We start from the raw sequence: 72089 nt of genomic DNA, 5'->3' as shown, positions 1-72089 counted from the left end.
TGCCAAATACATTATTAGGTATATCGGTTTATTTGGTAAAAAAATTTCACTAAATATTTACAATGTGTCAACATACTTTTCAAAAGCAGAAGATAAAACGAACAAATAAAGGCAAAGGCTCTGTTCTCATGAAGATAATCTAGCAGAAGTCAGCCATTGAGTACATAATCACGGAAATAATTATACACACGAGACTGGAAAATGCTACAAATGACTGGTACATAAGATGTCATAACAGATAAATTTGGCCTAATTATAAGTGAATAATTTGAATTCTCCTTTTACCTGTCACAGAATGAAAAAACAGCAGTCTGCGTACATGCTCTGTGGCAAGAAGGATCATGGCTAAAGTTACAATTTACACAAGTTTTCCCAGAGAAATCCTGATTTATGCCTGTTGTCCCAGAGTAACTGTTAATACGATCTGCTGTCATTCTTAAGGTTATCCTTGTTTGCACAATAGTTACGCAGTCACACTACCGATGTTACATTCCATGAACTAAAAGACAACAACTGTGGCTGGAGGCTGGTTCGGGAGAAAGGGTGTTCTTCTAGCTGGGGAAGGGAGCTGTGGACCAAGTATGGAAGGGTGGAAGGGCCTTGTAAACCATGTTCAGGCTTTGAAAATTTACACTGAATCCACAGTGTTAAGAAACTAATCATTAAATGTAAGTGAGTTTATAAAATTTGCATTTTGAAGAGACAATTCTGGAAATCGATTAGAAAAAATCAAGGGTAGGTATAGTAATATCACTTGGGGATTTAGGGAGTAGACAGAGCGGGAGGTTATTGCCTCAGTTAGATGGGTAGGAGTGCAGATGTGGAGAATTACACTGGCTCAGTGAGCCAAGATATTCAGTGGCTGTGAGATAACACAGATGGCCCCCAGCATCACCTCACTAGACATTCGGTCAACAGATGCAGAGAAAGTTAATAGTATTAAAGTATCTGATTTTTTTCTTGATCCTAGTAAGGACCAGGGCTGAGAATATAAAATGTTTGCTTGAAAGTAATATGCCAAGCATTTTAAAAGTTATCTAAGAAGAAATGTCAAATAAGAGGCTTGAAAAGTGGACCTGGAAATTGAATATTATATCTTGCTGGTATATAAGAAAGCTATTTAAATTTTGGATTGAGTTTACTTATTGAACTGTTCTTTTTATTTTGATTATTTCTTTCTTTCCAGTAGTTTCTTTTTAAAGCATCTGGATAAGAAAGCGCATTATCTGCATATAACTGCAGTCGTTAATTTCAATTCCGGTTTATATTATGTCTAACTAGGTTTTCTTACATTGTGACTTTTCCTTGCCGAAGACATGCAAAAAAAGTTGAATCCTTATAGTTATAGCAGTCATCCTTGTCTTCCTGATTTTAGACAATGATGATAATGTTTCACTATGAAAGATAATATTTGCTGAAGGCTCTTATAAATACTCTTAATCAAGTTTAATATGTTTGTATTTATTTCATTTTCTCCTATTGAAACACCTCTTGATAAATGAACAAATTTTTATCCCCAACTTAAACCAGAATTTTATCATTATAACAGTGATGTATTATGTTGGCTCTTTTATGTAGAATTTTTGTTTTTTCTGTTTGTAAGGAATATTGTCCTAAAATATTTTCCTGTATATAGAAATAATCCTAAAGTAATTTTACTGATTTTAGGTGGGGTGGCGTGAGACTCTTCCATCCTTTGGTAGGTACTGAACAGTTTATCTAGTAGTCATTTGCTGTTACTAAGATATATGCGAGTTCGTTCTTTCTGTGTGTGTGTGAGATGGAGTCTCACTCTGTCACCGTGGCTGGAGTGCAGTGGTGTGATTTCGGCTCACCGCAACCTCCACCTCCCAGGTTCAAGCAATTCTCCTGCCTCAGCCTCCCGAGTAGCTGGGATTACAAGCGGCTGCCACCATACCCAGCTAATTTTTCTATTTTTAGTAGAGACGGGGTTTCACCATGTTGGCCAGGCTGGTCTCCAACTCCTGACCTCAGGTGATCTTCCTGCCTCGGCCTCTCAAAGTCTTGGGATTACAGGCGTGAGCCACCACGCTCAACCTGAAATTCATTCTTTAAAAATTATCAGCCAGGTATCTATTTGGAGGCACATCTTTGATTAATTTACTTATTTTTTCTGCAGTATATAGTAATATTTATTCAAATTGTCTCTTTTTTCCTGAGTCATTTTATCATAGTATGTATCTTCACAGGAAATCATACATTTAAAAAAAGTTTATGTTTATTACTAAAAGTTACATATTTTTTTCCATACTAGTATAGTTCACTTTGACATTAGAATTGCTTTATATCTATTTATAACTTCATATGTTTTGGGTTTTCTTTTTTTAATGAATCAAATTCATCTTAACTTTCTATATTAAAAGAACTTCATGTTTCTAGTTTTCTTATAGTACGGATTATTTTATAAATTTATTATTTTAAAAGACTATATATTTTATAATATTAAGACAAATTTAGTGCAAACAATATGCAGACTCAGTTTGATGTCTTGATCCTTTTCTTTCCTTTTTTGATGATTCTCTACCCACCATCTTCTATTGCCTCTATTAAATTGCTCTTTCAAACGATCTGAACTTGATATCATAATAAGTTAACTTTTAACTGCCAAACCAATAATATCTATAAACATTTTCACATTTTATTACATCTCACAGCTTATGAATCAAATGTCAATAACAATGTAATAAAATATAGAATACTGGTACTATTTTCCATTTCTGTCAAAATACTCAGCTATCCACTAACATCTTTTGATGAGGACACCTGGGCCTATGTCATTGCTGATAACTCAAAACACTGAATTGATGAAATTACTCTTAAATAACTAAAATAACAAATGAGAAAAATATATTCATGAAAACCTTAGAACCAAATTTAAAGGCTATTTAAAATTATATTTTAGTAATTAAAAAATTAATGAAATTGCTATAAAAAATACTTACTCTTAGCTACCATAGCTGCAACTATTACCAGAGTGATTATATAAAGGAAGGCAAATATCACAGCAGCAATGCACCACGGAGACACTGTTCAAAAAGAGAGAAGTTGGCTAATGTAATCAAAGGAAACCAGATTCAGGAGTTGATACTAAAAATAACTTTTGCCAAGAATATTTAACCCACTTGAATTGGTCTGAAATCTAAGCTCATGGGAGCACCGTGCTGTGGGAAAATACCTCAGCCTGTGGGGGAGTAATTCTAAAAATTATTTTGCAGATTTAGGTGCATCCTGGGAAGATATTAACATTTTGATGTAGATATGAGCTGTTTATGAACTAACAACTTGCCCTAGTAAAGAACTCTTCCAAAGGCTACAAAAGAGCACTTCAGAAATCCTACTCTGGATTTAGTTCATTTCCCTCCCATAAGTTTTGTTTTTTGTTTTTTGTTTTTTGTTTTTGTTTTTGTTTTTGTTTTTTTGTTTTGTTTTTTTTGAGACGGAGTCTGGCTCTGTTGCCCAGGCTGGAGTGCAGTGGCCAGATCTCAGCTCACTGCAAGCTCCGCTTCCTGGGTTCACGCCATTCTCCTGCCTCAGCCTCCCGAGTAGCTGGGACTACAGGCGCATACCACCATGCCCGGCTAATTTTTGTATTTTTAGTAGAGACGAGGTTTCACCATGTTGGCCAGGCTGGTCTTGAACTCTTGACCTCAGGTGATCCGCCTGCCTCGGTTTCCCAAAGTGCTGGAATTACAGGCGTGAGCCACCACGGCCGGCCCCCCTCCCTAATTTTTTTTTTTTTTAAACTATATCTTTCATCTTTGTAATAGAACTAGGTTAAGAAAAAACCTCCAACTTTTGCTGTTGGCCAGACAGGTATTCTGTGACGGTTTTAATAAAAATTCATTCATTATGTTCATCATGAGGTATCTCACATCTTCCATTTGTAGGAATACTGAAGCACTAAAAAGACACTTAACTTTTTCAAAATTAAAATATCAAACCAGGAAATTGTGTATGAAACATTCTTTGTTTGTTTTGTTTTTTTTGAGACGGAGTCTTGCTCTGTCCCCCAGGCTGGAGTGCAGTGGCCTGATCTTAGCTCACTGCAAGCTCCGCCTCCCGGGTTCAAGCGATTCTCCTGCCTCAGCCTCCCGAGTAGCTGGGACTACAGGCGCCCGCCACCACGCCCGGCTAATTTTTTGTATTTTTAGTAGAGACGGGGTTTCACCGTGTTAGCCAGGATGGTCTCGAGCTCCTGACCTCGTGATCCACCCGCCTCGGCCTCCCAAAGCGCTGGGATTACAGGCGTGAGCCACCGCGCCAGGCCTGAAACATTCTTTTTCCATGACCTTGGCACACTGCTCTAAGTCACTGTGTCTATCGCTGCCTCGTTGACCATTCTCATTTGCTCTTAACAGAGCACTGTAGGTTCCTATGACCCGTTAAAAAGTGTAGGGACAAGAAAAAAATCCTGATTCAAACATTAGCCCGAGAATATCTGTTTTCATGATTAGTTCATTAAAATATTTAAGCCAAAAAGTGAATCTAGAGTTTTAAATGTTTTTTACCTTTTGTTTTCGAAGTTTTAGTTATTTTTCCGTTCTGGATATTTGAAGAACAATGAACTTTGAGGTCTGAGTATATTGTACTTTCCTCAGAAAACTCTAAAAAATATAAAAAAAAAAAATGCATCCAACAACTATAATCCAGATATATGTATATACACATACTTATATGATACCTGAACATATAATTACATGGCATATTATACATGATACAAATTGTCAAATTTTTTTTTTTTTTTTTTTGCTTTGTGAAATGTAAATTCTTACTCTTTTAAAAAATTCTTAGTTCCTTGATATATAATATACAGGTAACAATACAATAATCGTTTATAGATATATTGTAGAGATTAAGTTAATGTATACAAAGTCGATAGCATATGCTTGAAACACATTAACCACTCAATATGTGTTTTTCTTTAGTAGTGGTAACAATACCAGTGGTGTAGAATAGTAATTGTAAGAATATAATGGGCATTGGCATCTGCAATAAAATTGGAAATAGAAGCAAGAGTAGAAATATTCAAATTAATTTAAATGCCTATTTCTGCTACTTCTTAAAGTTGAATTTAATCTTAATGAAAGGAGCATGAAAAGCCTTTATCTAATTCTCACTAAATAAATTCTCTCCACAGCATATTGCGTGTATTTCTTCAGTACAAGTGAAGCAGAACTCATAGACACCAAAAGTCAACGACATTCACCAAAAGTCAGTAACATTCCCCTAAATATATTAAACCTAGTGCAATTGTAAATATTTACTTACCAAACTGTAATTTTCTGAGATTTAAATCCCCTTCAATTAGAAAATCTTAAACTCATTTATAAAGACAAAAGATTTTGAAATCCTCCTCTAAAAGCACTTGGTTATGAACTCATTATTTTTAATATTATTTTCTCATCAAAAGAAGAGATTATTTAGCAATAACAGCAGAATCTGGTTTTACCTGTATTTATTTCATGAATTGCCGCTGGCGAAGGATGAAGATCATCAGAGAGCCTGGACAGTGCTGATGTCTCTGGTTCCATTGTTCAGATTAAATTGTAAGGGCCAATGAGCCCAGGGTCAGAATGAGATGGGACCAAGGCAACAGAAGTCTTAACATTGCGACGTCAGAGAGGATGTTTACACTGATGCTAATATGTAAAATGTTTTTGACTTAAGAAAATTAAAGATAATGTACTCTTACAGATTAAATTTGTTTTTTCTTTTATGTATGATGAACTACTTTTTTGTTTCTAAAGATAAAATTTTAAATATTAACCATAAAGATTCCCTCCTTGCCTTAATTGCTATTTTTTTAAAAAATGAGAAAACAGTAGACTAAATAATGCAATATAAATAAATGACATTGCATTTGAATGATTGTAACAGATACTGATTTTCAGAAATACCTTTTTTGTGATTATAAATGTTTATGTTCATTGTAAATGATTCAGTGAACACAACATGTAACCCTAGTCCCTCAATATGATCTCTAACATAATTATTCATAGCTTTATCTAATTTTTCAAATGACCAATGGATGTTTTACTTTAAAAAGTAAAATAACTGTCAAATTAAATAATGAAAACAATTATTACTCATTTCTATGTAACAAAATTATTATATAATATAACTTTACATTTTGGTAGAAAGAATTCTATAATTATATGTGTGTTTGTAATAGAATAACGTTATGTGTCTGACCTGATAAGATTGTAATGTAATAATATTTTGGTCATTAACTTGTTAAATTTGTATTTTTCATATGTGGTTTTCTATTTTTGTGTTACTGTTTCTGATGAGCATAATTTATTTTTATCATTGAAAGGATTAAAGTGTGCATATGTGAAATTCTTTTATAGTCTAATGGGTGCTCTGAGACATACATACCACAGTAACCACAGGTCAACTACCCTCACCTTTGATGGATAGAAATAAACTTCATAACAAAAGCATATAATTTGACTGGCAGGCTATGGAGCATTGTTGGGTCTTAAGTTGTTTTGGAAGAGTGCAAAGATGATGATCAACTTCAGATATTAATAATTCACATATACATGGATTAAATTCTAGAGTGAGTAATAAAATGATGAAAAGAAAGTACAATTTCAAAAATTATAGAAGAAAAAATAGATTGAGAAAAATAAGTACCTCCAAAAGAAGTTATAAAGGTGGGTGGAAAGGCCGGGCGCGGTGGCTCAAACCTGTAATCCCAGCACTTTGGGAGGCCGAGACGGGCAGATCACGAGGTCAGGAGATCGAGACCATCCTGGCTAACACAGTGAAACCCCGTCTCTACTAAAAAATACAAAAAACTAGCCGGGCGAGGTGGTGGGCGCCTGTAGTCCCAGCTACTCGGGAGGCTGAGGCAGGAGAATGGCGTAAACCCGGGAGGCGGAGCTTGCAGTGAGCTGAGACCCGGCCACTGCACTCCAGCCTGGGCTACAGAGCGAGACTCCGTCTCAAAAAAAAAAAAAAAGGTGGGTGGAGTGGAGGATGTAAGATCAGGCAGGACAAGTAGAAAGCATAAATTTATGTAAATTATAGTAAATCAGACATATCAACAGTAAAGGTAAACTCTGTAAATGTTCCAGGAAAAACATTTAAAAATTATCACAATGAGTTCTTAAAAATCTTTAAATGTTGGCCGGGCGCAGTGGCTCACACTTGTAATCCCAGCATTTTGGGAGGCCAAGGTGAGTGAATCATTTGAGGTCAGGAGTTTGAGACCATTCTTACCAGCATGGTGAAACCCCATCTCTACTAAAAACACAAAATTAGCTGGGTGTGATGGTGCATGTCTTTAATTCCAGCTACTTGGGAGGTTGAGGCAGGAGAATCGCTTGAACCTGGGAGGCGAAGGTTGTAGTGAGCTGAGATTGCACCTTTGCACTCCAGTCTGGATGACAGACTGATACTACATTTCAAAAAAGAATTTTTTTTTTTTAAATGCTACAGGTTATTTACAAAAACTACATCTAGTAGATAAGGATGTGAAATGGTTGAAAATAGAAGATCAACATTTATATAATGCAAACATTAATCAAACTAAAGTGTCATAGCTCCTGATATCTGACAAAACACACTTTAAGGAAAAATGTAGTAAAAAGATGGGTCTTTTAATAATAATAAAAGTTTCAATTCAACAGTAGTATTCACAATTTTAATATAACCCTTTAACACAATTAGATTTAAATTGTGCTACCTGGAGGCATTTGTCTAAACTGCCGTATGTTTGATTTCTTTTTCATGCTGTCTTTTTGTCTCTACGGGCTGTATTTTGAAAAATGACTTCAGAAATGTTATTCAATTCATTAATTCTCTCTTCATCCATATCTAAGTAGACATTAAATATATCCAATATATTATTTTGTCTTTCAAAAAATTGTTTAGTTCTTTTACAAATACATACATTTATGTATTTTAAAGAGTTTTTTGTTTTCTAAACACATTTCCAAATTTGTCTTATGTTCCCTTAACCATGGTAAATACAATTAATTTATACCATGTGTCTGATTATTGATGTAATCGTTGTTTTGTATCTTTTTCTTTTTTTTTATTTGGAGATGGAGTCTTGCTCTCTCCCCCAGGCTGGAGTGCAATGGTGTGATCTCGGCTCACTGCAAACTCCACCTCCCGGGTTCAAGCGATTCTCCTGCTCAGCCTCCTGAGTAGCTGGTATTACAGATGCCTGCCACCACACCTAGCTAATTTTTGTATTTTTAGTAGAGTGGGGTTTCACCATGTTGATCAGGCTGGTCTCCAACTCCTGACCTCAGGTGATCTGCCTGCCTCAGCCTCCCAAAATGCTGAGATTATGGGCATGAGCCACCAAGCCTAGCCGTTATTTTGTATCTTCTGTCTTTTTTTGTTCCTACTGGTTCTTTTTAAGGTACTTTGTTTGCTTGTGTGCTCAGTTTTTTATTTGTTTCTAGCTCTGAGTGTCTCATCTTTCTTACTAATTTATTCATGGTAAATCATTAAGCTTGGGATGAAATGGGTTGTTCTAGAGAACACTACAAATTAAGTTTGTATTTTTTTCTGCTAGGTGACAAGAAATATTACTAATTTAGACGATTTTAAAATGAAATCTTGACTTGCTGATCTTTTTAACCAGTGGTGGTGTTAATGCAGCCTGCAAATCCACATGATGTCTGGCTCTGGAGATACTATTTCAGGAAGAAAATATTCCTTTCAACCATCAGGGGAAAGCTGATTTAATTTAAGTTTACCTTATCCGAAGCATGTAGTTAGGATTAGGTGTTGTGGGAATTGTTGAGTTACATGAGAAACCAGGTATTCGAAGTTCATAGTTACAATGGAATGTTATATTAGTCATACCTCTAATATCAAGTGAGATAATATGCAAAACTGCATTTGTGTATCCTCCATTCTTTTTAAGATAAACTTTTATGATCATAAAAATTACCAATTAGATAAATAAATCAATTAATATTTTTCCCTCTGAAATATGACAAACATTTTCTGAAAGGACAGAAAACATATGTAGAGATTAATGAATAATAATAAAAGTTAGGTCTAAATAGATATTACCACACTTCGAGTGTTTCCTGAATTGATCCTCCTCATTACAATGCTTCCTCCTAGAATTAACCATTCTTCCGATTTTCTTGCTTCTTATGCACATATTCTTAGACGGTAGCTTTTTGGCTTATTTTAATTTTATTTATGTGAATAGAATGAAACTGTACATTTTTTGCATTGTTTTATTCTGTATTTATTAGAGTTATCTGTGTTGCTGTGGACAGCCGTGGTTTACTTTTGTATGTGGTTTCTTTGTATGATATACTCTCAATCAGTTTACTTACTCTGCCTTTGATGGACATTTAATTGCTTTCTTTTTAGGACTATTATAAATAATGTTGCCTTGGATGTTGTCTGTATTTTGTAAATAATCATTTCACAACACTTGTAATCTATATTTAAAATTGTAATATGTTTTCTGTTCTTGTGCTTTGTTTGGATATTTAGTGACTAGGTGGATATATGGGTATAAATGGTTATAAATTTCTCTAGGGTAGCCTTTGACATTTTCTGTTTATCACAGCCTTTTAGTCTCTTTATCCTTTTGGCCTTTGCTCACTTCCTGTAAGAGAGATGGTTTCAGGGCAGTGGTCAAAATTTGAAAATAACAACAAAACATTTTGGTATTGAAAGTAAGAAATTTTTCTTTTTCTTTCTTTTTTTTTTTTCTTTTGAGATGGAGTTTCACTCTTGTTGCCCAGGCTGGAGTGCAGTGGTGTGATCTCGGCTCACTGCAACCTCCCCCTCCTAGGTTCAAGGAACTCTCCTGCCTCAGCCTCCCAAGTTGCTGGGATTACAGGTGAGCACCACCATAAAATTGGACCCAAAAAAATAAGTAAAATAATGGTCAATTTCCAGTGATAATCAAGGTGAAATCTAAGAGCCTGATATGAATTAGCACCAGGCAGCTTGACCTCTATCATCAGAGTATGCAATCTGGATACAGAAAAAGAGAAGATGAAGTTTTGTTTTAAAAATTTTAATAATTTTTTTCTGCACACTTAGTGACAAGAGAAGATGAAATTTAATTTAGCTGCATGCCACAGTTAATTAGGCATATGTAATAGAAAATAAGAAATCAGCGGCAATAAAATCATTCAGGTGACTCATCATTAAGTCTAGTTTTGTGTGGTTAGGGCATGGCAGTAGCAACAAATGAGAAATTTTAAGTCAAGCCTGAAGAAGAAATTAAGCAGAATGAATGAAACAAATACAAAGGCAAATGTTGGCCTCACAGGGTTGTTGTTGTTGTTGTTGTTTTAAATATCTTCATTAAAGATATTTGATGTTCCAAAGGTAGAGATGCTTCTGATCTGTCTCAGACATGCCCTGTACATGGAACTGTAGACTCACTGAGACTCACCCATTTAACTGTATCCCCACTACTGGTTCTAATTCTTGCATGAAATATTTAGACCTTTAATACATTCACTGAGATAAGAAAGGCAAGGAGGAAGTGGGAAAGGGAAAAATAGAAAAAAATGTTATTAACTCCATAATTAAGTCATTTTAATTTTTATTATAGGGGATGACTTAGTCCCTCAATAAATCAATTGCCATTTTGGTTTTGGATAGACGTTCTTGTTGTCGTATGTTTGTTTGTTTGTTTGTTTTTCTGAGACAGAGTCTTGCTCTGTCTCCCAGGCTGGAGTGCAGTGGCGTGATCTCGGCTCACTGCAACCTCTGCCGCCCAGGTTTGAGCAATTCTCCTGTCTCAGCCTCCCGAGTAGCTAGGACTACAGGTGCACCACCACACCCAGCTAATTTTTGTATTTTTAGTAGAGATGGGGTTTCACCATATTGGTCAGGCTGGTCTCGAACTCCTGACCTCAGGTGATCCACCCACCTCAGCCTCCCAAAATGCTGGGATTACAGGCACGAGCCACTGCACCTGACAGGTGTTGTTGTTTTTTACTGAGTTTATTATTATTTCCCCACTTCCTGGTGGAAAAGAATGAAGGAGAGCAGGCCGGGCATAGTGGCTCACACCTGTAATCCCAGCACTTTGGGAGGCCAAGGCAGGTGGATCACCTGAGGTCAGGAGTTCGAGACCAACCTGGCCAACATGGTGAAACCCCATCTCTACTAAACATACAAGAATTAGCCAGGCGTGGTGGCGGGTGCCTGTAATCCCAGCCAGTCTACTCAGGAGCCGGAGGGAGGAGAATTGCTGGAACCCGGGAGGCAGAGGCTGCAGTGAGCCGAGATCGCGCCACTGCACTCTAGCCTGGGCAAGAGAGCAAGACTCCATCTTAAAAAAAAAAAAAAAAAGAAAGAAAGAAAGAATGAAGGAGAGTAGAATTTGGAAGCTGAATTTGTGAATTTGGGACTCAGTTCTGCCATTAATTGATTATGTTATGATATAAACAGCCTATGGAAAAAATGATTATTTTTTTACTTCACTTATTTTCTAAAATTGTGTAAAAATATTTCACAGGTGAATGTGAGAATCATGATTACAATGTATTTGAATACAATCTTAACTGTAATATACTGTTTTGAAATTATGTTTTTGTTTATTTTATGATTTTGCTTCAATTAGTCCCTGTGCTTTGTAAACGTGTTAATAGACTTTGGGTTTTAGAAAAGTTTTAGATTTCAGAAAATATTGATCATACAGTGTACACTCAATCAACAGCTTGATTCCAACTGGTCTTATTAGAGAATGCGGACATCTACCTTTTATGTATACATCTGTGATTCATTTCAGATTCAATTTTGTGGAAGGTTTAAAGTCTGCACACTATCTGATCTCTACCACTGCTGCCTGGATCTATTGTTATGCTGGACATGACAACACAGCAACCATCATAGATTGGCACAGAGTGACGGGCTGTTTCTGATGCAGACGCTTCTGCTGCATGCCAGACTTGTGGTTCCTGCCTAAGATGATCCTATTGTTTTCTGGAGGAGGAGACCCCATTGCACAGGGCATTGCCCCTACCACTTTTGGCAGATTGACTACAATGGATGTTTGACCCTCTCTTGTAGCTATCAGTTGAACCTCACTCTGTGAGCACTTTCCTGGGTGACAGTATTCCTATTCCAATCTTATCAGCCAACTCAAGCCATTCCATTTGACCTATGAAAATAATCCGTGTCAGGTTTTCAGGTTTCCAAGCCATTCACAGTCTGAAAATGGCACCCATCTTATCAAAAAAGCCACATATGAGGCTAAAATTTAAAGTATTTAATGGACTTCCATGCTCGCTACAATCTATAGGCATCTGGTATTGTTAAGCTTTGGTATGGCCTCCTCAAAATTACACAAAAGCAATTTCTGACTCTACCTTCCTCATCTCTTCTTGGTCCACATATTATGAATTCAAGAACAGTCCCTGAACTAGTGCTGTCTTGATTCCTATTTATTTTCTGACACTATTGCTTATCTTGTGTATGCTATATAAGCTGTGTTTAATGGTAACCACTGATTTTAAAAGCACCACTATGTGCAAAATAAGTCCTTAGTTTTAAATTATATTCTTCCAAAAACTGCCGCTTCAGTAGAGTTTTTTGCTCCTGATTGCTAAGAATAAGTTGCTTCTTCTAACATGTTATGCAAATCATGGCTTTTTTTTTTTTTTTTTTTTGAGGCGAAGTCTGGCTCTCTTGCCCAGGCTGGAGTGCAGTGGCCGGATCTCAGCTCACTGCAAGCTCCGCCTCCTGGGTTCACGCCATTCTCCTGCCTCAGCCTCCCAAGTAGCTGGGACTACAGGCGCCCGCCACCTCGCCCGGCTAGTTTTTTGTATTTTTTAGTAGAGACGGGGTTTCACTGTGTTAGCCAGGATGGTCTCGATCTCCTGACCTCGTGATCCGCCTGTCTCGGCCTCCCAAAGTGCTGGGATTACAGGCTTGAGCCACCGCGCCCGGCTGCATACTCATTCTTAAAGGGAATGTTTAATATGTTAAATGGCTTCTCAGATACATATGCTATTTTCATTGTGTTTTACAATCCATTTTTTTTTTTTGTAAAATATGTTAGCATTAGTTTTAATTTTTTAATTTTTTAATTTTTATTTATTTTTTTATTTTAGCTTTAGGAGGTACCTGTGCAGGTTTGTTACATAGGTAAATTGAGTATTCCAAGGGTTTGGTTTATAGGTTATTTTATTACCCAGGTAATAAGCATAGTACCCAATAGGCAGTTTTTTGATCTTCACCCTCCTCCTACTCTCCACCCTCAAGCAGGCCCCAGGGTCTGTTGTTCCCTTCTTCGTGTCCATGTGTACTCAAAATTTAGCTCCCACGTATAAGTGAAAACATGCAGTACTTGATTTTCTGTTTGTGTCTGTGTTAGTTTGCTTCGGATCATGTCTTCCAGCTCCAACCATGTTGCTACAGAGACATGATCTCATTCTTTTATATGGCTGCATAGTATTCATGGATGTTTTAGTCACAATTTCAGAAAAATGATTCTTAAAATGGTCTAGCTTCCTGTTTCTCTAACATATGCCTGAATGTGTTTTCTGGAAATCTTATTATCAAATCACATTTTATTTTTCTAAGCAGAATGAGTTCAAGATTGTGAAGGATTCTGATTTATATAAATGGGCAGTATGACAGATATTCAGGAGTTTTCTTTATGTGCATGCACTTGCCCATTATTTCTGTTTACAAATTACCTTACCTAAATACATCCAATTGAGACAAAATCTCAAAGAATGCATGTTCAGAACATGATTATAACACTTACATAATTATATGTATAACTTGTATCAATAATTTTTCCATTCATTGCATCAAAATTTTTCCTGCCTCATGTTATTTCACATTATTATCTGTCTCTACATTCCTCCCTCTTTCCTCTTCCAACAAAAAATCCTTTCATGATTCTGAAGCTAATGTTGTTACCTGTGGTCATGCTTGTCCAAATGACAACGATGCTAATGTGATAGTTAATAGCGGTCACCCACATCCAGGCTTGCAAATCTCAGTTTTGATTTCCTTCTCCTCTGTTAAGCGAAACCTACTGCTTCTGGGCCAGATACACAGATTTGACTTTCAACATCTCTTGCAGTAGAATTTTATTATTTTTCATCAGAAATGTCTTTCTCCTTTCTCATGACCCAAGTTAGAATTACTGAGAATCATTACAATAACATCAGTGGTCTAGGTGCTAAATGTCCTTTCAAGGGCTAGCAACACTGTGGTTGGAAGTGTTTGTACAGAGGAACGCACCATGAAAGGATGTGTCAGTGACGCTTTTTGCACACCTACAGTATATTAACCAGATGCCTGATGTTTAAACGAAAAATAATCACTGGATTAAATGAAGGAGAAAAATCTCTTTTCCTTTCTGAAGAAAAAATTCAACACAGGGTATATCAGAATGGAGATGGGCCATATCAGAATAAATATTTATTGAATAATTATATGGAAAACATTTAAGTAGCCAATATTCTAGCAAAATACAGCAGAATACTTAATCAGAACTTAGTTTTTATTTTTTTTTACTATTAATTGCAAATAGATTTTTTAGCTACCCATAGTCTAGACAATATTGTGTAGGGCAGCAGGATGACGTTCATGCCATTCTCCATTGTTGAGTATCAGAAGATGCCAAGAGTTCAGGACAGATTCTAGCCATTTCCAGGACCTGAAAATGAGGAAGGGGCTAGAGAATTATGTAATTTTTCCACTTTCTTCTCCTAGCTTCTCTTCTCCTACCAATGTCTCCCAATGGTTGAAAACAGACAGAAGTCAGAGGGTGAGGAAGACTGTGTGATGCAGTTGTTAGAACTCAGCTGCACAAAATGCAGCAAAAAAGCGTGGAGAATGGAGGTGAGGTGTGGTTTGAAAAACAGGTGTTGAGAATCATGCTTCCAGAAGCCTGTGGTGGTAGAGTTGTGAAAGATCCACTGGGAACCCACTGCACATCCATATGAAATAAACTATGTGTGAATGTTTCTTGTGGGTAAAAGGTGTCCAAATGAGAGCAGGGAATAACCTGGACTCATCCTAGATTCTGTAGTAGGCTGAATAATGGCGCCCAGTATATCCAGGTCATAATCATTGGAAGCTGTGAATGCTACCTTATAGGGCAAAAAATACATAGCATAAGTGAGAAGAGATTGAGGATCTTGAGATTGAAGGATTATTTTGGATGATCAAAGTAAGCTTAAAATGTATCCCAAGTATCCTTACAAAAGGGATGCAGAGGGAGATTTGAGTAGAGAAAAGGAGGAGGCAGTGCAATCATGGGAGCAGAAGCTGGAATGACAAAACCACAAGTGAGGGAATGCTGGCAGACATGAGAAGCTGGGTGAGGAGAGGAACAGATTCAGCCCTGCTGTAACCTTGGTATTAGTTCCATAAGACTTTTCAGACTCCAACCCTCTAAAACTGTAAGAGAATAATTTTTGTTCTTTTTATCCACTAAATTTGTGCTTATTTGTTACAGCAGCAATAGCATACTTAGACAGCTGCCATGCATGAAGAGTGATGGGTGGGATATAGAGCGCTAACAGAAAATATGAGACACCTGGTTTGAGGGTGAGGCAGAATCAAAACCACACAACACACAAGTGCAGGTTCATGACCCATGTCAGGAGCTGTAGTTGCAGGGCTCTGTAGGGATGTATCCAAGAACTCCCTGAGATTCTCTCCCGAGACAAAGAGAGAAGTCATCTACACTACCTTTTTCTGTGCTGATTTTCTCATCTGAGTTCAGGTGGAGCCAAAGGAAAAAGAAAAACTTTAACTTTGCATAAAATTCAAAAATTTTGTTAGTATATGGATTTAGGAATTTGAATTCCTGAAATGACATGTTCCTATGACTGAAAATGACTGAGAGACAATTATCTGAGAATTACTTACATAGTTGGAGACTCCGGAGAAGCAGGTGAAGAGCAAGACTACATATCCAGTTTAGAGGGAAACTGAGGGAAACCTTGGCCGTAAACTTACATAGGCAGTATCTGAATTATTCTAATTGTTTTGGTTACATAAATAGAATTCCGAAATCTTGAGAAACAATAATTCTCATACAAATGTAAGCCTTTTAATCTGAATTCTGTTAAATATACCAATAATCACTAATCTCTTCTAGCTTTATTCTTCTGGTTTATCATTTTGTGAATTTGAGAATAAAGTACTCTGATGGTTATACGTCACTCTTCTATTCATTATTTTTATAAAAATATAAATATTTGATTTCTCTAACATTGCCTATAATTTTGTTTAATGTCAGCATTACATAATAAAATACTTTCTCCATAAAGTTACAAATATCAAATATGAAAGCACAAACACACACACACACACACACACATATATATATATATATATATTTTTTGAGACCGAGTTTCGCTCTTACTGCCCAGGCAGGAGTGTAATGGTGTGATCTTGGCTCACTGCAACCTCCGCTTCCCAGATTCAAAGTGATTCACTTGCCTCAGCCTTCCTGAGTAGCTGGGATTACAGGCATGCACCACCATGCCCGGCTAATTTTGTATTTTTAGTAGAGATGGGGTTTCTCCATGTTGGTCAGGCTGGTCTCGAACTTCTGACTTCACATGATCCGCCCGCCTTGGCCTCCCAAACTGCTGGGATTATAGGCATGAGCCACTGCGCCTGGCAAATAAAAATATAATTACTATAACGTTCATATATAGTATTATGTTTAAAATGGTATGCCACTTTATATTTTGGCTTTAAGTTGTTGGTCCTGTGACCAACCTTTGGCTTCTTGCTCTGTTGTAAGAAATATTGTGGAGCATACATAATGATGTGGGTACAAAGTTAGAAGATGTGTTCAAGGAAGGCATCCTAAAGGAGGTGTCATTTGAGTAATGTCAAATGAGTGACCTTGGACAGTAGAGAGCCTCTAAAATATTTGAGCAAGGAACTGTTCAAATAGTGGACAGTCTCTAAAACATAAAACCGAATGATTTGTTTGAGAAATAGCATTAGGGCTAGATCACAGGGTGGGACTGAGCAGAAATAGGCAGAAATAAAGACCGAGAAATTGTCAGGGGAACACGAGTGTAGTAGATATCATTCAAGGTAGGTTGATGTATTCGTGAATGTCCAGGCAGGAAAACAAATTCTGTGCCAAGTCATTACACAGAGGGAACTTAACACAGAAGGGTATTTACCAAACAGTTGGAGAACTCCAAGAGTCAGTCAGGAGAAAGAAGACAATTCAGATACGGGCAAAACAGAAAGCTGGTACTATTCCCAGAGCTAGGGAAACAAGGGAGCAGGTGGGCTCACCAGAACCACTTGATGGGACTGGCACCACAGTGGCTGGTGCCTGCCAGGAGGAAGTTGCTATTTGGCAGCAGTTCAAACCACATAGCATGAAGGAAGGACAAAAACACAATTCCACTTGTATGAGGTGTCTCAAATAGTCTAATTCATAGAAGCAAGGAGCAGAATGGTCGTTACCAGGGACAGTGAGGAGCGGAAAATGGGGATAAGGTTTTAGTAATGCAAAATGAGTAAGCTCTAGGGATCTGTTGCACAACATTGTGCCTAGAGTTAACAATATTGTATTGTACATTTCAAAATTTGTTAATAGAGTAGATCTCATGTTGTATTCCTATCACAGTAAAATAAATCTTAAAATTAAAGAAAATAGAATAGTACATAGCATCTGTGGCCACTGCTGGAGATAAAGCCTGAAGCAGAGAGGGGAAAGACAAAGTAACAGGCTTCTCCCCTCTTCCCACCTTCCAAATCTCAACCCAGTGGCTCCACTGACTGCACCTACCTGGAAGCTGGTTAGCCATGGAGGCGGTGAAACATGTGTTGCAGGAATCAGCACCCCAAGAAAGAAGCAGAACAGGGGAAATCCAGGCAGGACAAAGAGAAAAGTGACTGACAGAGGGGGAGAAACCAAATCTATCAAAGCATAGAATCATAATATTTTGGGAAAGATACTTTTCATACTCAATCAAAAGTAAGGCTTGTTGGCTTGGTGCGGTGGCTCACGCCTTTAATCCCAACACTTTGGGAGGCTGAGGTGGGTGGATCACCTGAGGTCAGGAGTTTGAGACCAGCCTGGCCAACGTGGTGAAATCTCATCTCTACTAAATATACAAAAAAAAAAAAAAAAAATTAGCTGGGCATGGTGGCAGGCGCTTGTAATCCCAGTTACTTGGGAGGCTGAGGCAGGAGAATCACTTGAACAGGGAGGTGGAGGTTGCATTGAGCCCAGATGGCACCAGTGCACTCTAGCCTGGGTGACAAGAGTGAAACTCTGTCTCAAAAAACAACAAGAACAACAACAAAAGACCTGTTAACACAATATTCTGTGAAAAGATTCAATTTATCTTGTCCAATCTATACATAGGTTTACTATAACATGTGTGTAAAATCACTCAGATAAATTACCATTAAGAAACCACATGTGGAGGGGCTCAGTAAGGGGGGAATAGGCGTTTTGAACAAAGAATTGAGTATACTTTAATCCACATACTGACACAGGAGATAAGTCTCCAATTCCTTATCCATAAAGCTAAAAACCAAATATCTATAAACAAAATGTTTTCATCAGTTTGGTTCCAAAACCTGAACTTAGCTAATCGTAGTTTTTGTTTTATACATTTTGCTGTGGAAACATTAATGTGTTTGGTTACAGGGTGAATCATCAAATGCCAATGGGGCTGTTAATTCATGTATGTATAAACACATTTATTTTAAAATGCAAACTAATAAATTTTAAAATACATTTCTATCCATAAATTCCAGATAAGAAATTAGGGTCTCTGGGCCAGGCGTGGTGGCTCACGCCTGTAATCCCGGCACTTTGGGAGGCCAAGGCAGGCGGATCACTTGAGGTCAGGAGTTCGAGACCAGCCTCAACATGGAGAAATCCCCATCTCTACTAAAAATACAAAATTAGCCGGGCGTGGTGGTGCATGCCTGTAATCCCAGCTACTCGGGAAGCTGAGGCATGAGAATCGCTTGAACCTGGGAGGCAGAGGTTGTGGTGAGCTGAGATGGCGCCATTGCACTCCAGCCTGGGCAGCAAGGGCAAAACTTGGTCTCAAAAAAAAAAAAAAAAAGAAATTAGGGTCTCTGAATCCTACACATCATTTAGTTTCCACCTAAAAGTTTTTAAATGTATGGTGAGAAAACTGTATATAAAAGAACAATCTCCGGCCGATTCCTGTGAGAGCTCTCTTCATTATCTGGCTCTACTGATGTTGCCAGTGTACCGCGCTAGCAATGTTGTATATTAACCTGGAGTAAAATACCATTTCCGTATTTTCAAAATACTTTACTTCTATTAATAAAATAAATTCTTACCTTTAGATTGTGTTGTTGCTAAAATTGAAATTTAAGTAGAGAGTCTTGTGACTGATAGAAATGGGTGGCTTCTTTTAAAAACAGTCTGGCCGGACGCGGTGGCTCACGCCTGTAATCCCAGCACTTTGGGAGGCCAAGACGGGCAGATCACGAGGTCAGGAGATCGAGACCATCTTGGCTAAGACGGTGAAATCCCGTCTCTACTAAAAATACAAAAAATTAGCCTGGCACAGTGGTGGGCGCCTGTAGTCCCTGCTACACGGGAGGCTGAGGCAGGAGAATGGCGTGAACCCGGGAGGCGGAGCTTGCAGTGAGTGGAGATTGAGCCACTGCACTCCAGCCTGGGGGACAGAGCGAGACTCCGTCTCATAAAAAAAAAAAAAAAAAAAAAAAAACCGTCCGTAAAATCATAGCTGGTCAAGTCACTTTTATTCCAGGAATTATTTTTGCCATATGTTAGTTTTCTTTTCCTCTCGTGTGAACCATTTTTATGTCTAGTCTCAAAAATTTCTGTTACAGTCACCATTCAGTCATGATAAGGGTTCAGAAATAACTCAGGGACAAACCATTCCTGTCATTAAGCTTCCAATATTAAATAAGTCCTTTGTGTATCAATAGTCACCATGATAATTTTTCGCAAGGTATTATTTAACATCTTTCTTCATGGTACCTTAAAGTTTTTTTGTGTGTGTGTCTTTACCTGCCCATTATTTCCACCTACAAAACATGCTATCTCTAAGCACATTATCAGAAGAAAATTTCCAGTTAAAAATCATCTCATTGAAAATATGACTAGTATTTTTAGTCCAATCAATGCTTTATGATTCTTATGTTATTTCTTTCTTTGTGATTGACTCCTTCCTATTCCCTCCTCTTCCCTTAACAGGTAAATAGTGTCGTAGTTCTAAGTTTAGTAATGTTTCCTATGGTTACACTTGCTGGAATAACAAAAATAGTGCAGTTATAGTGGTAGTGATCAGCCGCATCCATGCTCGTAAACCTCAGTTCTGGTCTCTTCTCTCCTCCCTAAGCTATGTCTTCTGTTTTTTGCCCAGGTAAATTGCTTCAACTCCCAATATTGTATGAAACAGCCTCTTATTGTTTTCGCCAGACATGCCATTTCCTCTACCCATTACCCATCCACTTCATCCCCTACCTCCTGCGGTCACACCAAGACCAGTGTAGGTGTTAACTGTTATTTCAGGCAGCAGCAACTCTGTGGTTGGAAACATTCTGTACCGTATAGTGCGATGTGTCAGCCACACCTATTACACATAAAGTGTACTGATGACTGAGGTCTCATAGGGGGCCAGGGTCATATCAGAATCCAGAGATTTCCATGAAAGTTTAAAGTTCAGTCTGCAAACTCACTGTAACTAATAATGAATAGCTTGTGTCCTATCAATATGTTTCTTAATGGTTTTGAGCACAAATTAGGTGTTAAATACCCTATATGTTTATACATTAAACCATTCTCAGATACATTGCCAATAAATTATTTAGTTGCATTTTACGTTTTACAGATGATGGAAAAGAATCTTAAAGGGATTATGTAACCTACTCAAGTTTACAATCTACCAAAAGCAGAATCAGGCACTTGAAACTATTCACATTTGACATCTTGTATTTAGCAGATTGAAGAAGCAGAAAGAACAATTACCTGATAAGGACTGATTAGAAATTAGTTTGGAATGCAAAATAGTCTTTGAATCAGCATTTTATTTCGCTTGTGGGGCTTTGTTTTGTTTTTGTTTGTTTGTTTGTTTGTTTGCAGAGACAGGATCTCACTTTGTTGCCCAGGCTGGTCCTGAACTCCTGAGATCAAGTCATGCTCCCACCTTGGCCTGCCAAAGTGTTGGAATTACAGGCGTAAGCCACTGCACCTGGTCCTGTAACTGTTTATATACAGTTTTGTTCTTATAAAGAACCTCACTGGGCACCGGGCGCAGTGACTCACACCTGTAATCCCAGAACTCTGGGAGGAGAGGTAGGTGGATCACCTGAGGTCAGGAGTTCAAGACCAGCCTGGCCAATGTGGCAAAACCCCATTTCTACTAAGAATACAACAATTAGACGGGCATGGTGGCACTCCTGTAGTCCCAGCTACTGGGGAGGCTGAGGCAGGAGAATGGCTTGGGAGGCAGAGGTTGCAGTGAGCTGAGATTGCACCACTGCACTCCAGCCTGGGAGACAGAGTGGGACTCTGTCTCAAAACAAAAATGAAAAAAAAAACCCTCTTTTAAAAAATTGTTTGTTTGTGTTTTTTTGATAATTAAAAACCATGGCAAAACTGTACCTAAAGCAAAGATGAATATGCATTGTAAGGCACAGGTTTGAAGTTAGACAGCCATGGGAGAATGCAAAGGTATGTATGAGATTGGTATAATCAATAAGTATTTGTTGGTATTTGTTTCATACACAAATACATGCATACATACAAATAACTCCGAAATTTTTTTTAATTTAACACTTGGACCTCTCACGGTTAGGTTGCAAAAAAATGTTATATAAATAATGAGAGCATTTCCTCCCATGAAACCTAACTTCAAACAAATCCAAATAAATTTTAAGTTTTAAAAAAGACCATCCATTTTAGTGTCAACATCCTTTTCAAGTGAATTATTTATATACTGAAGTATTATAAAACCCATAATTAGATATTGTTATATATAGACAGATACTTTTATAAATTAAATTATGCTTCTTAGAAGACAGAGGCATGAAAATAGAGAAACTAGGATATAAAACAGGTAACTAAAAACTTACTAGAACTTTAAAAATCACCCCTAGGTTATACAAAACTATGGGGATAAGTTAGTTTAATTATCTGTCTAAATATGGATTTTACCTCTATAAGAAAGATCAGGCCAGGCGCGGTAGCTCATGCCTGTAATCTCAGCACTTTGGAAGGCCGAGGCAGGTGGATCACGAAGTCAGGAGTTCGAGACCAGCCTGAGCAACGTGGTAAAACCCCGTCTCTATTAAAAGTACAAAAATTAGCTGGGCATGGTGGTGCGTGCCTGTAATCCCAGCTACTCAGGAAGCTGATGGAGGAGAATCGCTGGAACCCAGGAGGTGGAAGTTGCAGTGAGCCAAGATTGCACCACTGCACTCCAGTCTGGGCAACAGAGCAAGACTCCATCTGAAAAAAACCAAAAAAAAAAAAAAAAGATCAGTCAGTACATAGTCAAGTGTGTGTGCATGCACATATATACATATGTGTACATTATGTAAATATATGTTGTTATTATTATATAATAAACCTACATTCAATATATCTGCGGTGACTTATCTATCTAAATTTGAACAAAAACTAAAAATTCCCAGCACAATTGAGGCAAAATAAAATATAATTTTCTTACAGTTATGAAAAATGGCTCTCTAGATTTTAATCCGTTAGAGGTAGAGGTAGACAAAGGTTAGTGAGACTCAGTTTGACCATTGCTTGGCTGACTTTGAGCATGTTTCCTTGATAATCTCCTGTGTCTTCAACTATGAAATTTAAGAACTAGTACTATCAAAATCTTCATAGGGTTTATGAAGATTAGATGAAATAAATGTTATAAAATAATCAAACACAGAGCCTGGCATAAAGTAAACTCAAAAATTGTTAATGGTTTTATAGATAATCATTAAATATAATCCATTATAGACTACATACATCACTATGAAAGAATTAGAGGTAAATTATAAAATATTAGTGATAATCCTTTATAAGACTCTTTTTCTAAGCTTCATTTCAGGCTACTGGAACTTGAGAATGTATAAATTGTTTAATGCGTACCAAGTAAGTGTTTAGTCACAAAATGTTAGAAGGTGAGTTGGTTAGTCTGATAGAGTTTTACTGGTCTGATTCTTCATTTCCTGTTTGCGTATTTATGTGTCTTACTATTCTGAGTTAGGGAATCCTTTTACTTCCCATGTCTCTTTTTCTTTATGCGAAAGTTCCGTCAGCAGACACTGACCACAGAGCTTTGCAATGTAGACAGTTTTGCCGAAAGGCTATAAGACAGAGGCTCAGTTCCACTTCACTGACACTTAGTGACATTACGCAGGCTTTGGACTTTAGGAAGCGACCAATATGTCGACTTCGGTTTGTTCTTTCAGAATGAGAACCCTAAGGGCCACCCAACAGTTCACCACAGAGAAACTTGTTTCCAGCCACATAGGAGTTGACAAGCTGCAGTTGCAGCTGAGCTCTTTGCAACTCTTTCAGGAGGTTCTTACGCCTTGCTGGGTCCCATATGAGGCACTAATCTATTATTTAGAAAAGATACACATTAAGGACTCTAATTAAGACATTTTGAAACAAGTTATGTTTTCTCCACTCTGGCTTCATGAACTTCTTTCTATGCTAAACAATCAGGGAGACTGTCAATGTTTTATTCAAAATATGTATTACTAATTCTGTGATCACTTTTGCACACTTCTTTTACTACATAAACATGTCACTTTGTAAATAGCTACTGGGCAGTGTAGATTTACTTGCATGCATAACTTGAACATTATTTTGTTTCTTTTGGATCCTGCCTATTCCTAAACCACATGTGGAATTGGTAGTTGCTTTGGTTTGGTTTGTTTATTTCCTTATTTCTTTTAGTGGGAAGCAGTTTTCTGGATTCTTTTAACTTGATGCAGATGCAAAAAGGGGAAATGTTTGTGTAATGTATGTGGTCAATATCCATAATTGGATTTGTTTTTTTTTTTTTCAGATGGAGTTTTGCTCTTGTTGCCCAGGCTGGAGTGCAGTGGTGCAATCTCGGCTCACTGCAACCTCCGCCTCCCAGGTTCAAGCGATTCTCCTGTGGAGTAGCTGGGATTACAGGCACACACCACCACGCCCAACTAGTTTTGTATTTTTAGTGGAGATGGCGTTTCTCCATGTTTGTCAGGCTGGTCTCGAACTCCCAACCTCAGGTGATCCACCCACCTCGGCCTCCCAAAGTGCTGGGATTACAGGCGTGAGCCACTCCGCCTGGCTGAATTTGCAATCTTTAGTTAAAATTGAAACTGTAAAATGATGCCATATTTGAAGGAACAACAACAAGGCAGTTTCCAATGCCCAAAATATAACTGAAAAGGCATTGGACAACATAGATTAAAATGGTATGTTGAATGAGAACTGAAAGTCAACATAGCAAACATCTACCATGGCAAATATTTCCTTACTTGGATTGTAGCTACGAAATGGTCATCTCTACTCCTTGGGAAAGGCCAGAGCAAGACCTATAAAGTCAACTCTTAGAAAAGTTCCATGTATAGAATGAATGACCAATAAGAAGCTGGCTATTTAATTTAAAATGATGTTAGGATCTTTAACTCTAGGAATAATCAGAGGTAGAAGGAATTTAGAATAATCAGAGGTAGAAGGAATTTAAAATGATTTCATATTGCTGGGGAAATTTGTGTGATCTTATTTATATTAAAGAAAGCATTGGACGTAATAGAATTCCTGATACATGCACGCACACACACGCACACACGCACACACACACACATTGAAATGTGGCATACATATTGAGCACTAAAATTGCAATGTAATGTGTGCTCAATAAATGTTTGCAACTCTCCCCTAATAAACAAACTTATTAAAATGAAAATTGCTAAATAAAGGAAAAGTTTCAGTATTTGTCTCTTCTTTAATAACCATACTGCAGAGTGACAAAATAATTGGTGGCAAGTATTTTCTGGAATATAAAATCAGAGGTTATGTGATGATGGTTACATGAATTTACACATGATAAAATTGCATAAAATGACATACATATATACACACAAATATGTAAAATACAGGCATACCTCAGAGATACTGTGCACTCTGATCCAGACAACCACAAAAAAGAAATTATTGCAATAAAGCAAGTCACATGATTTTTTTGTTTCCCAGTGCATATAAAAGTTATGTTTACGCTATACTGCAATCTAAGTGTTCAAAATCATTATATCTAAAAAACAATGTATATACCTTGATTAAAAATACTTTATTGCCAGAAAATATTAACAACCAGATGAGATTTCAGAGAGCCCTAGTCTGTTTCTGTTTCTGGTGGATCTTGCCTCATTGATGGCTACTGACTGATCAGGGTGGTGGTTGTTGAAGGCTGGGGTGACAGTGGCAATGTCTAAAAATAAGACAACAATGAAGTTTGCTGCATTGACTGACTCTTCTTTTCACAAAAGATTTCTCTGTAGTCTATGATGCTGTTTCATTGCGTTGTACCCACAGTAGAACTTTCAAAATTGGAATCAATCCTTTCAGACCCTGCCACTGCTTTATTAACTAGGTTTTTTGCAATATTCTAAATTCTTTGTTGTCATTTCAACAATGTTCACAACATCTTCACCAGGAGTAGATTCCATCCCAAGAAATGTCTCATTCCTCATCTATACAAAGCAGTTCCTCACCCATGAAAGCTCTGTCATGAGATTGCATCAATTCAGCCACATCTTTTTTTTTTTTTTTAATCCTATTCTAAGTTCCAGGATACACATGAAGAATGTGTAGGTTTGTTACATATGTATACATGTGTCATGGTAGTTTGCTACACCTATCAACCCATCGTCTAGGTTTTAAGCCCCACATGCATTAGGTATTTGTCCTAATGCTCTCCCTCCCCTCACCCCCTACTCCTGATAGGCTGTGGTATGTGCTGTTCCCCTCCCTGTATCCATGTGTTCTCACTGTTCCACTCCCACTTATGAGTGAGAACATGCGGTGTTTGATTTTCTGTTCCTGTGTTAGTTTGCTGAGGATGATGGCTTCCAGCTTCATCCATGTCCCTCCAAAGGATATAATCTCATTCTTTTTTATGGCTGCATAGTATTCCATGGTGTATATGTACCACATTTTCTTTATTCAGTCTATCATTGATGGACATTTGGGTTGGTTCCAGGTCTTTGCTATTGTAAATAGTGAATTCAGCCACATCTTCAGGCTTCACTTCTCATTCTAGTTCTCTTGCTATTTCTACTACATCTGCAGCTACTTTCTCCACTGAAGTCTCGAACACCTCAAAGTCATCCATGAGGGTTGGAACCAACTTATTCCAAACTCTTGTTAATGCTATACTTGACATCCTCCCATGAACCACAAATGTTCCTAAACGCTTCATTGAATTTACATTGCCCAGTTTCATCTGAGGGATCACTATGTACTAAATACAAAATGTATTTCTTAAACAATATGACTTAAAAGTTGAAATGATCCCTTGATTCACGGACTGCAGAATGGATGCTGTGTTAGCAGGCTTGAAAATGACATGAATCTCCTTGTACATCTTTACCAGAGCTCTTGGGTGACCAGGCTCATTCTCAATGAGCCGTAACATTTTTAAAGACATCTTTTTCTCTGAGCACTATGTCTCAACAATGGGCTTAAAATATTTAGCAAACCATGTTGTAAACAGATATGCTGCCATCTGCACTTTGCTGTTCTGTATAGACAGCACAGGTAGAGTAGATGACCATAATTCCCAAGGGTCTTACATTGTTCGGAAAGGTAAATGAGCATTGGCTTCAACTTAAGTCACCAGTTAGCCCCTAACAAAAGAGTCAGCCTGTCCTTTGAAGCTTTGAAGCAAGACATTGACTTTTCCTCTCTAGTTATAAAAGTCCTAGATGGATTTTCCAGGAGGCTGTTTCATGTACACTGAAAATCTGTTGTTTAGTATAGACACCTTTATCAATTATCTTAGTTAGATCTTCTGGATAACTTGCTGTAGCTTCTTCATCAGCACTTACTGCTTCACCTTGTAATTTATATCATTTAGATGGCTTCCTTCCTTAAATCTCATGAAGCAACCTCTGCTAGTTTCCAATTTTTTTTTTTTTTTCTGCAGCTTTCTCACCTCTCACAGTCTTCATAGAATTGAAGAGTTAGCACCTTAGGCTTTGGCTTAAAGGAACATTGTGTAGCTGGTTTGATCTTTGATACAGACCAGTAAAACTTTCTCCATATTAGCAATAAGGCTGATATATATATATATATATGTGTGTGTGTATATATATATATATAAAATATATGTACCACATTTTCTTTATTCAGTCTATCATTGATGGGCATTTGGGTTGGCTCCAGGTCTTTTATATATATATATATAAAATTTGCGTGTTCATTGGCATAGTAATTTTGATTTTCTTCAAGTACTGTTTCTTTGCATTCACCATTTGGCTAAACGTTTGACTCAACAGGCCTTTTGGCCTACGTGGGCTTTCAAAATGCCTTCCTCACTAAGCTTAATCATTTCTGGCTTTTGATTTAAAGTAAGAGATGTGTGACTCTTCCTTTCACTTTTACTCTTAGAGGTCATTGTAATGTTATTAACTGGCCTAATTTCAGTATTGTTGTGTTTCAGGGAATTGGGAGGCCTAAGGAAAGGAAGAGAGATGGACAATCGCTGGCCAATGAAGCAGTCATAACACATACATTCATCAGTTAATTTCACTATGTTATATGGGCATTGTTTGTTGTACCACAAAACCATTTCAATAGTAACATCAAACATCACTGATCACAAATCATCATAAAAGATATTACAATAATGTTAAAAAAGTTTTTATTTATTTTATTTTAAATTTTTTAATTTTTTAATTTTATTTTTTTGAGACGGAGTCTCGCTCTGTTGCCCAGGCTGGAGTGCAGTGGCGTGATCTCGGCTCACTGCAAGCTCCACCTCCCGGGTTCACGCCATTCTCCTGCCTCAACCTCCTGAGTAGCTGGGATTACAGGCAGCCGCCACCACGCCCGGCTAATTTTTTTTGTATTTTTAGTAGAGATAGGGTTTCACCGTGGTCTCGATCTCCTGACCTCCTGATCCGCCCACCTCGGCCTCCCAAAGTGCTGGGATTACAGGCGTGAGCCACCGCGCCCAGCCAAAAAGTTTTAAATATTGCAAGAATTACCAAGACGTGAGGCAGAGACAGGAAGTGAGCACATGGTATTTAAAAAAATGGCACTGATAGACTTGCCAGAGGTAGGGTTGCCACAAAACCTCAATTTGTAAAAAATGCCATGTCTGTGGAGCACCATAAAGTGAAGTGCAATAAAATGAGGTGTGTCTGTGTTATCACTGGGGAAGCCCAACAGCAGGGACAAGGGAGGTCCCTATGCTATTTTTGTAACTTTTTCGTCAATCTATATTCATTTGAAAATAAAAACTGAAAAAAAAATCTCAGGGGTTAACAGGCAGTATTTTTATTCCCTTGGTATTAATGCTAGTTATCCTCACTTTCCTTTTTTTCTTATGTCTCAGCCACATTGTTGATTCTCCCACTCTTACTTAATAAATGGTCACTCCACATCGAAGATGGTAAATTCAGAGACGGTGGATGTGCCGCTTCCAAATCAAAGCTTGTGAAAGTCATTGCTACTCTTTTTTTCTTGATGCATACAGACTTGAAGATTTCTCTACACAACACACCCGAATATGTGTTCTTTACTCTTGTCTTTTCCCAAATACTGTATTTTAACATGAACCTGCACATGTAAATCAATGGTAGACTCATTCAGAAAGATCCATCTTAAGAAAAACAAAAAACAAAATAAAAACAAACAAGTATGAATAGGAGTTACCAGTTTGTCAAAGTGAATCCTCCTAGAAGTTTAGTACATCAAAATTTCCTCTAGATAATCATTCCTACCCATTTTGTTGTTTGTTTGTTTGAGAAGGAGTCTCACTCTTTAGCCCAGGCAGGAGTGCAGGGGCGTGATCTCAGCTCACTGCAACCTCCGCCTCCCAGGTTCAAGCGATTCTCCTGCCTCAGCCTCCCGAGTAGCTGGGACTACAGGGTCATGCCACGATGCCCAGCTAATTTTTTGTATTTTTAGTAGAGACGGGGTTTCACCATGTTGACCAGGCTAGTCTCAAACTCCTGACCTCAGGTGATCCACCTGCTTCAGCCTCCCGAAGTGCTGGGATTATAGGTATGAGCCACTGCGCCCGGCCCCCATTTTGTTTTGACTGAAGTTGGACCCACTCTGATATCCAAATTGGGTCCCAACGGAGCCAATCAGTGTATCATATCCACTGCCCAAGGTAATTTGCATCCTGCCTAGTTAGTGTCAAGGTCATGAAAATGAGTTCTTGGATGAAACTTGACACAAAATAATTTATATTATGCGACTATGTATGTTATAGTAACATAAATTCTCAAATCAGGCAAATCTGAACTATACAGGGTTAGAGATCAAGACAGTGCTAACATCTAGAAAGAGAAAGAGCGTGGTAATTGGAAGGTTAAATTAGGAGAGCTTTTGAAGATTCTGGAAATGTTCTATTTCTTGACTCGGATCATAGTTGCAAGAGTGCTGCCTCTCATAAATTACTAAATTTTGTGTTTCTATTATTTTTCAATATGTATACTATATTTTATTTTAAAAGAGCAAGAAGAGAGAATATGTTGAATTTTTTCTGTCCTTTTAGATTCTGATATGAACCATGGCTGTTGCCTATTTCTTATTTTATTGTAACCACGTATCTGTATTTTTCAAGTCCTATTTATCCTACAAGATCACGCCCAAATTTCAATTTTATTTTGAATTAGTTCTTCATTTTTCTTTAAAGTTGTCTCTGTCTCCCTTGTGACACTGTTCTAATCCTGAGTGGATTGGGAACAGATTCAAGTATCTGATTTCTAATGAAGCAGAAAATTTCCTAGAAAGCCATTTTTCTTGTGATTCTCAGAATTCCATTCTATTTCAGTTAGAGAGTAGAGAGAAGTCAATACTTTCTTAAGTCACATATCCCAATTTTTTTTTTTGGAAATAAAGAAACCCCTCAAATTTATGCTAAATATTCTGAATTTGATTTTTACACATTGAATAGAATTTTGAACAAATTATTTGGTCAATACTTGTACTTTAAAATACAGGTGATAAAATGGACATAAGATGCCTTAACATATTACATGAAGAGCAAAACATTCAAGGGTTCAGAAAAAGTAAATAAACAAGAAACATTTACAATAAATCAAAATATGTCATTATTAATACATTAAAATATAGACACCCACGTTTCTGTGAAATACAGTGGTCTCAATAATGAATATTGCATACTTATTCAACATTCTTACAGTGAGATATGTCATTTAAAGAAACGTATTAGGTTCATGTTTTGCCCTTTAGGTGATTAGAGATAAAATAGGCAATCATAATTCTAATACCGTGTTTCAATGTAGAGTGAGATTTCAGTCTTATCAATTGTTTTAGCCAATGACCAATTAAACTGCTTTGAATCATAAGAATTTTAACTCCTCTTTATAATTTATTTTTAAATGATGTAGCTTTTTTCCCTATTTCTCATATAACATGTAGAGTAATATTAGAGATAATATATAAATGGGTCCATTATTTTAAGAAAGAGCATCTTGCCACAGCTGCACTTAGAACCTTTGCTGACTGACTACAGATCGTAGGACATACTGATGTTTTATCCACAGAGTGTCCATGAAATGAGGTATTATGAGGTAGAATCTCTAATAACATACAAAGGAGGCCGGGCGCAGTGGCTCACGCCTGTAATCGCAGCACTTTGGGAGGCCGAGGCGGGCGGATCACGAGGTCAGGAGATTGAGACCATCCTGGATAACACGGTGAAACCCCGTCTCTACTAAAAATACAAAAAATTAGCCGGGCGAGGTGACGGGCGCCTGTAGTCCCAGCTATTCGGGAGGCTGAGGCAGGAGAATGGCGTGAACCCGGGAGGCGGAGCTTGCAGTGAGCCGAGATCGCGCCACCGCACTCCAGCCTGGGCGACAGAGTGAGACTCCGTTAAAAAAAAAAAAAAAAAGAAAAACCATACAAAGGAAGTGCAAGGCAGATCTAATCATCTAAGTTCCTAGAACATTTATGTTTCGATACCTCCTAAAATGAGTGAGCTTTGGTAATAATTTATACTCCATGAGTAAATGGGTTAGAAAAGAGAGAGAGAGAAAGAGGAGTCATGTGACTATTATAATTTTGAATATAATTATATAATTTTAAAAGAATATAATTTTGGAGATGTGGAGTTGAATGGCTGAGTCTGATACTTTATTCAAAATGCAAGGTGCCTAAAGTCAAACAGACAAAGGTAACTATAAGAATCTTTGTATTATTGAGACTCAGAAAACAACATCTTAAAATGAAGGCCTCAGAAGCAACCTTCGTAGCAAAAGTTTTTCTCTGACCTTCTCCTGCTTTCCTGTATCTCAGTCCCATTCTTTTTTAGGCTAGCCATAAAAAGTAACATCCCTCTCATCCAAGGCAGGTCACACAAACCAGAACCCCTTTTCTTCAAAGCCAATCATAAAAACTAAAAATATTACTCTAATGTCCCCCACCTTCTGTGTAAAAATTGGCCATAAAGAAATTATCTGACATACCTCGTTTGACTGTAGGTCATAAGACTCCATTCCAGAAAGGGTCTTGTCCTATACCCAGAAGGAATAAATGCGTGTTCAGAGAGTCCGAGAAGCATCTAGAAAGACAGACCTCGCTGGGGTTTCCTGCTCAATCTATTGCATTAGATCATATTCATCTTGTGCACTCATGGTTCTACATGGCTGTTCATATTTTGTTGAACCTAAGCATAAAAATAGACAATTTCCCCTGTATCTTTGGGTCTTGATTCTGAAGGCACCCGTGTACACATGTTAAATAAATGTGTATGCTTTTTCTCCTACTAATCTGCCTTTTGTAAATGGATTTTTCAATGAACCTTCGGAGCGCCAAGGGAAACTCACCCCCCATGGCCCCTGCAGTACTGGGATTGACAGAATTGGGATTCATAAATTCAGGAGTTTATAAATTCTCTACTCTCTTTTTACTGGGCCAGACACTGTTTCAGAGAGCAATTGGCACTTGGTTGTGGGAAGATGGCTCTACTTTCTCCCATAACTTGGTAAGTATGTGGTAGTTATGGTGTGTTTTCTGCTGTTTTTTCAAGTTTAATCTATGATCTGCCCAATGCAATTCACATTTTAAAGAACTGCACTAAAGGTAATATCTAAAGGTGTGAAATTTTGAGACAAGAGAAGGAAGGAAACAGGACAACAATTCATCTTCGCCTAGGTTATCCTGATAGCTCAAAGGATGAAAGTGTTCCTGTGCTCACGCAAATTGTAAACTTGTGCTCATTTGTTTCCTGGTGTGCGGACACTATCTCTTTTTGATCATTCTATGGAATACAGGGAAAGAGAAATGTTGAAATTAAAATTATTATATTTGTATGCAATCACTTTTATAATTGTTTTCTTAGGAAAGCTCCAAGTCTATTCTGATTAAAAGCAAAACCTCTTAAATTTTAACAAATCACACTCCTTTCTGTACCTCTGGAAGATAGTTGAATATGTCGATGTATGTTTTATTTCATCAAAATAAATGTTATAAATATTTTTAAAACATTTAGACTATTATTGGTTAAATTTCTGTGTTTACCTGAGAATATTAAAAAAACAATAAAAATAATTTTATACATTTTCTTATTTTAATGTATTTTATAAACTAAGTATTGCATTTTCCCCCATGCCTCAGTTTCAGCAACCCTAACACACTTTCAGGGTTGTTACTATGTTTTACTAAATTGGGGTTTCCTTCTTCTCCCTTCACAAATTGCAAATTATTTCTGGGTCTTTGTCTTGCTCTCTTCTAACCAAACGCAAATACATAGAGATTCTTTCTATGTGTTACTCATTCACAAAGGGGAGTGATACAGGGTGATCTACTCTGAATGTTTCTGAGTTCTGCAAACCCGGTGAAAGTCCTTTGCCTCTGCTTTGACACAATGATTAACCCGGTGATTGCTTCCAGACTTCTGCAAATGAAATATAACCTTTGCCCTGGCCACTAACTTAGCACTTTTTACTTTTTCTCTGGAGGGGTTTTCCTTTGTTTTTTCATCACCAAAAGAGTCACTTACTTGAACTTTTTTTCTCCCTGATCAATCCAGAAAACACTTTCTCCAAATATCATGTGTCTAATATTGTGCAACACACTTTTATGATAATGGTACATATATATCTTAAGAAACTTAAATTGATAGTCTTATTTCACATCTAATAGTATATTTCAAGTACTAATGATATAACTGAGGAACACTTAACTAGGCTTCATCATTTCAGCACACAACATGCCAAGAGTCAAGAAAGCCCGGAGTTACAAAGACACTGTGACTATCAAACCAGAACCATTTCCACAGTTGAATAAAGAAATAATTAGGAAAATGAACTTAAGTTTGTGGTGATTGATACAGATTACAGAATACCATCTTTCAAAACACTCGAACTCTAAGTAAAATGAGTTAGTAATTATGCTTCCTGGAGATTTAAATTTTTTCTTAATTTTTTTTAACCAAAGTAAAACACACATATGCTTTAAAATCCATAGTAAAGAAGGACTCATTATGAAAATTAATAATTTTATATCTCACTTGTGCTCACCCTGGTCTGCCCCAAGGGGAAATGATTTTTCATTCTGGTTCTTCTATTTTTATCAGATTTCTCTCTAAAGGTATAGAAAGGTGCGTTATTACTTTTCCAGCCAAGAATCAATCTAGGATTTCCTTTGTCTAAACAAACCAAGGTTCAGAGATAGTCTCTTCCATGTTACCATTAGGGTTCCATTCTGCTTTTTTTTTAAATTATGTTTTGTTTTTGCTAAAAACATGCAAGGATTCTTGACCTTGACAAGGAACAGAGGTATCTAGATGAAGTTAAATAATATGGATGCGATCTCTTTTAAGTGACAGTTATCTCCAGATAATGATAAGAAAACTAGCTACAATGTTCTTTGGGTGCAGGAAATGCATGATATAGGCAAACCTTGGAGATATTATGGGTTTGATTACAGAACACCACAATAAAATAAATCGCACAAATTTGTTTGGTTTCCTAATGTATATAAAAGTTATGTTTATACTATACTGTAGTCTGTTAAATGTGCAATAGCATTATGTCTTAAAAAACCTGTCCAAGTTCTACAGGTGAATAAACAAAGTCTGGATGGTAGCACATCTATTTATAGCATGGTTTAGTAAATATTTTAAACCCACTATTGAGACCTACTGCTCTGAAAAAAACTTATACAATTTAAAATATTACTGCTCGTTGACCTGGTCACGTAAAAGCTCTGTAAAGTTACCAATTGCATTAGCACCTCGGAAGAGAGACAGCCTCTCCTTGAAAGTTTTGAAACTAGGCATCACCTACTCTGCTCTAGCTGTGAAAAGTGTAGATGGCATCTTCTTTCAATATAAGGAAGAAGTCTGCGTTAAAAATATTTTGTTTAGTGTAGACACTTTCATCAATGAGTTTTGCTAGATCTTCTGAATAACTCGCTACAGCTTCTACATCACCACTTGCTCCTTCACCTTGCACTTGTGTGTTATGGAAACGACCTCTTTCCTTAAACTTCATGACCCAAACTCTGCTAGCTTTCAAGTTTTCTGCTGCAGCTTCCTCACCATTCTCAGCTTTCATAGAATTAAAAAGAGTTAGGGTTCTAGATTAGACTTAGGTTTAAGGGAATGTTGTGACTAGTTTGATCTTTTATGCAGACCACTAAAACTTTCTCCATATCCACAATAATGAAAATGGCCCCCACCCCCAAATTTTATAAAATGAATGAAGGGGGAAAAATCCAACTAGGCTTGCAGCACAATAGCAGCAATGATTAAGCCAGCTTGTCCTTTGACTCATTCCTGCATAGCCAATTGTAGCTTAGTACCCTAGGATAATGCAGGCCTTGTCACAAGACTTTTTTTCTTTTTCTGTTCCATAGATAAAATCTAAGACATTGTGAGAAGAAGATAAACTTTTGTTTGAGCTTGTTCTTTAGGTTCTGCATACCAACAAAACCACCAATGCCAGTCAGTATGTGGGGCCCGATGAGAAACTGACACATGATAGAATGCAGTTACCACATTCTGATGATTTCATCTCCCTTACCCTGACCAGTAGATGACCCTAAATGTTCCAACCCCTGCCCTCCACAATCCTTTAAAAGTTCTGGCCCAGAACACCTCCACAAAAAATAGTTGGGGCTTGAAAATTCTTCTCATTTTCTTGTTCGGTGCCTTGCGATTGTCAAACTCTTTCTCTGCTGCAAACCTGCTGTCAGTGTATTGGTGTGTTGCTGCACAGAGGGCAGAGCAACCTGGTAGTCCTATTACAACAAGGCTTTTTGGCTTTCTTATCATTTGTGTGTTCACTTGGGGTAGCACTTTTAAAATTGCCTTCTAAGACATTTCCTTTGCATTTACAACTTGGCTAACTCTTTTGTGTAAGAAGCCTAGGTTTCAGCCTAATCTCAGTTTTGGACATGTCCTCCTAGCTTTTGATTTAAAGTGACAGACGTGAGACTCTTCCTTTCACTTGAACACATGAGGCTGTTTTAGGGTTATTAACTAGCCAAATTTTGGTATTGTTGTAACTCAGGTAATAGTCAGGCTTGAGAAGAGGGGTAAAGAGATGGGGAACAGCTGGTCAGTGGAGCAGAACACACAGAACATTTACTAATAGGTTCACCATCTTACATGGGCATGGTTCCTGGTGCCCCAAAACAATTACAAAATTGACATCAATAAGCACTGCTCACAGATTGTCATAAGATATATAATATTAATGAAAATATTTTAAATTAATTTGACAGTTGCAAAATGTGACCAAGAGACATGAATTGAGCACATGCTGTTGGAAAAATGGTGTTGATAGACTTACCTGACATAAAGTTGCCATAAGCATTCAATTTGTAAAAAATGCAATTTCTCCAAAATGTAATAAAGTAGGCTGCAATAAAACAAGGTTTGACTGTTCTCATCTATGTAGAGCATGCGTTGTTTTCAAGACATTTACTCAACTCCCATAAAAATTCAGGATATTGATGCAGGGAAGTGCTGACGTCAGTGGCAGGTAAGTGTCACCCAATGCAGCCTCCATTCTTATGCAATCGCCCAACAGGTTCTTCCTGCCCATTGCACAGACAAAATCCATCCACTGAGATGCCGGTATTGTAGCAGAGAAAGAAATTAATTGACACAAGGCTGTCCTACTTGGGAGAACTGGAGTTATCACTGAAAGTCTCCATGAAGGCTTGAAGGCTAGTATTTTTATGAACAATTTGGTGGGCAGGGGGTTAGGGCATGGATGTTGCTGATTGGTTGGAGGGGGGTGAAACCATAAGGGTATAGAAAATGGTCCTCACGAGTTCAGTCTGCCTCTGGGTTAGGCCACAGGATTAGTTGAGTCATGAGCCAGGAGTCCAGGTGGGGTTCGTCTGAAAAAGCACCTCAAAAACAACAAACCTTAACTTCTACAGTATTGATGCTATCTATAGGAGCCATTGGGAAGGTCACTAGACACATGACTCCTAAGCAGTAAGTGATTATAGAAACTGCACCCACATTTTAGCAGAGCTCAGGCCCCTGTCATAACCCTAACCTTGTGACCTTTTTATTAGTTTATCAAAGGCAGTTGAGTTTTGAGAAGAGCTATTATCATTCTTGCCTTAAGGTTAAACTATAAACTAAATTCCTCCCAAAGTTCGCTTGACCTACACCCAGTAATGACCAAGGACAGCTTGGAAGTCAGAAGCAAGATCAAATCAACTATGTCAGATTTCTTTCACTGTCATAATTTTGCAGAGGTGGCTTCACTCATGGCATGAGAACCTTCGTGTCAGAAGCACGCTGTCCTGCTTCTCTGACCTCTTTTATCTTCCTACTCTCATTTACCATTTCACCTTTGTGCTTATTCTCTTTTCCTTCATATTAGGGGAGTTTCCTTAGTCTTGGGTTCCACAAAAATATGCATCTCATTGAAGGGCTGGATGATTGACACTCGAATGGCATCCTGATCTGCATAAAGGAGTAGTGACTGGGGCTTCTGGAGGCGGTTTCTGGAATAGGGACACGTTGTGGGAGGGTGAAGGTGAGGAAATACATGTTGAATAAAGATTTTCTTGCTATGTAAATAAGAGTCCTTCAGGGGAAAAATTGTTTAGGAGCAGCTCTTTTCGTGATATAGATAATTTTACTAATATAGATTTCCTTTACAGATGTAATTTTCCTTTACAAAAGGGCAGCTTTCACATGAGCAACTCTTGTGTTTGCAGTTTCTCAAAATAATCAGTTTGAAACATGCCAACAAAGAAAAATATTTTGAGGGGACATATATCTAGTCTCCTGCTATCATATTTTGGGGCGATGTGTCCTGAGCCTCAACAACACATTTCTTTTTCTGATATGCATCCCCAAATAGCCCCTGCGTATAAGATAAGCAGAATAATTTGGGATATTTATATATTGAGTCCTGAGATCCATTGGTATGAGGATGGCGAAGCTTTGAGCAGATCTAGGGGGAAAAGAAGGCCCAAGGCCTACAGACGCAAAAGTCTGCTCAAGTACAACAAAGGTTCCTAGATATATGAGAGGGACAATGATAACTTGGGCTATAAGATGAAAGGCAAGGAGTGTTTGCTTCTATACATATAATTGTATGTATATTTCTCATTGTCTATGTGGACAAAACTTAACCAGTTCTTCAAGAAGGTAACACAAAGGAGTGGATTGCCAAATCAGTATCACAAGCATCCTCAGAGATTTCACCCAGTATCATGCTTTACTCATAATTTTAGTTATAATTGTGAGATGCAGACAAAACAGTGGAAAACCCAGGCCTGCAAAAGCACCTACTCATTCTTACTTTCCCCTTAGGACACACTGTGGCCCAGACAAACAGATAAACATATGAGGTCTCTTAAAGGTGTTTGTGGCTGTACCATTTACACAAAAGGAGATGTTTTGGTCATGTCACATCTCCATTTTATACTCAGATGGTTACATGGTTATGGTTACCCATAGTTTATGTGACATTTTTGCAGGAAGCCAGCCTCCATAAACCCACAATTTCTAGTTGTCTGTTTTTTTTTTTCTTTCTTTCTTTTTTTTTTTTTTTTAACAGTGTGCTTTGCTGTTGTCACCCTGGCTGGAGTGCAGTGGTATGATCTCAGCTCATCGAGTTCAAGAGTCTCTCATGCCTCAGCCTCCCAAGTAACAGGGGTTACAGGTATGTGCCACCGTGCTCGACTAATTTTGTATTTTTAGTAGAGACAGGGTTTCTCCATGTTGGCCAGGCTGGCCTCTAACTCCTGACCTCAGGTGATCCACCTGCCTCCGTCTCCCAAAGTACTGGGATTACAGGTGTGAGCCACCACGCCCGGCCTTCGTTTTATGTTATTTGATTTTACCACTAACAATTTTAGACAATCTAATACATCCTGCTAAAATCATTCCATTGATAAGGATTTTGCAAGCAAAACCCACTATATATAAAAAACCACTATAGCTAGTAGGTTTGTTATTAGCATGTTTACAATGAGATTTTACCAGGTCAGTGACGTCTTTTGTTTTTTCTCAGGGAGCCCTCTCTCCCTGTTAAAAGAATGATTTGCAGCCTGATGTGAGCAATTTTCTTTCCGCTCAAAGAATGCATTTTCTAAAAGCAGTGAGATCAAAATAAAATTTTCTTTTGATACTAGAATGTATACTATTATTGTGTTCTGCATTTTAGTTATAAATTTTTAGGTGGGGAAAAGACGTCACTGTTTATATGTTAAGTGAACATTAGCTTCTTTTCCCCGGCTTTTGACTAAGGTTTAAAAGTTGACTTAGCTATTGAAGTCATCACTTGCTCTGAACAAGGGCACTAGTAAACTGCAGGGGAAGAAGAGGGCGTCTTCCTGCAGCGGATACTAGGGAATGGGAGATCCTGCAAAAAGAGATGTTCTTTTGGCAGGATACCTAACTTTTCTAAAGCAAATTTATATAAGTGAAGCTCGATATGTCAGCGGAATTTAGTCTGGGTTCTCTTGGCAGCACACCCAGAGAATACTTTGAGTGGAAACTTTATTTGGAATTGTGTATGGAATAAAGGTAGGAAAGGAAGTGCAATAGGAAAGGGAAGGTGGAACACAATAAAGGTTATTTTCTTAATCCAGCTTCTAGAGGTGGTGACTAGAGCATAACACTATAGAGTAATTCTGGGAAATGGGGCAAAACACAGTGTTCAGAATTATCTGACTTTAGGGCTGAGACTGCTAGACTATATAGCAAATCACAAGATTCATTTGTCGAGGCCCATTCTGGTGATGATTATTCAGCACTTCCGGATTAGCATGTCTGAGAGCAGCAAGGCTTTCAGCAGTTATTGAAGAAAAAAAGAGCCCATAGATACAGCTATACCGATAACTAGCTGGCCATAGTTCCCCAAATATTCCAAGGGACAAAAGCGAGGCAATGATAACCTCAGGTCTCAGGAAAAAGTGGAGACGAGTGTGAGAGATACAGTACATGGAAACCATTCACCTGCCTACGTACAAAAATAAATAAAAAGAACAGAGACCAGGCGCAGTGGCTCACGCCTGTAATCTCAGCACTTTGGGAGGCCGAGGGGAGGATCATGAGGTCAGGAGATCGAGACCTTCCTGGCTAACACGGTGAAACACCGTCTCTACTAAAAAAAAAAAAATACAAAAAATAAAAAAATTAGCCAGGTGCCTGTAGTCCCAGCTACTCGGGAGGCTGAGGCAGGAGAATGGCGTGAAGCTGAGAGGCGGAGCTTGCAGTGAGCAGAGATCGCACCAATGCACTCCGGCCTGGGAGACAGAGCCAGACTCTGTCTCAAAAAAGAAGAAGAAGAAGAAAGAAGAAAGAAGAAGAAGGAGAAGAAGGAGAAGAAGGAGAAGAAGGAGAAGAAGGAGGAGGAGGAGGAGGAGGAGAAGGAGAAGGAGAAGGAGAAGGAGAAGGAGAAAAAAGAACAATCAGAGTTGGCAGCTCAGAAAGAGTTAAAGGAAGGAGGTGTGTGTATATATATATATTTTTTTAACTGTGTGTGTGTGTGTGTGTATGTGTGTGTTTAGGTATCTTAAATATTTAAGCCTGGAGTTCTTGAAGTAAGCTTGTATTTGTTGGATTTTTATTTCTAAGTCAGTGAACTAAGATGAAAAAAAAGGACAATGATTGATGGATGTATTCTCACCAAACATGGTTCTAAAAACTTAGAATAACTTCCAAATAAAGGTGTTTCTCTTAGTACTGAAAATGTAGTAATAATCCCTATTGCACATTCTGTCATAAATTTATACTGTCTCAAGAGAAAAACTAAAAGCAAACCCCTAATCTCCAATATTTTAAGGCAATTTTACATGGGGGGAAAATAATCAATATCAGATAGGTTTCTTCCAGATCAGCTTTTTCTAACACTAAAACTAAAAATGAATAGATTTCAAGTAAGCAAAGGATTTTTAAATAAATCACTTCAATTACGATTTGCATATCATCTGGATGAAGTAGATTTTATGCTTATATTCCTCACTGAGGAGTTATAGCTCAACAAATTTGGTGGTGCAATGAAAGCAGCTCTATGCACACAATGCAAACTGAAAAGATGGAAAGTTTAGACTTCATAAAAACTGAGAAATCAAAGTAGTCTTTCTTCTTCATTTTTTTCTGTTGTTGGTTGAAAGCCCATCTTTTACAAAAAGGTTTATCTATAGTAATGTTATAATGCTTGAACATAAACAGTATACAAAATATAATACACAAAACGTTTATTTGAGTGTCTGCTTTTGTATGGGGATGCATGGTAGATTGTATTTCCAGATATTACATCATGGATCAAAATCTCTCCTTTCAAGATTCTTATTATAGCCAATCTCTTCCACATTGAAAATTTGACCTGTTCCACATTTGATATTCCCATTAACAAGGTTACTCTTCTGTGGACAAAAAAGTGTATATTGAAGTATCAGTATAGTATCTGAAGTAGATAACACACTAAACAATATAATAATGTATCAGTAAAAATAAGGAAAATAAAGAAGCTGAAGTCATGCTTAAAGAACTTTAAGAAAATGAAAATTGAGGTGTTGAAAAAAGCTTTTAAGGCTAATGTGAATGAGGCATTCAAGTGGGAAACCCATCCAGTTCTACCTTTTTGAACTTTGCCTGTCATGGCCAGGATAATTAGGTAGAGATCAGAAGAACAGAGTGAGAAATGGACATCCCAATTTATGTGACCTTGGGCAAATTACTTCGCTCTGTATGCTTCAGTTTTCTCATTGACAGATTGAGAATATTTATATATCTTTACTATCAAGGCATTTACAGAAATAAATGAGCTAACATATGCCAAGCGCTTTAAATTGTGTAAAGCACAAGGTAAGTAATAAATGTTTATTGTTTTTAAAAAAGGAAAATTCCATGAGTAATTTTGTTATACTAAGTAAATTTACCTTTGGTTTGACCATCATTTCCTTCATGTTCCAGATAACTCTTTAAAATGAATTTGATTTTCAAACAATAAAAAACAAAACAGCAACAAAACTCCCTCTCACCTCCTCTCACCTTCTTTAGTCCTTGCCAAAGTGTTAATATTACAGAAGTACTGTGAGAATTTCCTGTGTTGTGGTTCCTGGAACACTTTAGAGGCTTGTGATTCTACTGCTTCTTATTCACACTAAAATACATGTCTCACCAATAGATGATTCAAGAACATCATTTAAATGCACAATTTTTCATTCTCTTTTTTGGCTAAATTTCTTCATACTCAACTTTCAGATTCTTTAATCTCCAGCTCAGCTCCAACAATTCAACGCTGTTCTATCTGAAAAAGTACACATCGTGCCTTCTCTACTTCGCTCTTGGAACATAATTTCTCATGGCGGGTATGTGTGATTTCAGTCACTAAATTAAAAATAACCAGAAAAGCTATTTCTTGGATTGGCTAATTTTGGGGTAATGCTTTAAGAGAAAAGGACATGATTAACAGTAGATGTTTTTAGGATTTTCATGCATTAGCACTTTCCACGTTCATTTTATTTTCCTGATTCTTCATTGTGTAACTTCGACATGATTTCAGGAAGTTTTTCTCACAGGTTTAAAGAATGACTTCTGACAGGTCTACCTTTAAATTCTGAATGAGAACTGAACTTTAGCCTAGTTGAATTGTGAGCAACAGTATTCTAGCATAGCAATAGAAAATGCCAAATATTAATGACACAATGCTGAAAAGTTTTAAATTTACTATTTATGTCGTGACATCCAAAAATTACACAAATGAACAGTTTGACACATTGTACTGTTGTTCATGACAACATCACTCTTTGAGAGTGTGTCCATGTTAGAATCTCCTAATGTGGAACTGTTTTAGGTGAAAAGCCTAGAAGCAAGTAATTTTGGGTATGAACAAACGTAATGTTCTTGGGGAAAAAAGATTATTCATGTATGTTCAATGTACTGTGAAATGAAGCCAGGCCTCCAAAGTGTTACCCATATATTTGTCGTTATCAGTTATCACACCAAGTCCAGAACGTTCCTATGTCTTCTTTACCCTATAATACCTCTACGAACCCATGAGCAGCTAGACATTTATCAGAGCAAAACCTGCATTGAGATGAGGAGGGGACATACTCTCAGTAGTATTATTGTGACAATGGTAGACTATGTTAAATGAAAGATTCTTGAGCTAGACACACTTTCATTTGATTTCTGACTTGGATACTTACTCGCTTTGATACCTTGAGAAAATAACATCATTATTGGACCTTATGTTTTCTCATCTATGTAGTGAGAGTCATACTATCTATCCTGTGATTTTGTTGAGAGAATAAAAATAAATGTCTGTTAGGTAAGTCCATAAAACACAACGTGGTGCCCGTTAACATCTTATTCCTCCAGCTCTTTAAGCATCTCTGCCAATTTAAAACATAAATGGTAAACTCACTTTACTGTGACAGAGCTGGTAGAGAAGAAAATGTTTGAATAATCTTCCTGAAGAATAAGATACATCACATAAAAATGTTGGTATTGGGTGAAGTCCTGATTGGAAAGTCTTCAGTGTTTTATTGGCAAGATGACTCCATTATCAAATGAAAGAATGTTGTGGATTCTCCCTCACTAGTTTCTACTTTTAAGAACTCAGCTCCTGTGTTTGCTCTTTAAGTCATTACTCTGTCTGTCTTTCTCTACAGTGTTTAAGACCACTCTGTGGAGGTTAATTTCTGGGACCTTAGGGATAATATGCCTTTCGTTGATGGCTACGTTGGGAATTCTGTTGAAAAATTGTAAGTTTTTCTAAGCAAGTCTCCATAAAAATCAAAACTGTGATGACATCATTTAACAATAAAGGCTTCATCTTACTAATGTGTAATATTTTATTATTTCATAAACCCATACCTAAGTAAACAAATTTTTAAACATTTCTTATAGCTTTTACTAAACTGAGTGCTGAGCCAGCATTTACTCCAGGACCCAACATAGAACTCCAGAAAGGTAGGTCACATTTTTTGGAAAACTTAGCATTGATAAGGGATTACATAAGCAGTTTCTTGTTTCTCACACAGAGAGTCATGACGGAATATTAAACTTAGTAATAGAAATTTGCCTACCAATGTAGGATAGTCTCTTTTTACATTACTCAATCTAATGTAAAAATGATTAAATTACATTGAATGTGTATCATTTGTACATTTAACTAATAGGAAAATAGTAGGCTGAAATGAAAGATATGTTTCCTATATGAGTGCTCATAAATAAGTAACAAAAAATAAACCACAGGAAATGTTACAGTTAATCCTTATTACCTGCCTGAATTTGCTTATAACCTATACTTTTGCATCTCATTACTTTTCCTTTTGCTCCTTCTATAATCCAGAATACAGTGCACAGATTTCTAAACCTTACTTATCCAGTGAAAGCCAGCTCAAAGTCCAATTTTTGTGACGGAGTTTGCTCTTGTCGTCCAGGCTGGAGTGCAGTGGCGCGATCTCGGCTTACTGCCACATCCACCTCCCAGGTTCAAGCGATTCTCCCACCTTCCTGCCTCAGCCTCCCAAGTTGCTGGGACTACAGGCGCCCGCCACCATGCCCAGCTAATTTTTGTGTTATTAGTAGAGTCGGGGTTTCGCCATGTTGGCAGGCTGGTCTCGAACTCCTGACCTCAGGTCATCCACCTGCCTGGGCTTCCAAAGTGTTGGGATTATAGGCATGAGCCACTGTACCCGGCAGAGCCACTGCACCCGGCCCCAATTTTCTGAATATGTTTTTTTCAGAATGTGCCCCAAGTTGTCTCACCATCATCTGTGATTATATAGTGCTTCATTTACAGTGCAACATCTTGGCCAGGCACAGTGGCTCATGCCTGTAATCTCAGCACTTTGGGAGGCTGAGGTAGGCATATTATTTGAGGTGAGAAGTTTGAGACAGGGCAACCCCGTCTGTACTAAAAATACAAAAATTAGCCAGACATGGAGGCATGCACCTATAGTATCAGTTACTCAGGAGGCTGAGGCACAAGAATCACTTGAACCTGGGAGGTGGAGGTTGCAGTGAGCTGAGATGGTGCCACTGCACTCCAGCCTGGGCAACAGAGCAAGACTCTGTCTCAAAAACAATTAAAAAATATAAAAATATAGTGCAACATCTTCGGCACCACATATATGGCAAAGATTTGAGTGCCTATGATGTGTCATGCTTTTTATTACTGTGGATAACAAATGTTGAAGACACTATTATTGATAAACTGTATAATTAAGCCTCAAGATAATTGGTTTATTTATATTCCCTTTTCAAAAATAACATATCCAAACATGTCAAAATTCTCCAAATGTACCGTATTCTTTTCTGACTCAGAAAGTATGCTAAAATGTTTTCCTCCTTTAAATCTTTTTCATCTAATTAACTCCTATTTATGCTACAGTACTTAGTTTTGGGTCACTTCCTCAAAAAAAGGTTCTTGTAACTGGCCCTCATCTTAGACTCTGCTACATGCTGTTTTAACATACTTAATTTTTTTTATTTTTTTTGAGACGGAGTCTCGCTCTGTCGCCCAGGCTGGAGTGCAGTGGCCGGATCTCAGCTCACTGCAAGCTCCGCCTCCTGGGTTTACGCCATTCTCCGGCCTCAGCCTCCCGAGTAGCTGGGACTACAGGCGCCCGCCACCACGCCTGGCTAGTTTTTTGTATTTTTTGGTAGAGACGGGGTTTCACCGGGTTAGCCAGGATGGTCTCGATCTCCTGACCTCGTGATCCGCCCGCCTCGGCCTACCAAAGTGCTGGGATTACAGGCTTGAGCCACCGTGCCCGGCCTAACATACTTAATTTTTTTGCACTTATCTAAATCATCACTAATTATCGTTAATAAATTATTGAAAATTATATAATTGTGATTCTATTTTTAGAATATAATCTCCATGAGGAAAAAGCATCATGTTCATGTCTAACTAGTTCACATTAGTAGCCCCTGAAGTGTGGTGTATACAGTAGATTCTGAAAGGATGTTAAAAGAATACACAGCAAATAATTTTTGAATAATTAAATAGCATTGAAAGAAATGTCTAGTCTCCAGTGTCATTAGTCACGCTTTATCTTTTCTGTCAGACTCTGACTGCTGTTCTTGCCACGAAAAATGGGTTGGCTACCGATGCAACTGTTACTTCATTTCCAGTGAAGAGAAAACGTGGAAGGAAAGTAGGCATTTCTGCGCCTCTCAGAAATCCAGTCTGCTTCAGCTTCAAAACAGAGATGAGCTGGCATGTGCTAAGTCTGATTTTCTACACTTTCTTTGATCTAGAAAAAATATACTATCTGAACAAATTAAATACTTTAAGTCATTAATCACATAGTAAGTGGACGGTTACATTGGAATTGAGTTATCTGTTCTGTGTACCTTAAACTAGTCATTGTAAAATCTATATTAAATTCCTCAGTGATTTGTATCATGAGAATACAAATCAAGCTAGGTGCCAAATAAAGTGAAAGAAACTTTTCAGAAAGAATTCAAAGAAGATAATAGGTCATTACATTTACCCATTTTATTTGAAGAACCAACTACATGACTGTAATTTTTAGCTCTTTTAATTGAATTTATAATTTCTTTGATAATTTTATATTTTTTGTCATCTTTCTAGGATATAAACTAGCATGGAAAATACGGTAAGAAAAAGTACCGAATTCTTTTTTTTTAGACAGAGCTTTACTCTGTTGCCCAGGCTGGAGTGCACTGGTGCGATCTTGGTTCACTGCAACCTCCGCCTCCTGGGTTCAAGTGATTCTTCTGCCTCAGCCTCCTGAGTAGCTGGGATTTCAGGCACTCACCACCAGGCCTAACACTTTTTGTATTTTTAGTAGAGACAGGGTTTTGCCATGTTGGCCAGGCTGGTCTTGAACTCCTGGCCTCGGGTGATCCACCCGCCTGGGCCTCCCAAAGTGCTAAGATTACAGGCATGAGCCACCAAGCCTGCGCCTGGCCCTAATTACCCAATTCTTTTTTTTTTTTTTTTTTTTTAGAAGGAGTCTTGCTCTGTCGCCCAGGCTGGAGTGCGGTGGCGCCATCTCAGCTCACTGCAATCTCCACCTCCCAGATTCACGCCATTCTCCTGCCTCAGCCTCCTGAGTAGCTGGGACTACAGGCGCCCGCCACCACGCCCGGCTAATTTTTTTGTATTTTTAGTAGAGACGGGTTTTCACTATAACGCCAAGATGGTCTCGATTTCCTGACCTCGTGATCCTCCCGCCTTGGCCTCCCAAAGTGCTGGGATTACAGGCATGCGCCACCGTGCCCAGCCCCTAATTACCCAATTCTTAAGAAAAAGTGAAAAAATTCTCCTGCTGTACGCGGCACCTTTGCTGATTATATGTTGAGCAGATTATACCCATGGGATTCATCCTTCACAATACCATTATTTTGGAATCAAATTTAATCATTGATCCCCCGTGAAGAAAGTGTTCCCTAAAGACTCTATCTCCCTTTATAAGGTTTCTAATTCTTCAAGAAGTGAGATTTTGTAGTATTTTTTCTCCATATATGAATGGGCCTGATAAATGAGAACTCTGAGTTATGTGACTATACCTTTTAAAGAGGAAGTTAAAAATAATTTCCGTTTGTGTAATGGACAGGCTGAATCTTATTGTAAACACTGACTTGCCCTCAAAATATGTTATTCCCAGAGTAGATTAAAAATAGATTAATGTGATTGTCTTTTACCTGAAGCAGGATTTTATGAGCTCCAGTCAACATTTTTACTGGATTGGACTCTCTTACAGTGAGGAGCACACCGCCTGGTTGTGGGAGAATGGCTCTGCACTCTCCCAGTATCTGTGAGTTTCTGGTGATCATGGCCTGTTTTGCTCTTTACGAATGTGTCCTTAGATGTGATTAGTAAGGGTAACATCCAGGAGCACTGTAGCTGAAATAACCTGGTCTAGGGCATGAGAATACAGGAAAAGGAAAAGGTACAACAAAATAATAATTTTAGATCTGCCTAGAACATCCAAGTTAACGCTCAAGTGACGTGAAAGTTAGTGTATTTGTGGCCATAAAAGAACTTTTAACATATACGTTGTTTTTGCCTTAGTACAAGCCCTTGGAATTATATGTGCATGTACAGATACTCATATACACAGAGGCAGTCCAGAAAAAGTAATATATTTATTATTTTATCTATTCTGGTAGATCCCAATATTCTCAGCATTGTCTTATGTTTTATATGCTGTAGGCTCATTTTCTGTATGTGTGTACTTTTTGAATCTCATTTTCATTTATAAACATGAGATTTGCAGCATGACACAGGGACAAAGTTTATGCTCTTGTTTGTTTTCCTAGACTAGATCAGATAATACATCTTAAATAAAATAGAAGAAAAGCATATCGGCCGGGCGCGGTGGCTCAAGCCTGTAATCCCAGCACTTTGGGAGGCCGAGACGGGCGGATCACGAGGTCAGGAGATCGAGACCATCCTGGCTAACACGGTGAAACCCCGTCTCTACTAAAAAATACAAAAAACTAGCCGGGCGAGGTGGCGGGCATCTGTGGTCCCAGCTACTCGGGAGGCTGAGGCAGGAGAATGGCATAAACCCGGGAGGCGGAGCTTGCAGTGAGCTGAGATCCGGCCACTGTACTCCAGCCTGGGCGACAGAGCAAGACTCCGTCTCCAAAAAAAAAAAAAAAAAAGAAAAGCATATCACATATTTAAACCATTAACGACAACAGAAAAACAGCAAGGAAAAGCTCCTGGCCTCAATGCTATTGATTAGTAAGAAAATAACTGGGTATTTTGTAGCATTACACTAGAGAACCATGAAAATTGTGGTTACTGAAAGAAAAAAAGGACTCAATATGTTAATATCTCACTCAAATGCTTTTAAAAGTTATATCATTTAATTGAAAAATTATCTGAACATTCTCACTTCTTTTTGTGCATATTAACATTTTCTTCTTCATTACAGATTTCCATCTTTTGAAACTTTTAAACCAAAGAACTGCATAGCATTTAATTCAAAGGGAAATGCTTTAGACGAATCCTGTGAAACTAAAAATCGTTATATCTGTAAGCAACAGCTCATTTAAACGTTTCTTGGGGCAGAGAAGGTGGCAAGTAAAGACCCAACATTACTAATAATGACACAGTTACCTGTTATATTGTTACTAATTGTCTGCTTCTGGAGTCTATAAAATGTTTTCAAACAGTGTCTTACACAATTGTCATAGATGTGAAACAATGTGTTTTAAAATTGATGAAATTTGTATATCTACATTTGAAATTATAAAATTAATATGAAGAATTTTATGAGTATTTTGATTTAATGTATCTATTTAATGTTAAATTCGATGTCGTTTTATTGCACGTTTATGTAATTTTATTTACATTCTTGCAAATTCTCAGCACAAATTTCAATAAAATTTAATTCACATCAAATAAAATTTACAAAATAAAATTTAACTCACATTGCCCAGGCTGGAGTGCAGTGGCAAGATCATAGCTCATTGCAACCTCAACTCCTGGGCTCAAGTGATCCTCCTGATTCAGCCTCCCAAGTAGCTAGGACTACATGCTCCACACCACTATGCCCAGCTAATTTTTAATTTTTTTGAAGACAAGGTCTCACTGTGTTGCCCAGGCTGGTCTTGATCTCCTGGCCTCAAGGGATTCTGCCACCTTGGATTCCCAAAGTGCTAAGATTGCAGGTGTGAACCACCATCCCTGGCCCTCTTCACATTCTTGTATGAAGATTGATTTAGGAAAAATGCACTTCAGTTAACTGACAAAATATATAGGATTAAATGTAGTATCTTTCAAATGTTTAATTTGAACTAAGAGAGCTTATGCATTGCACTTTCTGGAGATTTGTAATGTTTTGGATTTGTTGTCCATGTGATTACAAAATAATATATTTTTAATTAAAAAATTTAAAATAATACAGGCAAGCATGTAACGATTATAAATTTTTTTTTTTGCACCAACTCTCCTATCTCCCTGACCTCCTCTCATTAGGCTTTATCTTCTGTATTGATTTTAACACTTAGAGTAGTTTTCTCTGTTATGAATCAAAGCTGGTCTATTTTCATCATTTTCGTGATGAAAAAATTCATTTTGATTGACTTAGGATGGAAGGATTTGGACTGGGTCCGGTGGTTTATGCCTGTAATCCCAGCACTTTGGGAGGCCAAGGTGGGTGGATCACTTGAGGTCAGGAGTTTGAGACCAGCTTAGCCAACATGGTGAAACCCTCTCTCTACTAAAAATACAAAAATTAGCTGGGCATGGTGGTGTGTGCCTGTAATCCCAGCTATTTGGGAGGCTGAGGTGAGAGGATCTCTTGAACCTGGGAGGCGGAGGTTGCAGTGAGCCGAGATTGTACCACTGCACTCCAGCCTGGTCGACAGAGCAAGACTCCTCTCCAAAAAAAAAAAAAAAAGATAGAAGGATTTGGAACCTTAATTGCATCTGAAAAACTGCCTCACCTTTGTTATTTAGTGTACTCTAACCACAGAGTAACATCCCATCATAATCCCAAATTCTACTCAAACTAAAGGGGAAGGGATTATGCAGGTGTGTGCTAGGCCACTGGTGTACCAATTAGAAACCACTTTAGAGTTACGCCTACTGTACCCACATAATCCTAAAAATATGTTACAACTGCTACTTCATAGTTTATGCCGTTTATTTTATTTATTTATTATTATTATTTTCTTGAGACACGGTTTCATTCCCACTACAGCCCAGGCTGTAGTGTGGTGATGCAATCATGGTTCACTGCAACTTCAACTTCCCAGGTTCAGGTGATCCTCCCACCTCAGCCTTCTGAGTACTTGGGACTAAGGTACAAGCCATCATGCCCAGCTAATTTTTTGTATTATTTGTAGAGATGGGGTTTCGCATTGTTACCCAGGCTGGTCTCGAACTGTTGGGCTCAAGGGTTCTGCCCGCTTTGGCCTCCCAAAGTGCTGGAATTACAGGCATAATGTATCCGGCCAGTTTATATAATTTAAACACTGCCTTTTGGTTCCTTAATTCGCGTATGCTAGGACAAGTAATTATTTTCTGTTTTTCTCAATACATTAATTATTGGTTCCTCCATTAGTTGTGAAGTTCTAATTAGGGAAAAGGAGTTAGGCTGGTGGGAGCAGGGGAAAGCAGAAAAAGAAAGCAGATAAGCTATGAGTCTGCCTTTCTTCATGTCCAGGATATGGGCCATGTGCTAACCTATCACCAGACACCTGCAAGTTAGCTCACTGCAACCTTGGCATTATCAGTACTGGACAAAGCCCTCTGCAGCATACAGCATAAACAATATTCCATAAAATCTTCAGCTAGCCTTTGTTTCTTTGTAGTCAGTTTTTCTTCTGCTGATGCTGCCTGTTACCTCCCTGGAAACATATTTTCCTACTTTTCTTTAATAAATCTGCCTTTCTTTACCTACAACTGTCTTGGTAAATTCTTTTACCTCAATGCCACCTGCCCAGATAGCCATTGCTCACCCACAACATTAGTGTATTAGTCCATTCTTATGCTGCTAATAAAGATATACCCAAGACTGGGAAATTTATAAAATAAAGAGGTTTAATTGACTCACAGTTCTGCAGGGCTGGAGAAGCCTCCGGAAACTGTCACTAAGTATTAATATGTCACATAGCAATAGATAAGCAATACATATTTTGGTACCCAGAATGAAGTTGCCGTTATAAAGAAAAAAAAAGACACTAAAATTTTGGAGTGCTTGAAAACAGGCAGTGGATGGAGGCTAAAAGGACAGGAAAGACTGAAACCTTCTAGTACAAGCTTATAGTAGGGAAGAGAAAACATTAGAAACTGGAGAAAGTAAAAATCTTTCTATTTAGTACCAGAAAGTTTAGCAACACTTTTGTCTGTAGTATTGTGGAAGGTAGAAAATGTACTTAATGAATTAAGAGAATGCTCTAAAGTGATTTCTAGTCAGAGTCTTGAAGATACTGTCTGATTTCTTCCTACTACTTATATTACAATGCTATAGAAGACACATAACCTAATGGAAGGGCTGTTAAGCGAAAGAAGTCAGAACTTGATAGTTTTGAGATTCCTGGACTCTCAAGTGTTAGCATGTCAAAAATGCTAAAATTGAGAAATAGATTCTGAGCAAAGGTCCAATCTAGGGTGCTCTGAGGAAAGCATGATTCTAAAGAAGAAGGTGTGCGCGTGTCTAAAATTTCCTGAAAATGTCATAGAAGGAACACAAGTAGTGCCTCAATTCAATCAGACAAAGGATTTATAAAGGTCAAATAATAGGGCTTCTAGGAAGCCCTAGGGCATTGTCCCTCAGGTATCTCAGCAGAAGCTCCAGGTAGAGAGAAGATTGAAGAGATTTATGTGTGTAGTTTTTACAAATAGAATTCATAGAAAACCTCAAAACATTTTTGAGATGACTATGTCAGTAGAAAAATGACAATGAAGTGCTTCCTGTTATTAAAAAGTAAGAATGATTCAAAGGACAGAACTAAGAACCTGTAAGGTGGATCCAAGAGTTATGAAGAGTCATTTTATAGCAGAAACAGGACTGAGTCCTAATCAAATGAGTCCCAACGTTTGCTATGCTAGATTTTAAATTATTATGCGTCAGTGACTCCTTTGTAATTCTCATGCCCCTCCCTCTTTTGAACAAGGATGTCTATAGAGTTTGTTCTTTTGGATGCTGAGCGTATAAGGGAAGCAAGTCTCTAGTATTGTTAATTTCACGAGCTTTCAGATGGAGAAAACTTATACTCAAGAAATTAAACTTAAGGAACTTCACCTGATGAGTCTCACTCACACTTGGGTGTGACAAATTTCTGGACTTTGAGCTGACATTGTAACGGGATGAGATTTAGCAGTTGGTGTGGATTTTGTATGTGGGAGGGACATAAATCATTTGGGGCCAAAGATTAGACTCTTGTAAACAGCTTCCTATATGTCCTAATGATCCCTGTTTCTTGGAACTTAACACTTGATATAATCAATTACATTGTATACAGGTTGATCAGTGTGACCAAGAGAATAAGGCAGAAGTTATAGCATGTCACTTTTGAGGCTAGATTATAAAAGACAGTATGTCTTTCGCATTGTCCTCTCTCATATCATTTGATTTGGTGGAAGCCAGCTACCTCGTCATGAGCAACTTTTTGAAGTGTTCCATGTGGCAAAGAACCGAGGCCTGCTATAAACAGTGAGCAAGGAACTGCAGCCATCCTGTAGACAGCCATGTGCATGAGCCTCCTTGGTTCAACTCTTCAGCCAGCGTCAAGCCTTAGAAAATACAATCCAACCTACATTTTAACTGCAGCCTCGTGAGGGATCCTGAGCTAGAACCAGCTAGCACAATTGCTCTTGATTCCTGACCTCAGAAACTGTGAAGTGAAATATTCTGTTGTTTTAAGCTCACAAGTTTGAGGATAACTTGTTCTTTATAGTAGTTAGCTAATACAATGTGTTTCATCATCATGACCTCAGGTATAGAAAACATTTATTGATTGATTGAGATGGAGTCTCACTCTGTCTCACCCAGGCTGGAGTGCAGTGGCACAATCTTGACTCACTGCAACATCTGCCTCCCTGGTTCAAGCAATTCTCATGCCTCAGCCTCCCCACTAGCTGGGATTACAGGCACCCACCATTACGCCGGGCTAATTTTTGTATTTTCAGTAGGCATGGGGTTTTGCCATGTTGGCCGGGCTGGTCTCCAACTCCTGGCCTCAAGTGATCCACCTGCCTTGGCCTCCTGAAGTGCTGGGATTACAGGCATGAGCCATAGCGTCTGGTCAAATAGAGGACATTTTAGAGCCCAACAGTAAGCTAGGATTACATTTCCTTCTTTGAGGTTCTATTGTTATAACCCTTATACAATAAAAAACAACTCTTCTGCCAGATTACAATTTTTTGTTTGTTTGTTTTTTGTTTTTTGTTGTATTAGTTCTCAGTTATGTTATATAACCCATGAGTGTCACTTTGTTCTCATTGGAATTAACCCTCCAAGAGGCCTTACCCACCTGCTCTTGTTTGGACTGGCACCTTACTAGACCTGCTCCACAAACTGCCATCATGAAATTTTTCTTCACTAATTTTCTCATTTACACTAAATACTTCATTGATTACGGTTTACCTGTGTATATATTTTTAATGGAGCAAAAACACAATAAAGAATATCTATCTTAAATTTACATGTAAATCTTTAAGCTATGTCTACACTTACACAATTGCTACCAGATTGCAATAGAGACTATCTACCACCACCAAGACTCTCTTTCTGTTTGCTAATTGATACCGTCTCCCCTGTTCCAAGAAAACCGCTACTCTGATTTTTGAAAATATAGGTTTGTTTAGCCTGTTCTTGAATTTCATATAAATGGAAGCTTAGCAAATATGATCTTGGTGGCTTCTGTTGCTAAGCATTACGTCTGTGAGATACATCCATATATTTGTGCAGCAGTAGCTCCTTACTTTTATTGTCATGTAGAATTCATAAGAATGTATCACAATTTGCTTATTTATTCTAATATTGTTCAACACTTGAGTCATTTCCACTTTTCACTATTATGAGTAAAATTACTATAAACCTTTTAATATATCTCTTGTGGGACATGTGGCTTCATATCTTTTGAGTGTATGCCTAGGAGTTGAATTTCTAAGTCATAAGCTGTCGTGTATTTAGGCCCTTTAGTTCATGCTTTAAAAACTTGTAAAAATTTATTTATAAAGTTTATTTATAATTTTACTGGCAGTTTATGTGTTACTCTATGTTCTTGACAAACACATAGTGTTATGAATTATTTTAGTCTAAGGACCTTCTGGATACTATGCATTTGCATACAATTGTACATTTAATTTCCATTTTCTAAATGAATAATGATGCTTACCTCACATCTTTTAGTTTTCATTTTCATATCCTTTTCTATGTAGTGCTTGTTTAAGCTCTTAGCCATTATTTATTTTTAACAGTGCTGTTGCAGTATAATTGAGATACAATAAAGTTTATATGCTTAAAGTATGACATTTGATGTATTTCCATATCTATGCATCTGTGAAACCATCACCTCAGCAATATATGAAACACATACTACCCTCAAAAGTATCCTTTTCCCTATATATAAAAAATCTGCTCCTTCCCTCACAGATGAGTATTGTACTGTATTCTGTTACTATAGATTTGCCTTTCTACGTTGTATATAGAGTCATATAATATGTACATCTGTTGTCAGGATTTTTCATTCAGCATAACAGTTTTTATACTCATCTATGTTGATACATGTATCAATAGTTAATTCCCTTTTCTTTCTCTCTTTTTTTTTTTTTTTTTTTTTTGAGACTGACTCTTGCTCTGTCACCCAGGTTAGAGGGCGGTGGTGCGATCTCGGCTCACTGCAATCTCCACCACCCAGGTTCAAGTGATTCTCGTGCCTCAACCTCCCTGGTAGTTGGGATTACAGATGCCCACCACAACGCCCAGCTAATTTTTGTATTTTTAGTAGAGACGGGGTTTCACCATGTTGACCAGTCTTGTCTTGAACTCCTGACCTCAAGCGACCCACCTGCCTTGGCCTCCCAAAGTGTTGGGATTACAGGCATGAGCCACCATGTCCAGCCAATTCCTTTTTATTTCTGAGAGTCTTCTGATCCTTGAATAAAGTATGTTTCTTGTACTTCAATATGCTTAATTTTTTCCTTCTGGCTTTTGCTTTAGGTTCAGGGGTACATGTGTAGGCTTCTTATATGAGTACATTGCATGTTGCAGTGGTTTGGTGGTACAGATAATTTTGTCATCCTGGTAATCGGCATAGTACCTGACAGGCAGTTTTTCAATCCTCATCCTTCTCCCACTCTCCACCCTCAAGTAGGCCTCAGTGTCTATTGTTTCCTTTTTTTGTGTGCCTGTGTACTCCATGTTTAGCTCCCACTTATAAGGGAGAACATGTGGTTTTTGGTTTTCTTTTCTTCCGTTGATTTGCTTAGGATAATGGCCTCTAGTTCCATCCATGTTGCTGCAAAGGACATGATTTTGTTCTTTTTCATGTCTGCATAGTATTTCATGGTGTATACGTACCACATTTTCTTTACCTAGTCCATCGTCTCAATATACTTAAATTATACTCAGTAATGTTTTGTAGTTTTTAATATTCAAGCCTTTTATGTTTTTATGAGATTTCCCCAAAGTAGTCTATTGTTTTTAATGCTATTACACATTTTATTTTCTAATTTCAAGTTTTTTATTTTTAAAATTGTAAGTATATATATATATTCCTTTACACAGTTGATTCTCAGTGTATCTTTTATTGTTCAACCTGCCTAAACTCACTTATCCTAGCAGCATTTCTGTAGATTTCATTGTATTATCTGCATAGATGAATAAAGACAGTTTTACCTGTTTCTTTTGAAAACTGTGTGCCTTTAATTCTTTTTATAGCCTTGTCACAGTGGCCAGAACATTCAACACAAAGTTGAATACAAGTGGTGAGTAAACACCCTTGGTTTGCTATTGATCTTAGAGGATGAATATTCACTTTTTTATCTTTACACTTGATTTTAGCTGTAGGATTTTCATAAATGACCTTTACTAGGTTGAGAAAGTTCCCCCCTATTCCTAGTCTGATGATAATTTTTATAAGGAGTACATATGACATACGCTTTTATTAAATGTTTTATTCTGCCTCGATTGAAATCAGATAGTTTTTATTTCTCAGCTATAAACCTCAGTTGTTCATGTTATCTTTTTTACGTATCTTTGCATCTATTTGCTAATTTTTTAAAATTTAATTTTATTGAGGTAAACACAAGATCTACCGTCTTAACAAATTTTCAAGTCTACCGTGCAGTATTATTAACAATAGGTAAAATGTTGTGTAGTAGATCTCTATAATTTATTCATCTTGCATAATTTAGGCTTTATGCCTTCTGATTAACAACGTCACATTTTTTCCTCTCTCCATTGCTGGCAACCACCGTTCTATTCTCTGATTTTATAAGCTTGACCACTTTAGATATTTCACATAAGTGGAATCATATAGTATTTATCCTGTGACTCGCTTACTTCATTTAGCATAATGTCCTCAAGTTTCATCTACATTGTTACATATTGCAGGATTTCATTTTTAAGGCTGGATAATATTCTATTGTATTTGTTTGTACATGTTGGCTACTGTGACTAGTATAACAATGGACAGTAGTATACTAATATTTCTTTGAGATTCTTATTTCAATTCTTTTGCATAATTACCCGGAAGGGGGATTGGTGGATCATATGGTAGTTCTATTTTTATTTTTTTGAGAAATCACCATCCTGTTTTCCACAGAAGCAGCACAATTTTTCATTCCCACCAAAGTGTTCAAGGGGCCTGATTACCCTACATACTTCCCAACACTTGTCTTTTGTTTGTTTGATAATAACCATCCTTATAAGTGAAAGATGATATTTGTTGCTTATAATTTGCATTTCCCTGATGATTAGTGATATTGAGCATCATTTCATATACCCATTGACCCTTTGTATGTTTTTTAATGGAGAAATGACCATTCAAGTCTTTGGTACATTTTTTAATTGGGTTACTTGTTTTTTTTATATTGAGTTGTAGGAGTTCTTTATATATTTTGGATATTGACTCCTTTTCTGATATATGATTTGCAATTATTTTCTCCCATTCTGTAGATCATCTTTTCATTTCCTGGGTGCATATATGTTTAAAATTGTTATATCCTCTAATAGTGAACTGACTCCTCTAACATTATGTAATGTCCTTCTTTTTTTTTCTTGTGACAGTTTTTGACTTAAAGTCTATTTTTTATAATATCAGTAAAGGCATTTTTTGTTGTCTTTTAGTTATTATTTGCAAAGGATTTTTGCAGTCTTCTTCAACCTTCATGCTAGTCCAACTGGTTTTCTTTTTTTCTTAGTAGATCCCAGGCACCTAGAATATCCCAGGTCCTCTGAGTGCTCTGAGATAAACAGAGCTAGCTCCTCAGGCAATCTCCAGAAAATACGGATTATCAGATGTTTAGTTCAACTTTTTCCCCCAAGGAGAAGCTGAGAGCTGAAGGCTTTGGTCCACTCACTCATGTTGATCCAAGGAGAGGAACTACAGTGCTATGAAACTGCCAGCTCACCCCACCACCTATGTTCTTGCTGGTCCCAGGCAGCCAGGCTATGCTTGGTTCTATCGGTACACTGAGACAGGCTAGAGAGAAGCCAATCTTACGAGTAGCCCCTGAAAAAATTGGGGAATTGGACATGCCATCCATCATTTATTAACCAAGAGCAAAGCTTGGAGCTGGGGATTTTTTTCCTGCTTTTTTGGCACTGTGCTGGGGGTAAGAATTAGGGAAGGAGTGTGCCTTAGATTTCGCTAAAGCTTCAACATGAGTAGTTTCACCAACAGCATTGGAACATCTCAACTGTTTTCTTAATTTCTCACAAAGAAAATTTGTCTATGAATTTTTAGTTGAATTGGTGTGTTTGTAGAGAGAAAAGAGACCAGGGCTTCCCACTCTGTCATCTTGCTAATTTTACTCCACCATGTTTTAAATAATTTACATATATAAAAATAAGATACATATTTATAATTTATGTGTATGTATATGTATATTTTTAAATTTTATATATATATAAACATTTGCTGTATTTCTAAATTGGAATACAATACAATGAAATGTAATTGCATCTTAAATGGACAAAACATTACCATGCATAAATGGAAAACACTGTGGCTGGAGTTATCTCATGATGGAGAGAACAAATACTACTGTACACAACGCCATCAAACATCCTGTGGGAGCTATGATAACACAATCCCATATAGTACTAAGTAGGCTTTCTGATATTTTCTACTCACCAACTGAGGTTTTCTCGATTCTTAGAAGTGTTTCTAGCTATGATGCACATATATTGTAAAATCCAATGTAATATTTTTTCATACATGGTTTTAATTGCTCCGTCATGAAAATGGTTAGACTTGCATTTTTTTCAGCCAACATAGGTGACAGCTGTTTGTTACAACACTAAATAAATTACATAGACAGGCTACAAGAAAGTACGCATGTACATTAAGAACACAGTCACCTGAGGTTAATACTTTAGAATTCTTATTTATTGAGAGCTTATAATAAGTCTTCCATACAGCCTTTGACTGGTTTAAAGTATGAAATAGATTTCAGAGTAAGGATCTAAGAGAAAGGGCACTTTAACAAATAACAGTGGTAAATCTTCAGTTTCTCACATTGCAGAGACGGTTTCCTAATCCCAAATATCTCCCATCTCTCCCCCAAACTCATAAAATCAATAAGAAAAGCAAATAAAACCACATAATACCTTACTTTTCCAACATCTCTAGGAGACATAGAGTACCACAACCTTCAAATTACCTATAAATAGAGAAAAATAATTGCAGAAGAACACTTGCTCCTGCCCACCTCTGAACACCTGCAGTGGAGGGTAGGGAGATTAGTCTTTAACATACTCAGAAGAGAAGACTAGAGGACATAAATGAATCACAGATACAATAAACCCTGAAAGATAAAACTTCAACAATAAATGTCAGAGTACTTAACACAATTTGGGACTTGGTAGTTCATAGTACTGGGAAAAGGCTTGAAACGCAAGACCAGAAGTGGGAAACTTGGAAAGGAAAGCAATGGTTTCTGGGAGAGAAGTGGAAAATAAAGAAGGGGTGATACTTCTTACAAATATGACTATCAAAGTAAATAAGTAATTTGAGGAACTTAAGAATCCTGCAGAAAGGAAAGAGAAAAAAGACATTACTATCATTTGCCCTTCCTACTCCCATCATCACCACCACCCATAGAAGACGCTATGCTGAATAGGACAGAACTGACAGAAGAGGGAGCTCTCTAACTAGGATCCTTGTCCACGAAACAGGAATAGGAAAAATCAAACCATATTTATATGAAACCTCAAAAGTTCAAATAATATAAATAAAATATTTTTCTTATGAAAAGCCACTCACTCAAAAAAGGAAACAATCACTAAGCAGATGAAAAGTGCAATAAATGCCGCAAATTGAATTAGACACTCTAACACAATCATAAAAATAAGAACACAAATGCCAAAAAAAAAAAAAGTTGGTATGAAACAGTTGAACTGTGAGAGGTAATAGTATACCACAGTAAAATAATGAACAAAGATTTACAAGACAAATTGGTAGCAATAAGAAAAGGATTGCAATCCTGATGCTAGACAAAGAAGAAGTAGACATAAAAACAGAATTACTCAATTCTTATAATCAACTTTCACACCTAAAATACTTCCCAAAGGCCCCCTCCTAATACCATACCATTGGGAGTTAGGATTTCAAATATGAATTTCAGGGAAACAGAAACATTCTGTCCATAACATTCTACCCCTGGCAAAGTTTATGTTCTTTTCACCTGCATTTATTCTGTAAAAAGCAAAGTAGAGGTTGCTCTTCAAAGACTTTCCTCCCTATCTAATTAGGAATAAATAGTAACTTCTCTTAGAAGCAAAATTTATTCAAAGACCTGTGCTCCTAAATATTTGCCCCTGGCGTGCTCATACTGGTCCAAGCAAGCGTTAGGTCACAGCCTGTTCCTCTTCCTTATTTAAAAGTGTTTTTACCTTTCTCAGCATTCCACAAGTTACTTCCTCCTTCCTTTGTTCTCCTCTACCTTTGCCTCTTTTAAAAAGTTCTAAGTTGCTAGCCAATCGGGACAAATACAGAATGCGAGGTCCTGTTCCAGCCAATGGAAACCGGATACAGCAGTAGGGTGGATGCGACAGGTTATAAATGACCCTGTCTCCTTCGCTCGGTGTACACTCGTGGCAAAACTGAAGTGCTGCTGCCCCTGCAGGAAGTAAAATAAGCCTTTAAACAGACAATTTATGTTCAAGTGCTGTTACTCTTACCGGGGGCTCTGTATTCTGCGTGGGGTTGGGAACTTGGGAGGCTTGGGGTGACGGAGACATTCTCTTCAAGGGGTTGTTTGTGAGTCTCAGTCTCACTCATGGGGGGCTTGGCAGCTCCTCGGCAGAAAGGAGGCCCTCAGGAGTGCAATTAGAGACCCACCTGGTATGAAGAATATAAAGCGGACTCTCAGGCGGCTGGGAGGAAGAAAAGGAAAAGCACTTGCGCGCGCCCGTCTTGCGGCAGGAACGGGCAGAAGGAAGTCAACAAAGTTCCGCCAACGGTCGTCGACTCTGGACAAACAAACCGCCGGGGACCAGGTTAAACATGCCTCAGGACAGTAAAGCATTCCTTAGTTAGGACATACCAAAGAGAGAGAAACCGCAGGGGTGGTAAAGTATTCCTTAGTCAGGATGTCTTGGAGGTTAAAAATAGGTGAGAAATCCCCATAGGGGGTGTTGAACCTCAGAAAGAGGCGAGGAATCCCCATGTGTGTGTGTGTGGGGTAGGGTTGAACCTCACACAAATCTCTGGTAGTAAGAAATATTCAGAATCCCCCTTTCCTTTCTTCTTGGGGGAAGAAAGAATAGCTCCACTGCTGCGGGTCCCTCCCCTAGCGGAAGGGGAAGGAGAGGGGAAAACAGCAGTATAGGTGGTTGGCATGGAACAGGAATCAAAATAAATTTTAAAATGTGTAAGCAAAAACTCAGTTGTATGTAAGAAAACCCAATTCCCCCTGAGGAAGAGAAAGAGTTGGAGTCCTTTAACAATTAGCTGCCTGTTTTTCTGTAGCTAGTGAGTCTTATCTCTCCCTTTCCCAGGCATTGTGAAGACCCGTTTCTCTAGCTGTGCAGCTGCAAGGTCACTAGACAGATAAACTCAAGTCGCAAAATATGCTTTTCCTTGAAAAGTAAGAAATGATGTGATGCACGTCTCAATTGAATAACGTCTTTGTTTCTTGTTTCTGTAATATGCTTCCCCCTGCACAAATCTTCTCCCACCCACGAAATGATTACAAGGTAACTTGACTCTTTGTTCAGGGCTCAGTCGTTTGGATGTTAATCTGACTGGTCCAGTGCACCTAAATAATAAATATCCTCCTCAACCCCTTGGTCTCTCTGATTTCTTATCTATCGCACTACATTTCTGGGGGTCACCCGGGATTGGAGATGACAGATTTACTGTCCCCTTTGCCTGCAGTTCTAGAGCCCCAGGGCCAGGGGAGACCCGGCATGCAAGGTGTGCTGCAGGTGAGCTTCACTCGGATGGAGACCGGCTCTCCCCATGTGCTGGCACCCTGCCTGGCAGTGCAACCGGACGGGGCTGCAGGACAATACCAGCACTTAGGAACTGCGGTAAGGAGTAAAGGCCCAAGGCAGGAAAGCCCGTGCCATAGGGATGAAGAGGAGCTTGATCACCTCCCAGGGACCGACCACTAATCCAACCCAGAGGGGCTGGGGGCGGTAGAGGACCCATTAAAAGTGGCAGCATGATCCCCAGAGGCAGGGAAGGCACTGCCCATGCTGTGTCTCTCTGCTATGGCCCTGCCCATAAGGCAATTTCCTGTGGAGGTGGGGGTTGCACTCTCAGGGATCTGCTGGGCTTCTCGCCCTTCACTGATCCCGCGGGTGTTGGTCCTACCTTTAGAAATTAAAACAGCACCCCTCCTCCAGCCCATCCACTCTGGGCTTATGGTGGGAGAGGCAGCCTTGGGGACATCTGAATTGCCTTTGGGATCTCTCTTTCTTTGTCCTGGAGAATCATGCATGTTTGCAGTGAAATTGTTCTATGGTCTGGTCCTGTGGACTCTAAGAAATCTGACAGTCGTTGGTCATTTTGTCCCGTTTTGTTTGTTTCCTTTAGTCTCAGTTGGCAGTGTTTCCGCTGGTGTAATCCCTTCTCTGTTCCTGGCTTTTATGGAGATGGTTGATCATCTTTACACAGTCCTCTGCATGCAGATGTATGTATTTGGAATCGAACAGTTTTCTATGTAGCCTTTAAAGCTTGAGGCATAGAGTGCACAGTCTCCCTTCTGCATTTCAATTATTGTTAGTCTAGAGGAGAGACAATTAAAAATTACAAACATGATTCAATTAATGCAGGAAAATAAAAATGAATCATACCTATTGAACTTCAAATATAGGAACTTAATACCATTTTAGGATATTTTAGGACCATGCCTAGTCCTAATTTATAAACAAAATATAGCCAACTCAGATAATAAAAGTAAAAATTGTAAATAATGTGCCACTCTTTTTATCATACATTGGAAACTAGTCAATTCTGAAGTATAAAATCTGTTCATATGTATACCCAAGTTAAATGAAAACTTTAAAATGTTTATTTTAAAACAAATATTTAAGTGAGAAATCAATTCAGAATTCAATTTAGAATTTCATACTGTGTTTTGTGGAAAAATAAAACATATTCTTCAGATATATGCAATTTTACTTGGTAAGGAAATGAAAATAAAACTTCAAATCTTCTAATACATACACACATTCACAAGTGTATATAAGTGTGTGTGTTTGTATGCATGCGTGCATGTGTTTAGGCATTTCATGTAGAGATTTCTATATCTATATATGTGTTTTACTCTGGCATCTTTAATCTTTTGGAATTACATGATTAATAATAACTTGTTTTCTTTCATAAGAGATGGGAAATAGAAAGCTCAAGAAAGAGTGAGGATGTCACTTCAATGTAAAACTGACAAAAAATAGAAATATTATGGTCTCATGCTATCCTATTTAAAAGGACAATGTAATGACCTCTGTTCTATAATTGAACAATCGACCACTGTAGGAAGAAAACTATTTTTAAAGAGTTTTTGCTTTGTTGTTTGTTTGTTTGCTTGTTTTTTAAGACAGAATCTTGCTCCACTGCTGAGGCTGGAGTGCACTGGTTTAATCTTGGTTCACTGCAAACTCTGCCTCCCAAGTTCAAGTGATTGTCCTGTCTCAGTTTCCTGAGTAGCTGAGATTACAGGTATGTGCCATCACATCCAGCTAATTTTTGTATTTCTAGTAGAGATGGGGTTTCACGATATTGGCCAGGCTGGGCATGAACTCCTGACCTAAAGCAATTCACCCACCTTGGCCTCCCAAAGTGCTGGGACTACAGGTGTGAGCCACTGCACCCGGCTCCAGACTAGATTTTTTAATAACTGCTCTTACTAGGTTCAGTCTACATTAGAGTCCCTTTCTTTCCCTCCCTCCCTTCCTTCCTTCCTCCTTCCTCCCTCCTCCCTCCCTCCCTTCCTTCCTTCTTTCCTTCCTTCCTTCCTTCCTTCTTTCCTTCCTTCCTTCCTTCCTTCCTTCCTTCCTTCCTTCCTTCCTTCTTCTTGACAGTGTTTTGCTCTTGTAGCCAGCCTGGAGTGCAGTGGCACAACCTCATCTCACTGCAACCTCCGCCTCCTGGGTTCAAGCAATTCTCCTACCTCAGCCTCGTGAGTAGCTGGGATTACAGGTGCCTGCCACCACAACTGGCTATTTTTTGTGTTTTCAGTAGAGATAGGTTTCGCCATGTTGGCCAAGCTGGTCTTGAACTCCTAACCTCAGGTAGTCTCCCTGCCTTGGCCTCCCAAAGTGCTGGGATTACAGGCATGAGCCACTCCACTCGGCCTCGTTCTTTTCAATATCACTTTGTCCGTGTGTTCCTTCAATTTCTGTGTGTGTTTTTTCATACTACTTTCATCACACTTCTGCCAGAGTACCTAACAACATTGGATTATTTGCTTACAACTACATCTCTGACTAGAGTTTGAAGCTCCTAAATGAGTTTTATTCTACTCATCTCTGTAGTTTTCTCTGCATACTTCCTGGAAATTGTGTAGCAGTCAACAAATAATTACTACATGCATAAACAGAAAGTTAGTATGCCAGTCGTTTTGCTTCTGAAAGAAAGTTTTGTCCTTGTAGATAGGAAAATATTGAGAAAATATGATACAAACTCTTATTTTTTTTTTAGAGAATCAATGTTTTTTCTGTTAAAAATAAACTTGCAAACCATACATAAATGAGGATGTTGTGTATCAATTCTAAGGTATACTGGGGCTTCCAAATTATAAACAGATAATGAGGAAGGAAGGTAACGAGTTCTTGCTACAATAAACACAAGGGGAAAGTTGAAAAGAATACATGAGAGTAAAAGGTTGTGCATTGATCATTGTCAATTAATCATTAAAGTAGCAAAGTAAATTTGAAAATCAATGAAAAGAACACTTTAAAAAAGTGCCAGACTTACTATACAAAATAATTCTCTAATAAAATTGAAATTAAATTAGAAATCAACAATAAAAATATGTCTGAAAAATTCACAAATGTTGAAAACTAAATGACACATGTTAAAAATCAATGAATCAAAGAATGCAAAAGACAATTTAGAAACTATTTTTAACTGAATGGAAATTAAAAAATAGTATCTTAAAATATGTGGGGATGTTGCCAAATCATCTCACGTATTAATAGTATAACTTTTATTAGAAAAAAAGTTTCAAATCAACATATCAGCTTTCAATATAAGAAACTAAAAAAGCAAATTTAACCTACTATAAGAAGACAGTAAATAATAAAGATCAAAGCAGAAACCAGTGAGAAGAAAATTTTTACCTCAATGGCAAATAAGCACAAAAAAATGCTACTTAACATCATTGCATTAGTAAAATACAAGTTAAAACTACACTCATATACCAAAACACATCATTTAGTGTGTCTAAAATTTACTTATTTATTTATTTATTTATGAGATAGGGTCTCGCTCTATCACTGAGGCTGGAGTGCAGTGGTGCAATCTCGGCTCACTGCAACCTCCACCTCCCAGCTTCAAGCGATTCTCCTGCCTCAGCCTCCTGACTAGCTGGGATTACAGGTGCCTGCCACCTCGTCCAGCTAATTTTTGTATTTTTAGTAGAGACAGCGTTTCACTACATTGGCCAGGTTGGTCTCAAACTCACAACCTCAGGTGATCTGCCTGCCCCGGCCTCCCAAAGTGCTGGGATTATAGGCGTAAGCCACTGCGCCCAACCAGTATAAAATTTAAGAGGCTAATCAAAGCAAGTGTTGACTAGGATATGAAGCAACTTCTCTCTCAGATTTTCTCTTACATACAGATAGGTAGAAAGTAAAATTTGTAAAATATCACCACCACTTTGGATAACAGTGTGGCACTTTTAAAAAGGTTAAATATATACTTACATGATTCAGCCATTTTGTTTCTAGGTGTTTATATTAAGGAAAAGAAAGACTTTGTTAATATGATACAAATACTTGTACACAAATATTATTAGCAAGTAGCATTATTTGTAATGATCAATAACTGGGAATTACCTAAATATACATCAATAAATGAAGAGATAAAAGGTAATTAACTCTTTACTCATGCAATGAGATGGCTGAATCTCAAGACAACTTTTCTAAGTGAAAATAAGACTTTGCAAATGATACATATTGTAGGACTTCATTTATATTAAATTCTATGAATTGCAAACTAAAGTGGCAGAAAACTGATTGACTGGAAAGAGAAAGAGGTAAGTACGTAGGGACACAGAGGAGAAATCACAAAGGTGCATGCCTAGAGAATGTTTTCCAGGTTAATTATCTTGATGTTCTTAATGGTTTCATGAGTATATATATATATATATTTCTTGAGACTTGTTAAATTGTGTACTTTATATATGTGCAATTTATTATGTTAATTATATCTCAACATGTCTGGTAATAAATTCAGAAAGAAATGTATGTGATACTTAACCTCTCTGCTTCTGTCTCTTTATCTGTAAAACGAACATAATATTAGACCTGCCTTGCATAGTACTTACCATATACTAAACAATTTATATTACTTACTAGTATTTGTGTTGGCTACTCTACAATGAATACAACTTTCTCCTAAATTTAGGGCCTAAGCACTTTTTAGTAAATCTATTAGAACGTGCAAATGTCTTGGGATTATGTGAAATGAGTGATTAGAATTATTACAGGGAAAGCTTAGGAAAAAAATTCAAAACTAGAGACCCATTGGGTCAAAGACTTACAGGTTGGGTGAGAGAATGGAGCCATCTTCCCACTGCCAAGATCCATTTGTTGGAATGTGTACTAATCCCATCCAGTGATATGACTTCACCAGTTTAAGTAAATCCTGTTTGAAATCACAAATACACTGTAAGTAAAATCAGTGTTCATAATTTTAGTAAACGCAAGACCATAGCCATTTCATCTGTTCTCACACTTGTAAAAACATGCATTCTGCCCCCCAACTAGCATAATTCCCATCTGAGCACACATACATGATACCTGCAATTTCTTTCTTTTTTTTTTTTTAATTATACTTTAAGTTCTAGGGTACATATGCACAACGTGCAGGTTTGTTACACGTGTATACATGTGCCATGTTGGTGTGCTGCACCCATCAACTCATCAGCACCCATCAACTCGTCATTTACATCAGTTATAACTCCCAATGCCATTCCTCCCCACTGCCCCCTCCCCATAATAGGCCCCGGTGTGTGATGTTCCCCTTCCTGTGTCTAAAGGATCTCATTGTTCAGTTCCCACCTATGAGTGAGAACATGCGGTATTTGGTTTTCTGTTCTTGTGATAGTTTGCTGAGAATGATGGTTTCCAGCTGCATCCATGTCCCTACAAAGGACACGAACTCATCCTTTTTTATGGCTGCATAGTATTCCATGGTGTATATGTGCCACATTTTCTTAATCCAGTCTGTCACTGATGGACATTCCAACATTCCATCAGTGGAATGTTGATTCCAAGTCTTTACTATTGTGAATAGTGCCGCAATGAACATACGTGTGCATGTGTCTTTATAGCAGCATGATTTAGAATCCTTTGGGTATATACCCAGTAATCCGATGGCTGGGTCATATGGTATTTCTAGTTCTAGATCCTTGAGGAATCGCCATACTGTTTTCCACAATGATTCAACTAGTTTACAATCCCACCAACAGTGTAAAAGTGTTCCTATTTCTCCACATCCTCTCCAGCACTTGTTGTTTCCTGACTTTTTAATGATTGCCATTCTAACTGGTGTGAGTTGGTATCTCATTGTGGTTTTGATTTGCATTTCTCTGATGGCCAGTGATGACGAGCATTTTTTCATGTGTCTGATACCTGCAATTTCTATGCTTTGTTATTTTCAATGAAGAAAGATTTAGGGTTGGTATTAGAATAACCAAGTCATAGTGTCCCTTATATGTTCCAGGTTCATATTCCAATGATTTGCCTCAGATGTTAGGATTAAATATAGGATGGGAAATTAAAATAAATACTCAACCTGGTCCTCTTTGCTGTATACTTTCAGAAGGCTGGCATTTTGAGACATACAAGAAGCCTGGCTCTCATACCAGTTTTTACTCTCATTAAAAAACTGGTAGCAGTTATTTTTATAACATATCCAGTTTTTAGGACATGGGCCACAGTAACTTTCTAGAAAAGCAGAATATATTATTAATTCTACACATCTGAACATTATAGCAGATTTTATCTATACAAATTAAATGTCTTTTTCACTCCAACTCTAAAATTTCAGATTATTAAATTATCATAGTCATAACCAAAGGCATATCTCTACATATTCATAGAGAGATGCCAGGCTGGGCGTGGTGTCTCATGCCTGTAATCCTAGCACTTTGGGAGGCCAAGGCAGGCGACTCACTTGAGGTTAGAAGTTTGATACCAGCCTGGCCAACATGGTGAAAACCTGCCTCTACTAAAAATACAAAAATTAGCCGGTGTGGTGGTGCATGCCTGCAGTCCCAACTACTTGGGAAGCTGAGGCACGAGAATTGCTCGAGCCCAGGAGGTGGAGGTTGCAGTCCCAAGTACTTGGGAGGCTGAGGCATGAGAATCACTTGAAACCAGGAGGTAGAGGTTGCACTGTGCTGAGATCAACCCACTGCACTCCAGCCTGGGTGACAGAGTGAGACCCCATCTCAAAAAAAAAAAAAAAAAGAGAGAGAGAGAAAGATGTCAAACCACACCTAAGTAGCCTCTATTTTTTACAAGTATTGGAGAGAAAGAGAGAGAGAGAGAGAAAGATATCAAACCTAAGAATCCTCTACTTTTACAAGTATTCCCTCATTGTTAAAAGGAAAACAGAAGCCATAGTGTATTACAGACTAGAATTAATTATTTAATTTTTCCTTTTCTTACATCATTGAATACATGCCTACACAATAGTGTAGGTAGATACATATAATATATGTTCTAAAACATTTAAAAAATTCACTTACCAGTCAAGGGAATTTGAACTTCTTGGTTGAATAATGCTATTAAAATAACCATAAGTATTAAAAAGTTTGTATTGTTAGTAATTTATACTATAAGCAAATATAGTTTACACATTTCTGGACTAATAGCAAAAATATGACAAAGATACATTTAATATTTCTAGTTTATGTTTCTGTGTTTCTGAATACTAACAAAAGTAATACATTACAATTGTTAAATTAACAATGTTGCAATCTACTTCTCTGTTATCACTTACAATTTAGGAATACGGCACTCCATATTGTTACCATAATAATGAAACGGATTCCCATAGCTACAGCAATGAAACAGCAGAAAAAAAGTGGAGATGCTGTCAAAGAAAAAAGAGACAGATCAGAAAAAGAAGCATAAAGGGTTTGGGTATCTTTGTATTTAATATAAATATTAGAGGCTTTTTTCTTTTTTTAATGAGAAGGTAGTATTGATCCTTTTTCTGCCTTAATTATTTTTCCCAGAACAGAGCATAAATATTTTGTAAATGATCAAAAACTAGAGTACAACAATGTAATATTTCCTTCTATACTTCTCTACAAGTTCCCCAGTCATCCCTAGAGTAAATTATGCTTATGATTTATTATTTTTATGCAGATACAATAATAAACATAAACAAAGAAGGAGGAAGCATCATCAAGATGGCTAACTGCAGGCACCCAGCACTCACTTCCACAAGGGACCAAAACAACAAGTAGATAACCACACGTTGAATAGAGTGTTGAAGGGAGAAGGCTGGAATTCAGCAAGAAAGTGACCAAGTCTCTCTGAGGCACAGATGCTCAGGGCGATAGTATAGAAAGGGAAGAGAAGCAGGTGACATGGATCAGCTTAGAGCCAAGAGGGACTCTCCATTGAGGAGAAAAGGTAAGCAGGAGCTCCCCAGGGGTCCACATTCCCATTATAAATACCTGCTCTCCTAGCTATAGGAGAGCTCCACATTCCTCACAATCCCTGAGTCCAGTATAGGGAGTTGACTGGAATCCACATCACTGCATTATTTCAGGGTGGGAGTTCACACTGGAGTCCCTCCTCTTCTCTGGAACACAGGCTGCAGCAGCACTGCACCATTTTGAGAGTGTAGCCACCACGAAAGTACACTCTGCCCTGGGGCCTAATAGTTCCTTTATCTTCACATCTTTGGGGCCCAATAGCTTCTGCATCTTCACATCCCTGGGACCCTGCTGACATTCCACCAAATCCACCTAGAGGACTGCAGCATAGCAACACCAGGTGATCCCAATCAATGGTGTAGTCGTGACCCTTGCGTCAAGCCCATACAGAGCCCTTTGTCCAGGGAACAGGTGATGCAGCCAAGTAGAGAGTCTGTCCTCAGCATAGACAGAGTCATGCATGTGCACCCCAGATTCCCAGAGCCACTTGCTTGGGGCCCACGGCCACCACGGCCAGCAATCTCACTTTCTCCAGCAGCAGGCCAGAAGAGCATGGGATGATAAATTCAAAACGCCAAAAAAAAAAAAAAAAAAAAAAAAAAGACCTCTGCCAAATAAGAATACTGTATTAAGCAAAGCTATCCTTCAGAAATAAAGGAGACATATTCTTCCAGAAAAGCAAAAACTGAGGGAATTCATCACCACTAGACTAGCCCCACAAGAGATGCTTAAGGGAGTCCTATATCTGGAAGCAAAAGGACAATATCTATCACCATAAAAATGCACAGAAGTATAAAACTGGTAGAGCAGATACACAAATAAGAAAGAGAAAGGAATCAAATCTTATTACTGCAGAGAACCACCAAACCACAAAGATAGATAATGATAGAGGAGAAAAAAAATCAATGGGTAGGTGAAACAACAGGTATACCGGAGAACAATGAAGAAAATGACAGAAGAGCAAGCTGGCTGTGAAGAACCCTTTAGCTATTATCTTCTCACAGCAACATCAAACTAAATAACTATCCATGCAAGAAAGTACCTTCAAAAGAATTCAAGAAATTAGGTGAGCTATCACAGTACCCTGATTTTGGCATGATAACAAGAAAAAACACATTAAAGAGGTAAGAAAAGACCATCTTGCCTTGCCTAAACACCCCTCTTCCAAACCCAGATACTGCAGTGCTTGGAGAGAAACTGCCTGCTCAGTAAATGGAAATAAGAGTGTGGGACTTTGTGTTGGAACTTAGACCTGGCCCCACCACATTGGAACACAGCAAAAGACAGAGACCCCACGGCCTTTGATTCCACACCAGTGCTCATACGGGCAGCATTTTGACCCACATGGGCCAGAGAGGAATCCACTGCTTAGGCAGGAGGAACCTTAGTCTCAGCCCATTTTATCACCAGCTGACTAAAGTGGCCTTGGGTCTCAGGAAAATTTCAGTGGTTGCAGGCCATAGCAACCATGGCCCTTGGGCAAGCCCTGGCACAGCACTGGTCTGGGAAGCTGTGGACAAACAGAAAACTTACCAAACCCAGAGAAAGATATGAATAACCACATAGAGGAAGGTCAAAGATTAGCAAGCAGATTCAACCCAAATAAGATTACCACAAGGCATATAAAATTTAAATGTTCAAAGCTTGAGATAAAGTCAGAATTTTAAAGGAAGCAAAATTTAAAAAGCAAAATAAATATAAAGAAGCTTTAACACATCTGTTAGCAGACTTCTTAGCAGAAACTTTATAGGCCAAGAGGAAGTGGGGTGACATACTCAAAGACCCGAGGAAAAAAAAACACCAACTGAGATACTGTACCCAACAAAACTATCAACATGACGGAGAGAAAAAATATTTCTCAGGCAAACAAAAGTTGAGTGAATTTATTCCCACTAGACCTGTCTTACATGACATGCTAAAGAGAGTTTTTTCAGTCAGAAAAAAAGAACATAAATGTGCAATAAGAAAAGATTTGAAGGTATAAAACTCACTGATAAAAGTAAGTACACAGACAAATTCAGAATATTCTAATACTGCAATTGTGGTGCCTCAACCACACAGATCTTCTAAAGATCAAAAGACAACTCTATCAAAATAAAAGTAATTATAATTTGTTAAGAGATAGTCAATATAAAATGATGTAAATCCATGCAAACATAAGTCAATATGTGAGAGGAGATGGAGTTAAAGTGTAGAGTTGTTTAGGGGTTTTTTTGTTTTGTTTTTCTTTTCTTCATGATCAAAGTTAAGTTGTCATCAGTATAAAATAATTGCTATAGTTATAAGATGTCCTTGTAAGTCTCATGGTAACGACAAAACAAAAACCTATAATAGATACACTAAAATGAAAATCAAGGAATTAAAATACACTGCCAGAGAAAGCAACTTAATCACAAAGGAAGACAGGAAGAAAGGAAGACTTACAAAACTAC

At 37.9% G+C, this 72089-nt stretch overlaps 2 protein-coding genes across 7 annotated transcripts in view; one reads left to right on the top strand and one right to left on the bottom strand.

The window, feature by feature from the left end:
- Positions 1-40018: 40018 nt before the first annotated feature.
- Positions 40019-49532, top strand: KLRD1 (killer cell lectin like receptor D1). 3 transcript variants are annotated; one of them, XM_009180197.4, is made up of 7 exons: positions 40019-40136; positions 41898-42004; positions 43310-43402; positions 43548-43610; positions 45716-45867; positions 47328-47434; positions 48563-49529. In XM_009180197.4, exons 2-7 carry the CDS (start codon positions 41998-42000, stop codon positions 48681-48683), a joined length of 543 nt encoding a protein of 180 aa, XP_009178461.1. In that variant the 5' UTR covers positions 40019-40136; positions 41898-41997; the 3' UTR covers positions 48684-49529. The 3 variants fall into 3 exon arrangements, with proteins under 3 accessions (XP_009178461.1, XP_021777736.1, XP_017801147.1); XM_021922044.2 differs by having other exon boundaries at positions 40020-40136; positions 41914-42004; XM_017945658.3 differs by lacking the exon at positions 40019-40136 and having other exon boundaries at positions 41549-42004; positions 47331-47434; positions 48563-49532.
- Positions 49533-61950: 12418 nt separating this feature from the next.
- Positions 61951-72089, bottom strand: part of KLRK1 (killer cell lectin like receptor K1) — a 17105-nt gene continuing 6966 nt past the window's right edge. Inside the window, exons 1-6 of one of the 4 annotated variants that reach the window (XM_021921880.2) lie at positions 69676-72089; positions 68991-69083; positions 68737-68772; positions 67779-67930; positions 66523-66626; positions 61951-62542 (exon numbers count right to left, since the gene is read on the bottom strand). The exon at positions 69676-72089 is cut by the window's right edge and continues 305 nt beyond it. In XM_021921880.2, the coding sequence (XP_021777572.2) occupies positions 62425-62542; positions 66523-66626; positions 67779-67930; positions 68737-68772; positions 68991-69083; positions 69676-69706 (534 nt within the window). In that variant the 5' untranslated portion in view covers positions 69707-72089 and the 3' untranslated portion in view covers positions 61951-62424. 4 annotated transcript variants of the gene reach the window in all.

This window comes from Papio anubis, chromosome 9 (assembly GCF_008728515.1).
Source record: "Papio anubis isolate 15944 chromosome 9, Panubis1.0, whole genome shotgun sequence".
In the NCBI taxonomy this organism is placed as follows: domain Eukaryota; kingdom Metazoa; phylum Chordata; class Mammalia; order Primates; family Cercopithecidae; genus Papio; species Papio anubis.
Note: the sequence above shows the minus strand (reverse complement) of the source record. Positions and strands in the feature narration are given on the sequence as shown.

Excerpts from the sequence above, each read along its gene's own strand:
- KLRD1 (XM_009180197.4), top strand. Across the intron at positions 45,868-47,327 it reads TTCAAAACAGAGATGAGCTG|CAGGATTTTATGAGCTCCAG; the intron begins GCATGTGCTAAG and ends TTTTACCTGAAG. Across the intron at positions 47,435-48,562 it reads TCTGCACTCTCCCAGTATCT|ATTTCCATCTTTTGAAACTT; the intron begins GTGAGTTTCTGG and ends TCTTCATTACAG.